This window comes from Quercus robur, chromosome 1, assembly GCF_932294415.1.
Source record: "Quercus robur chromosome 1, dhQueRobu3.1, whole genome shotgun sequence".
Classification (NCBI taxonomy): Eukaryota; Viridiplantae; Streptophyta; class Magnoliopsida; order Fagales; family Fagaceae; genus Quercus; species Quercus robur.
The window spans coordinates 15,954,078-16,026,166 of record NC_065534.1 but is presented as its reverse complement, the minus strand read 5'-3'; the positions used below and the strand labels follow the sequence as shown (position 1 = coordinate 16,026,166).

General features: G+C 34.5%; 4 protein-coding genes and 1 long non-coding RNA gene across 8 annotated transcripts; all 5 read right to left on the bottom strand.

The window, feature by feature from the left end:
• Positions 1 to 1,056: 1,056 nt before the first annotated feature.
• Positions 1,057 to 5,345, bottom strand: LOC126723092 (vacuolar protein sorting-associated protein 24 homolog 1). Its single transcript, XM_050426371.1, has 6 exons — positions 4,967 to 5,345; positions 4,768 to 4,844; positions 3,501 to 3,603; positions 2,285 to 2,406; positions 1,547 to 1,741; positions 1,057 to 1,422 (listed from the first exon to the last, which is right to left on the bottom strand). Exons 1-6 carry the CDS (start codon positions 5,076 to 5,078, stop codon positions 1,342 to 1,344), a joined length of 690 nt encoding a protein of 229 aa, XP_050282328.1. The 5' UTR covers positions 5,079 to 5,345; the 3' UTR covers positions 1,057 to 1,341.
• A 383-nt stretch (positions 5,346 to 5,728) lies between these two features.
• Positions 5,729 to 9,657, bottom strand: LOC126723100 (30S ribosomal protein S16-2, chloroplastic/mitochondrial-like). Its single transcript, XM_050426377.1, has 5 exons — positions 9,510 to 9,657; positions 9,269 to 9,406; positions 8,275 to 8,320; positions 6,336 to 6,535; positions 5,729 to 6,236 (listed from the first exon to the last, which is right to left on the bottom strand). The coding sequence occupies exons 2-5, from the start codon at positions 9,399 to 9,401 to the stop codon at positions 6,157 to 6,159; spliced, it is 459 nt and encodes a 152-aa protein (XP_050282334.1). The 5' UTR covers positions 9,402 to 9,406; positions 9,510 to 9,657; the 3' UTR covers positions 5,729 to 6,156.
• A 14,409-nt stretch (positions 9,658 to 24,066) lies between these two features.
• Positions 24,067 to 35,573, bottom strand: LOC126723086 (uncharacterized). Of its 4 annotated transcripts, none has more exons than XR_007654148.1 (4): positions 35,205 to 35,573; positions 26,909 to 26,997; positions 25,478 to 25,558; positions 24,067 to 24,791 (listed from the first exon to the last, which is right to left on the bottom strand). It is a non-coding gene; the product is annotated as an uncharacterized LOC126723086 (long non-coding RNA). The 4 variants fall into 4 exon arrangements; XR_007654146.1 differs by lacking the exon at positions 26,909 to 26,997 and having other exon boundaries at positions 24,067 to 24,580; positions 24,664 to 24,791; positions 35,205 to 35,572; XR_007654147.1 differs by lacking the exon at positions 26,909 to 26,997 and having other exon boundaries at positions 24,067 to 24,580; positions 24,705 to 24,791; positions 35,205 to 35,571.
• A 2,535-nt stretch (positions 35,574 to 38,108) lies between these two features.
• On the bottom strand, positions 38,109 to 44,457 carry LOC126723462 (IQ domain-containing protein IQM5-like). The gene is made up of 4 exons (XM_050426921.1): positions 44,443 to 44,457; positions 38,864 to 38,952; positions 38,665 to 38,752; positions 38,109 to 38,285 (listed from the first exon to the last, which is right to left on the bottom strand). The coding sequence occupies exons 1-4, from the start codon at positions 44,455 to 44,457 to the stop codon at positions 38,109 to 38,111; spliced, it is 369 nt and encodes a 122-aa protein (XP_050282878.1).
• LOC126723398 (uncharacterized) lies at positions 44,212 to 47,279 on the bottom strand. Its single transcript, XM_050426810.1, has 2 exons — positions 44,661 to 47,279; positions 44,212 to 44,561 (listed from the first exon to the last, which is right to left on the bottom strand). The coding sequence occupies exon 1, from the start codon at positions 47,277 to 47,279 to the stop codon at positions 44,661 to 44,663; it is 2,619 nt and encodes an 872-aa protein (XP_050282767.1). The 3' UTR covers positions 44,212 to 44,561.
• Between the last annotated feature and the right edge of the window lie 24,810 nt (positions 47,280 to 72,089).

The window sequence follows — 72,089 nt, the reverse complement described above, 5'->3', positions numbered from 1 at the left end:
AACAAAAACAAAACAAAAACAAAAACAAAAAAAAACAAAAACAAAATCAAAAACAAAAAACAAAAAACAAAAAAAACAAAAACAAAAACAAAAACAAAAAAACAAAAACAAAAAACAAAAAAAAAACAAAAACGAAAAGCAAAAGCAAAAACAAAAACAAAAACAAATACAAATACAAAAACAAAAACAAAAAAAAAATAACAAAAAACAAAAAAACAAAAACAAAAACAAAACAAAACAAAAAAAAACATTGGAACACATGTAACTAAAAGAAAAAAACAAAACAAAACAAAAGGAAACAATAATACTAAAGGATTATTAAAAAAAAAATGAAAAAACAAAAAGAAAAATTATCCCTTTTGCATCTCAAAAAAGAGATCTTAGAAAAAATTAAATACAAAAATTTAATTAGATATTTTGAGTCTTAAAAGGCAAGAAAAACAAATTTTAAATAAATATATTATGGTATAAAAATATTAATTTTTTTAATACATAAATATATATATATATATATAAAATAAAAAATAAAAAAGGCTGTTTTTAATTGTTCGCCTAAGGCCCCATAATGTCTAGAGCCGGCCCTACATCAGATGGCTATAGATTGGAAGCATTCGTCACGTTCTATAGATGAGTATCAAACAAATTATGTGAACCGAAACACAAAATTGAAACGTGAAAAACTTCACTAAAACTTTTGCCTTATGACTCATCTTCTTTTCGTTAGTGGTTCACAACAGAAAAATGAGAGCAGCTCTAATATCTCAAGCAGATTCAAGTGGTAAAATAAGCTGGTACTTGAAGAAATTGCATTTTAGAGCGTGGCTTTTGTCATGAACTTTTAAACAATAAATGCTTTTAGGCAGCATGTTTGTACTGTTGCCTGTTGGGCACCAGATAATCCTTGCCTGAGATGCATATTAATTAACATAATGGCATTTTTTGTTTGTACAAGAATAAGCTTGTTTATTTATAAACTATCATTCCGTTTTATGTTGGGTTGTAATTGCAGCATTCAGTTTCCTGTGTTTCATGAAATGTCTCATTTGCATCATAGCATGAAAGACTTCCAAATCTGCAGGATGGAATTATATTCATAGCATCAAAAACAACGATTTGCAATTATTACACAAATTACAGCTAAAAACTCTTAATTCTTGCAAAGCTGCTTCTAGTATAATGTACAGAAGATGTTCCTCTCCATTCTCATTAGCAGTATTGAATTAGGCTTCATCGGCTCCCATTTTAATATGATCAAGAGGCTAAATGCAAGTAAACAAACTCAACTTTTTCTCATATATACTATGCTAGCATTGCTAGAGGGTATAGGCTCGGAAGCTTAAACTAAGACCTAACTTTGGCAAGCCGGGCCCTAATTTCTTCCAATTCCTCGTCATCGTCAGCACCCTCAGCTACAGCCTCTTCCTACATGAGCCCAATACATATTCCACGTTACAGGGTAAATGTAGTTACAGCCTCTTCATTCAATCAAGGCCAGAAAAGAATAGCTTAAAGAAGGGCCATTACAGGGGAATCAAGTAACACATACCTCCTCTGCAGCCGCTACAACCTGAGCAGGTTGCTTCACCCTTTCCTTTCTGACTGCTTCTGGAAGCTGTGCAGCAGTCTCGCCAGCTATTGCAGTTAAGACCTTATCAACTTCTTCTTCTATTTCATCTTCTATATCCTCGGAGTCCAGTGCTGAGTCAACAGCATCATTCACCATCTCCTCTATGATCCCTGCCTACAAATCACAAACACAAAAATACTTACTCAATGGAGAAGTTAATGGTTAAACATCCATGATCTAAATCCAAATTAGTTATGTTTAACAATAAGCTTTATAAGGTACAATATTCAGAATTTGCCATATATATTCACCCTAAAGTTCTTTATCAGAATATTAAAAATGAAATTCAGATCCAATCCCAAAGCATTGAATTTTATAATAAGATATAGCCTTCATTAAGTATTTAAGAGTAACAACTGTTACATCCACTCTTTGAAATTTAACCAAAGAGATATATAACCAAACAGCAAAAGGGGAATATTTCTTTTATATATGATACAAGGGTTATACATAATCATAAACAAACCATGGAAATCTTGGTTTAAAAAGCAAATACTAAAAAAGTTGAATCCTATTTAGAACTGATGAAATGGGAATATTTTTGCATTTGAAATTCCAAAGATTGCAATGCCATCCATTAATTCCATTATCTATACCCAAACTAAAGCTGTCCTCTTTTGTTTTTTGATGCAAAGTGAACAGCAACAATGAGGATACCTTGATCATCTCTTTGCTGAATTCTTGCATTGAAACAGCCATTTGTGGAGCCTTCATTAGGTTATTAACAAGCTTCATGACCTCAGCACTTTTAGATAGATGACCAACAGTACGGGCAATTGCTGCAAAATCAACCAAAAAATGAAAATGAAAATGAAATAAAATAGACTACAGAAATTCAAACCATTGAAGAGAATTCAAATATCCATCCAAAGGAACCACATCCAAGTAAAGACTAAAGACTGAAAATATTGAAAGAGGATTAAATAATTTCTATATACATGTCAATGGAATTTTTTAAATTTCTTTTTCTTTTTTTGCTGGAATTAAATTCTATAAAATCATAAGTTTGTTCAACACAGACAGAAAGTCTTGGATGTCCAAAGTTCTTTCATTTTTCCAATAATTTTTTTCTACGATGAGGTTGTCCTCATCAATGGACCACAAGGCACTAGGATCTCTGGATTGGCGATGAAGCAAAACCCACCATCATCATCTCAGGGATCAAGGAAGAGCTGGGAAAACAACAAGATGAAACTTCTGTTAAACCTAAAACTCAGAGAGAGAGAGAGAGAGGGGTGTTACAGCATTTGGTTTTCAAGTCTTTTAGGTAAATGCTTACCACAGCTAATATGGTCCCACGTCCATGAGGCAGTTTTATTGCAAGATCGGATGTACTGCACCTTAGATATTGCACTAAGTTTTGCTCTGTATGTACGTATGTATATTTATATCGCACCTTTCCCCACCTTCATTCTGTGAAATTATTCCTATTCAAGAATTAATAAGAAACGATAATCCTAGTCAAGTTTGAATCTTGAGTCTCAAAGACTAAAGATCCTTTCTTGAAGCAAACCTTCACAAGTCACTAAGAATCAGTGATCAATAATGAGATCAAAAAAGAAAGTGCTCTATCATGAGATTTTAAATAGGGTAAATACTCTGAAACAATTCTCTCTCAGTATTATGCATGGATGCCTTCACCCTTCTATTCATTTCAGAACCAAAACTAGTGACTGAACCATGAAGAATTTTGATCTTAAATTTTGACAATAATTGATTTTATGCATATCTGGATGTTCTGTGACGATAATTCTGTTATGCATTTGACTTGATAGAAGTCCGTACCATATTCCACAACAACTGAAATGAATTAATTTCTGAGGGACCAAAAAGAAAAAGAAAGCAGTAAATTTAGATGTGTTAAGCATCATACCAACACTTTCTCCAAGATGCATTGATATTGAATTCATTTGTGCCTTATTTTCATAGAGACGGTTCACTGTTCTTCTAGATCTCACAATTTCCTTAGCAAGCGCCTGTGATAAAATTACCACACAAAAAAAAGGAGAAAAGTGAAGAAGAATTGCAAATTGGTTCATGTGTATCTTTGTACCTTAAATCTCAAAGGAGAAAACAACTAAGCTCAAAGGTTATATTGGCATCCTTATATGCAATAGTCAATCTGATAAGCAGCAGTGACTAATGAGATCAACCACATCCATATACAATGAGATGCCCAACATGAAAAGCAGTAATTGGAACCACTTCTTCACATATAATGTACTTCTGTAGCATAATATCTCTATAAAATAAAAATGAGTGTTTCCTTGATTGTGAACATTTTTTTTTTTGGATAGGTTTCCTTGATTGTGAACAGAAACCAAATGTGCTGATAACAGGGTCAATTATTTGAGTAAAAGATTCAATTATCATGAAACCACCTTTTATCCCCCATTCAAGTTAGTTAATGTAAAAAATAATAATTTAACCAAAAAAAAAAAAAAAACCCACTGGTGTACAAATAATGATGTCTCGCTACTATGAAATGAATAAGACTTGTTAAAGTTACCCAACTTGCTTTACAAGTTCAATTGTTTTCTAATCAGTAAGGCCTCACTCATCAGAGATCTACCTCATCAAATCAAGAATATGAATTGAAATTAAATAATCAAGCTTCGTCTCAACATGAGTCATAGTATGGCAGAGTTGGGGTCATTCTTAAGTTCAGGCTTATTATGATTAAAGAAAAGTACAATCACCAACATGAAAATCAGCTAAATAATTTAAATATGCAAAGCCGCTAATGCACTAGACTAATCTTCAGTACTCATTGAACCATATGTAAGGTGGCGATACAAATGCTAGCCAAGTAGCATACAAGGATGGCTACCAATCAAACACAATACCAACCGGCTCTCTTTCCCTTAAGTCTCAACTTCAAAGAAGTAGTTGAACCTTCATTGAAGCTTAAACACTGAATAGTTTGATCTGGGTGTTCAAGTTCAACACTATATTACATCATTTATTAGTTACACTTTCTTTCAACAAGCACCCACATCAACATGTTACCCCAAATCCAAAAATAACACTATCAACTACAAATTAGCTTTTTTTTCAACAACAAATTTCATATACTTAAAGGAAACAGAAATTGAAAATTCAAAAAGGGAATGGAATGCAAGGTTGTTGGAAGTGTATACCTTGGCAGACCCCATGTCATTTCTCTTGGCAGCATCTCTTATAGCTTTCTGTACACTTTTCTCCTCCCTCTGTATATCTGAAACCAAACCCATCAGATTAGAGAAAACAATCTCAAAATTAAACACACACCCAAGAATCCAAAATCCATAAAAACCAAATAAAAACATAAAATAAAAGTGACCCAGATGAGAAAATTGCCTCGGATTTGGCGCTCGGTGTTGCGGCACTCTTGGCGAAGCCTACGCTGCCAATCTCTGAGTTGCTGTTGTGGGTTTGGCTTTGGCTTCAGCATATTCATCACCTTCTCCATTTTCCCAACACCGACAATCCAGATGAAATCTTATCAAACTAGTTCCACTGTTTACTTTTATTTTCCTCAAGAATTGGATTTACAAATACTATGATAAAATAATATTAGTACTACGTAGTTTAGAAGAAGAAAAACAAATGGATATGTCAAGTGTCAACACTCGTCGGTTCCTTCTTGTTGTTCTTTTCTAGAGTACGCGTAATCGAAAAGCTTCTCCATTGCTACGTGTTTTAGTCATACCTAAAACACTAATCTCAATTTTCAATTCATTTTATTCTATAAATAGATTTTTTTTTTTTCCCCTAAACTGAAAATAAAAATATAGCTGTGACCGTGACTTGTGGCATTTTATAAAGAATAATTTTTTTAAATATAAATATATAGTAATACATTTGTAGTCTATAGTCTATCCCATGTCTATGAATAAAATGATTTATTCATTAAGTTAATTAAAATCCACTTATTTTTATAATTTTAAAAATAAATTTTAAAAAAAAAACCACACAAATTTTTTTTTTTTTATTACTAGCTTATAATCACATGGATAAATCATGTCTAATTTTTTATCCAAACAATTTTTTTTAATATTATGAAAAAGTTAATAATGCTGTGGGCCATCCACTAGAAGGATGGCCCAATGGGCCTCAATCTAAGGTAAAACCTTAATCATAAAGGTCTGTCCTCAAAAACTTCTTTACACACGTTTTACAACTTTTTAAGTTTGAACAAAAAGGAGAACTCTTGGAGAGCAGTATCCTAAACATTACATTCACAGAATCACAAATCAGCTTCCCACAAAGAGGATATCTGCAAGGAAGTCAATTATTCTTGGAAAGTACTTTGCTCTCAAATCATTCTCGGTGAAACTACTTGTGTGTAGTTCAAGGAGGGGCAAACTTGGCTGGCAATTTGGGAATACACACACACACACACACACACACACAAAAAAAAAAAAAAACACATCAAGTACATCTACATTCATGATTCAACCCAATCTGTGATGCAGCAAAGTACCAATATCACTACACAAGCTGCTGCCTTCCCAGAAAAGATGAGACTTATTGTCCAAACTCGAAGGTTAAGCAAGACCAGGCTGCTTCTCCGGAGGATATCCGAGAAGAAACAAAGATTCTTGAGACCCTGGATACCCCCCTCCCCCTAAAAAGAGATCAAAGAGACAAGTATAAGAAGAAAATCTTAAAAACTGCAATGAAGAATTTCATGATGTACTTGGGCCTTCTTCACCATCTACATCACCTTCAGAGTCCTTTGCCTGGTCAGCATTAAGTGGCTTCTCTAGGGTCAAGATGCGACCAGTCATAGGATCAACAGGACGTGTGTCACATGGTCCACCTTTACATCCCATTGCCATCATTGGCGGAGGAGGAAGTACCCCTGCTCTGAAAAGAATGCGCTGCACAGATTCTGAGGGTTGAGCCCCAACAGATAGCCAATATCTGCAGACAGCGTGTATAATTAGAAAAAATAAATAAATAAATACGACAGACCTTTGTTACACTCAACCAAAAAACACAGATAGGGGCAATCACTTAGAAATTTAATGCAAATAGAAATGCTTTCATAGTAGACAAAACATCCAGCATGTTTAAATCCTTCAATGCTGATCCAGAAATACAGAACAGATAAATATCCAAAGTAGAGAAGTTCCAACTTTTAAACTTCAAATAAATTAAAGTATTAATTCCACTTGAAAGCAGCCAATTTGTATATACATACATACATATATATATATATATATATATATAAACAGGGCAGAAAAAAGAAAAGGATAACATCTAAGCCTTTTCTAGGGCATGGCAAAAATAGGTAACTATTCAATCTAGGACTAGGGAATTTCACATTAAGCAGAAACACATCTGATATAGAGCAATATAAAAACTATACAAGGTTCCAGCTGTCTTACAAGTGATTCTCATGATAGCCCCAGAATTTTCCCATGAGCAATGTAAAGACCAGGCCTTGGCCTAACCAACTCAATCATGAAGCCATAGCATTTGCATAAGTAGCTTAAATAACTTTTCTACTAAAAAAAAGATTCAGAGTGTGTCTTAGGAGAATCCATCAGAAATCATCTTAATATCAACAGTTGAAGAGACATTGCCCCTAATTGCAATTCCTTGAAAAACCAACCCTCAAGTTGAACCATGGAAAAATTGTTGATGGCTATACAATAAAGATGGTCTATCAACTGTGTGAGGCAACTTTGGAATCTTTCAAGTGGTTTTCAAGAAATGATTCAGGTGAAGAATATTTCCACTTCAAGCTCTGTGCTGATTGCTACTTGAGAAACATACTATATTTGAACCTTCTGTGTGCCTTGACCATCCTACACTGCAACCCCCTTAGTCTAAATTCAGGAATCTTCCTCCACCACTCCTCCCCTCAACATACCCTGCTCCCTGTCAAATGATTGGGGCTTCACTTGAAAGGCCTTTTCTCCTCAACCCTTTGATGCCTATGGCATGGGCTGAACAACACATCTCTGGCCAATTTCTCCCTACTTTGGTGGCATGAACCAACCCTGCCTCCTTACCATTCTGCTACCTTGACCCACTTCTGCCATCCTCCTGTCTACTCCTAACTTCTTGGCACACCCTTCAATCTTTTGCTAACCCACCATGGCACCATCAGGAAAAATTAATAGACAGAAAACAGGCACACATTTGCTAAGGGTTTATTTTATACTATACACACGTGTTCCTCTGTGTGAGGCTTCAAACTCTGGCCACTTTAACACCAGGTAGCTACATCCGCACAGATAATGCCTGATATATTCTAGTTCTTAAATTAGCATAAAACTTAAAAGATTAACATTGACACTATTCCCCACCTTTAAAATCTATAGTTTGTACATAGATGAGAAACAAGAAAGCAAATAAATAACCCATTTTTAAAGCAAAAGATCAATAATACAAGTGCACACATGCTCACACTGTGTGGGTGTGGAGAGAGAGAGAGATGCAATTATCTAGTTCTTATGTGCAACTATGACCAATAAGGGGACGAAAAAGCCAAAATCAATTGATTTTGAATTAATGAAATAAAAAAGGATTGAAAATTTAAAAAGAAAGTTTCTAATTATGACTAACAATGTTCAAATGCTACCTTTCACTAAGAATTCAAAGCATATCAATTGAAAGTAAGAAAGAACAACAAATTGAAGAAAACTACTTACTTCACCCTTTCAAAATTAAGACCCATTCGTTTGCCACCATCTTGGCCTACACAAAAGAAACATAACCTCAAGTTAATCTTATTTGTTGCTTTTATATCTTAATGAAATAAAAATCCACCAATCCAATCTATTCAATTTTTCTTTCTTAAAAGATATCAAGGTTTTAAGATTCAAAATTCTAAATATGTTTCTTTTCTAGGTTGCAACAATTCCTTGGCAACAAGACAGTGAACCTCTATTGGTTACCATGAAGATTGAAAGGAAAGAACAAAGATTTCCTCCAAACTAGATTGGAGGAATCTACTCCAACTTATTACGTGGTGTTTCATATAACCATCCACATATATTAAATCACATAAATCATCAAATCATTTAAGCATGTCACGTGACTATTAAATAGGTCATGTAACAAAATGTACACGTGGATAACGAATTGTCATGTAATGGGTTGGATGAAAATTTAGCAAGCAATGATGTTTCCAAGCATTTCATTGTTGTCATAGCTGTTAGAACGCATCTGATTAGACGCCATCATCATTTGCAAGGCCGAGGAAGCAACAAAACAGTTCTAGAAATAACCCTACACGCATAAAATAGAATTACAAATCGTAAAATTTTAAAATTTGTCTTACTCTTGGTTTCAAAGCACTAAAAATCCAAACTTTCTAAGCTCAACAGCCACACTATGCTCAGCAGAGTACAGGGTTTTTTTTTTTTTTTGGGTGCCACTAACATTTCAGTTCCTTTTGTTTTCCCAAAATTTACTCAACAACAACAACAATAATAATAATAATAATAATATTAATAATAATTTGTATCAAACCCCACATGACATTCCATATGGAAGTAAGATTTGCAACCAAAAAAATCTAATCTTTGTTAATGGGAATAACGAAATTATAGAGATAAGTTAGTTTAGTTGTTAATCATATGACAAATATACCAAAAAAATTTAACATTCACTTAAAAATGAAAGTAACTCAAAGAATTGTACCTGGCAAGGGATTGTAGTAGCCTAAGACTTCGAGGTGCTTGCCATCACGAGGAGACCTGCTATCGGCAGCCATGACCCGGTAAAAGGGTTTGTTTTTGCATCCGAACCGAGCCAATCGGATCCGAACCGGCATTTTCTCTGTCAATAATCAATAATAATAATACACCAAATTATTAACAGGGGAAAATGAATGAAGTTGTGGGGTTCGAAGATTGTAATTTGTTGAAGATGATAGCTTTACCGTTTGTAAATTCCTAAATTGGGGTCGCTGAGAGAGACAGGTGACGAATTTCCACGATTAGGGTTTAAGGAGACCAGACAGGGTTTAAGGAGAGACGGACAATGTTTCACTATAGTTACCACTTAGTACTAGGAGGGAAGTCTACGAACTCTTTTATATTCATTATCCAGCATGTTACTTTCTAATTTCTATTTACCAATCTGATTACTAAAAATAAAAAATTTACTCAAAAAAAATATTACTAAAAAAAATTTAAAAATATGATTATAAAAAGGGGGAATTATGTTACATTACATACAAATAAATTTTTTTTTAAAATGGTCAAATGTAAAAGGACCAAATTTTGGCTACAAATTTTGTTGAAGTCTAAAACTACAATTCTCACTTAAAAAATTAATAAGTCTATATATTTTGAAAATCTAACTGTTACATTGCATTTTCTTTAAATTCTTAACACACATTTAAAATTTCGTGTCAATCAAATTATATTTATTATTTGATTTATAAATTTATTTTGTATGCATAAATTTATTCTACAAAAACTTGAAATTTAAAAATTAATTGATGACATAGCTACCGATTTTTTATCTTCTGAAAATTTTGCAAATATGAAAGATATAAGAATAAAATGTAATTTAACGGTAGATTTTTCAAAATTCACATCTAATAAAAAGATATTGAGTAAAGTTGTAGCCTTAAGTTATAACCAAGTTTTTTGCTAAACTTTGTCCAATGTAAAACTTAATATATTGGATATTTGTAAAAAATTAAATTCTATAAGAATATGGTGTAAAATTCAAGTTTTACACCTTCCAATTTCATTGTCAACAGCCTTACAATGGAGCGACTTGCGATGAAGGTTGGGGAGAGAGATCATATTAGAAAGAAGGAGTTTTCTATATAAAAAATAAAAAAATAAAAAAAAATTTAAAAAAAATAGAAAGAAGGAGAGTGAGAAGTTTATTTTTAAATTTTTTTTTTAGATTTTTTTTTTTAATTAAGAAGCTTAAAAATACCAAAATGCCCTTAGTTTTTGGGTGACTGTGAATTTTTAACTGAATGTCTGCATTGAATAATCATTAAAGTTATAAGACTAAAATGATCAAATTTAAAATTATAAGACTGAAATAAATTTTGAATAAAGTTAAGTAGTGAAATTTGTAATTTAGCCTTTTTTTTTTTTAGCAGTTTCAATATAATGCAAAACCATTTTTGAGTATTAGCCCATCATGTGATTAACTAAGTGTACATAACCCCACTAAGGCATGGGAGAATACGTAAGTGGTTGAATCTGGACTCTACACCTGGAGTGGCTGTGAGTAAAGGGAGAGGAAGCGTTGGCTAAGGGATCTTGTCTTGGTCCGTGCTAAAGGCATAACTGCCTTGAGAAGGAAGTAAGATTTACACTTAATATGGTACTCAAGCACTAATAAAAAGGGAGATAGTGACTTTCTAAGGTCAGAGACTATGAGAACATCCCTTATTAGTCACAATGAGTCACCTTAAGAACACGTGTACCAATCACAGTACTCCTAATGTCCCTCTCAATGTCCAAGACTTGTTTCCCAAGCAGTGTCAAAGCTACCTACCTACGGGTCCTAGTGCCACGTTAGTGCAGTTCTTATCCCTTATTCAGCAAATAAAATCACAACTGTGAAAAAATCCAAAAAGAAAGAATATGATGACTTGACACCTGTCTTTTGTATTCAGCCATATTTCTTAGAGTATAAAAGAAACATGCAGCTATGCTATTAAGGCAAGAACCCAAGTAGATATTTTGAGATGAAAGTGGAGAGTTGGTAGAAAAGAAAGGCAACTCCATTGTAAACTAGTCTCTTTCATACGAAATACAAGCTAAACCGAGCAAGAATGTTATGTTCTTGCTCAAATTGTGGTTTTTTATCCCTTCTCTAGGGTTTTTCACGTACATCCTGTGTTATTTTGATAGTTAGCTTCTTCTCCTTATTTAAATGTGTGTCTTTTTCATGTCTTACCATCGCTTTCTTTATTTCTTGTTTGAGTGTCATGTCAAAACTTGCATCTTTTCGAGCTTTATCGTATAAATTTACTGTTAGATAACTTATTTCACTCTTATAAATAAGCTCAAATCTAACTTGTACGTACACTAAGTCATACAAGAAATCTACTTACATTGATTTTAATTATTCATTTCATGAGTTACCAAAACTATGTATGTATTTGCGACACGTTTAATATCCTAATGTATAAATTATATACTTTTTTTTTTTTTTTGGTGAGAGATTTTTAACCAATAGTGTCCGCTTCTGATGATAAAGATCAAGACACCAATCGATTTTTGGTGTAGGTAGGAATTAAACCCAGATCTCTTATTTAATTATCAGAGACTTTACCAGTTAAGCTAACTGAAACCCACATATAAATCATATACTCTGTAAGTTCATAACCAAAACCGTTTAATATCCTAATGTATAAACTATATACTTTATAAGCTCTTAACCAAAACCATGCAACAGCCGAAGTGCCGAACCTTTGATTAGTATGAAAAATAACCACACATGTATCTCCTTTCACATGCACAAAAGGTAGGGAATCACTGCCTTGATTTACTGGCTAAAAATGGTTTTTTCTTGGGTAGTACCACTTGGTTATGTTCCGGATCTGCTCCATCCATTGTAAACCTATATATATATATATATATATATATATATATATATTAAAAGTCAAAACTCAAAGAAAATCCAATTAGATTTCAATTGGATTCTCAATTTTGCACCACATATCCTATCTAATTTTTAATTTTTGTGCCAAGTGAATTATTTATGTATTTATTCAAAGCCAGAGCTAAAAAGAAAAAAAAATTATCAATTAGATTTCAATTAGTTTATTTTAATTTTGAGTCATAAGTCCCATCCTAAGTTTTTAAATTTTTATGCTAAGTGAGTTAATTCAATGTAAAAATTTGATTTCCATTAGAGTTTAATTTTGCGTCAAATGACCCATCTAATCTAAGTTTTTTAATTTTTGTACCAAATGAGTTAATTCAATGTAGAATACGAAGAGCCCAATGTAAATAAACCATAAAAAACTTAATTATATATCTAACTTTTTATATAAAATTAGAGGAACAAAGAGTTTGAATGATTTTATATTTAACAACCATTTTTTGTGTAACTTAAAATAATTCAAATTTATAAGTCATTTACATAATATACAATGACTATATATGGTCCATTACTAACTACGCAATAAAGCCAAAGTTTAGAGAAAATTTAAATTAGAATCAAAATTGAATTTTTCTTTTGTTAGATTTCCATACAAATATGTAATTGTAAATTGATATTGCATACGTAATATCCAATAGTAATTTTATCAATGTAAATATAATGAGAAACTTAGCGTAACCAATATTATAAAAATTGCAAAAAAAAAAACATCATTTTAGTACCTCCAAATGTCCTGATCGAACTAATATCCTATATGTTTAATAATTTAAATTAACATCAATAGCACCACTATAATTCACTATTCACATGCGTAAGCACAGGTTTCATACTAATTATCAATGATGCTAGAGGCTACAGGTGTAGTTTACTCAAACTATTAACTTTAGTTATAATAAATTTTTTCTTAAACTTATAGTAATTTAAAGCACCTTTTTAACCAAGAACATAAATGTAGGCACACGATTTGCGTTAAACCTCAGTTGAGTTGGGTTCGCACGTAAATGGGCCCATACAATATCATTTGTAGAGAGTGGGATCGAAAGGCTAAGCCATGTTTACCCGGCTGTGTTTTTGTTAAGATATTTATGCATGGTTCCAATATATTTGCCTCTGAAGCCCTTTTCCCTTTCAGTGGGACTGGAGGAGCCCCCCTTTTAGGTTACATATTTTTTCTTTTATACTCGCATGCGTTCAATTTCCTTCGTCCACGTGTAGGGTCGACCCCTTCTGAGACTGATACTTGTCCCATCAGTCTCAGACCTAAGTCATTGAGAGTTGTTGATAAAGTTAATGGATAAGGCTCTGTTAGGCGCAGAGATATGCATGGGGAAGGTGGCAAAGGAAGCCTTTCTTAGATATTTTAGATTTCCCCTTCGAGCACGCCCCTTTACCTTTCTGCCCTTTCTCTTGGGTCAGCCGAGGACTGCACTGTCCTCGGCTGCTTCTCCGGGCCAATTGGGCCACACTATTCTTGAACTCTGGCCATGACCTTTTTAGGCTTGGGCCTTTGGACCCTTCATCAGCAAACGGGTCTGGCCCGCCGATTACTGGACCCCACAATAGCCCCTCAAAACCCTGCTATCCGGCCTCTTGGTTGGAGAGGGGGGTTTTGGTAACTCCGAGCCTTCATTACTGCTCATTTAGTTCGGCCCTTGATCAACGTTGGCGACTCTTCACCTCCCCGAGGAACGCGCCGGTTTACAAGATGTTTCCCTCGGTTTACGCGTGATGCGCTTATACCGTTTGGTTATCCGTAGCACGCCTTTAATTTCTTCCTTTTACGAGACCTCCCAAATCTTACGGTTACTGATAACGTGGGGGAATGAAATGAATGCGCATTTATTCGCAGATTTCCTTGAGGATCAGAACGTGTTACGTGCCCCTGTCTTACTCCCTTATATAAAGAGAGAAATCCAAAGGTGATTCTTTCATATCTGAATCCCTTAGGCCCTTCTTATAGTTCACTTCTTCCATCTGGTTACTCCTAATCCAATAATACATCCACCATAGTAGTCGGCCATGAATGAATCCTTCCTTTTCCAGAAACGCCATGCCCTAACAAAACTTGAGATGGCTCGGTCAGGGCAAGGATGGCGGAGACTCAAGATTTGTCTCCCCATTCTTTTAGCCAAAATCCGAAGCAGGGACTCGTCACACCTTACTTCCGGTGTGACTGGGTCGAAAACTTCCCTTGTCATCTCCATCCGCTCTCTCATGAGCATACCTAATATGGCTCCCCTTCTCCCTCTTTTGCTCCTTTTACTTTCTTTTCATTGCTTCCCTCTTCTTCTCCTCCTTCCTACTCATGTCCTCCATCTTCTTTTTCCCTTGCTTTCTTCAGTGACAAGAGCTTGCTGAAGTGCTTCCATGTGTTCCAATTCTTCTTCCTTCTCCTTCTTCTCTGTAAAAGGTTCTTATTCTGATATGAGCAGTACTGAGGCAAAGATTTCAGAGAGATTTTGAAGGCGATTTCAGAAGACACCTGGTGGTTTACTTATCTGTATTACGGATAATATTACTGCTTCGGCAGTTCATTTTTGTATAGGCTTGTGTAAGCCCTTCCTTGTACGTTGTAATAATAATTTTTTATATCAATAAAAGTTACTGTTATTCTTATTTCGCATGTTCTGTTTATACGTTTTTAATAAATTTGCAAGTTCTGCTCGGCACAGTAGTATAGCATTTGAACCAATGACAACTAAGGCCAAAATACTTGTTAATAAAAAGACGCCATAATAACTTTAACAAAATTATTATTCGACATAACAATCCGACCAGTAAGGAACAAGACTTACCTTAATATTAGTCGCGATGGGGACTGAGCGCTTGATAAGGTGTAAGAAGTGATTATCCGAGAACAAGTCACCCTTTCAATGAGCAATCTCCTTAGGCTAACGATCATCGGTTCGTTACGCCATATTCTTGACACACTGGCCTTAACCTTTCCCAGTATTTAAGCCGAGAAACTTCTCCATCCGAGTAGTTGATTTATCGGTAGGCCTGAGTCCGAGGACTTCGCACAGCTAGGGTTTTGTTTGGGAGTTATACTTTTTCTTTAAGGTGCTCGGTTTCCCCATAGGCTTGAGTCCGAGGACTATGCAAGTCCTAGGTTCTGTCCAAGACTTATAAGATATCTTTTTCGTATTTGGTTTTCCCGTAGGCTTGAGTCCGAGGACCATGCAAGTCCTAAGTTCTGTCCAAAACTCTGAGTTCAGATTCTCCCTTTCATAAGGCATTTCCCAAGGCGCCGAGCAGGGGTTGTCCTCGGCCAAGGCCATTGCTCGGCGGGGGCCACAATACCTGGGCCCTCAAGCAAAGCGGGCCCGGGGCCACGAATCCACTTAGCCCATAAATTAAAAGATATTTCTGCAACTTCTGGCCACGTGGTGCTCTCTGATAGCACAGTGACCGAGGTGCACCTTTACGAGGCTCTTTAATCTTGTGGTTGCAGTTGATGTTGGAAGTTGAGCTAGAACTGTTTTGTCTGTAGCGTTCCTTGGGACGCCGCATGAGTTGACTGCTATCACCTTGTCTTTTCAAATAAATGGGAGGGAGAGAAAGTTGCTTTAAATACGAACAAATCCTTCAGATTTTCTCCCACATCACAGCTTCCATATCCGGAGCTCTCCTCCCTTAGCATAACATGTTTAAGGCAAAGGTTGGGAAGACAGAACTTTCTCCGCCGCAGATGCACCCTGCCTTCATGAGACTCAGAATATTACGGTATGGGCACAGGAAACTTAAGTTCAGGAGAATACTTCATTTCGACCGAGGGGGAAAGGAATCTTCCCCTCTTTTAGTCAAAATCCGAAGCAGGTTCTGTCCATGCCAGAATTTTGGTGTGGCAGAAGAAAGATTTTCCTCCATCAGCGCCTCTGCTTTGCAGCAGGCGTATATTTAGAGAAAGCCCCTCAACCTCCCACTCCCTGCACCTTTCTTTCAACGGTGTCAGGCTCAAGTTGGGTCTCTTTGGCTGTTTGAGTTGTGGGCATGTGAAAGCATTGAGGAAGAATAAGGTCTGGGGGCTGTAGCCAACCTCTCCTCCGACCTACTCCCTCAGCTTCATTTTATTCTCTTGTATCTTCCTTTCTTTTCGGTTATGTAATGATCTTTGGCACAAACTGACTCTAGCTTTTCATTGTACACTATACTATCTCATTGCTTTAGTAAAAAATGGCGATTTCTTTACTTGTTCTGAATGCTGTTCCTTTGATAAAACTACTTTGTGAGTTGGTGTGCTCCATGTGTGTATTTCTCCTCGGCAGTATTTAGAGCAAGAACTCTTGAAACATGACCCAACGAATTCTAATCTATCAACACTATCAGGCAGGATAATAATAACTCATAGTAAGTTAAACTTGGGAAACTAACCGAGATAACAATTGAACGTTCCATAGTAAGCACGAGAATATTGTATGAGGACGACAAATTCGAAATAATTCATCCGAGGGAGTGACCGAGCACTGCATGACTTCAGTTATGCTTTTGGAAACATGTTACTCCATTCTATTCTGGTCCCTCTAGTGTTGAGGATCCGAGGGAAAACTAGAGAATCCAGGTAACACAGCTTTTCCTTTTAAGTAGTTGGTTTCCCCAGAGGCTTGGGTCCGAGGACCATGCAAGGCCTTGGTTCTGTCCAAAACTTGTATGCTTATTTTTAAGTAGTTGGTTTCCCCAGAGGCTTGGGTCCGAGGACCATGCAAGGCCTTGGTTCTGTCCAAAACTTGTATGCTTATTTTTAAGTAGTTGGTTTCCCCAGAGGCTTGGGTCCGAGGACCATGCAAGGCCTTGGTTCTGTCCAAAACTTGTATGCTTCTTTTTAAGTAGTTGGTTTCCCCAGAGGCTTGGGTCCGAGGACCATGCAAGGCCTTGGTTCTGTCCAAAACTTGCATGCTTCTTTTTAAGTAGTTGGTTTCCCCAGAGGCTTGGGTCCGAGGACCATGCAAGGCCTTGGTTCTGTCCAAAACTTGCATGCTTCTTTTTAAGTAGTTGGTTTCCCCAGAGGCTTGAGTCCGAGGACCATGCAAGGCCTTGGTTCTGTCCAAAACTTGCATGCTTCTTTTTAAGTAGTTGGTTTCCCCAGAGGCTTGGGTCCGAGGACCATGCAAGGCCTTGGTTCTGTCCAAAACTTGTATGCTTCTTTTTAAGTAGTTGGTTTCCCCAGAGGCTTGGGTCCGAGGACCATGCAAGGCCTTGGTTCTGTCCAAAACTTGTATGCTTATTTTTAAGTAGTTGGTTTCCCCAGAGGCTTGGGTCCGAGGACCATGCAAGGCCTTGGTTCTGTCCAAAACTTGTATGCTTCTTTTTAAGTAGTTGGTTTCCCCAGAGGCTTGGGTCCGAGGACCATGCAAGGCCTTGGTTCTGTCCAAAACTTGCATGCTTCTTTTTAAGTAGTTGGTTTCCCCAGAGGCTTGGGTCCGAGGACCATGCAAGGCCTTGGTTCTGTCCAAAACTTGCATGCTTCTTTTTAAGTAGTTGGTTTCCCCAGAGGCTTGAGTCCGAGGACCATGCAAGGCCTTGGTTCTGTCCAAAACTTGCATGCTTCTTTTTAAGTAGTTGGTTTCCCCAGAGGCTTGGGTCCGAGGACCATGCAAGGCCTTGGTTCTGTCCAAAACTTGTATGCTTCTTTTTAAGTAGTTGGTTTCCCCAGAGGCTTGGGTCCGAGGACCATGCAAGGCCTTGGTTCTGTCCAAAACTTGCATGCTTCTTTTTAAGTAGTTGGTTTCCCCAGAGGCTTGGGTCCGAGGACCATGCAAGGCCTTGGTTCTGTCCAAAACTTGTATGCTTATTTTTAAGTAGTTGGTTTCCCCAGAGGCTTGGGTCCGAGGACCATGCAAGGCCTTGGTTCTGTCCAAAACTTGCATGCTTCTTTTTAAGTAGTTGGTTTCCCCAGAGGCTTGGGTCCGAGGACCATGCAAGGCCTTGGTTCTGTCCAAAACTTGCATGCTTCTTTTTAAGTAGTTGGTTTCCCCAGAGGCTTGGGTCCGAGGACCATGCAAGGCCTTGGTTCTGTCCAAAACTTGCATGCTTCTTTTTAAGTAGTTGGTTTCCCCAGAGGCTTGGGTCCGAGGACCATGCCAGGCCTTGGTTCTGTCCAAAACTTGTATGCTTCTTTACTCGCTTATTATTCCAAAGGTTTAGCTCCTCGAATAAGGTGGAGGAAGTCGGCCTGATGTTTGAAGCCCCTAGGCTTGCCCATGTCGTTGACACCGTGGAACGTAGCACCTAGTGGGAGCCTATGTTGGAATAGCAACAAGGTGTCGCCGGTAATACAGGCATCCTCATAGTCCCTTGTTCGATAGAAGCTCAACCTCGCCACCGCTCGAGCTAACACGCAAGCCTTCCCACAGACGGCGCCAATTGTAGGCACACGATTTGCGTTAAACCTCAGTTGAGTTGGGTTCGCACGTAAATGGGCCCATACAATATCATTTGTAGAGAGTGGGATCGAAAGGCTAAGCCATGTTTACCCGGCTGTGTTTTTGTTAAGATATTTATGCATGGTTCCAATATATTTGCCTCTGAAGCCCTTTTCCCTTTCAGTGGGACTGGAGGAGCCCCCCTTTTAGGTTACATATTTTTTCTTTTATACTCGCATGTGTTCAATTTCCTTCGTCCACGTGTAGGGTCGACCCCTTCTGAGACTGATACTTGTCCCATCAGTCTCAGACCTAAGTCATTGAGAGTTGTTGATAAAGTTAATGGATAAGGCTCTGTTAGGCGCAGAGATATGCATGGGGAAGGTGGCAAAGGAAGCCTTTCTTAGATATTTTAGATTTCCCCTTCGAGCACGCCCCTTTACCTTTCTGCCCTTTTTCTTGGGTCAGCCGAGGACTGCACTATCCTCGGCTGCTTCTCCGGGCCAATTGGGCCACACTATTCTTGAACTCTGGCCATGACCTTTTTAGGCTTGGGCCTTTGGACCCTTCATCAGCAAACGGGCCTGGCCCGCCGATTACTGGACCCCACAATAAAAATAACAACTTTATAGTCTTCCATTCTTTAATTTGTAGTTTTGTACTATCCCCGTACCGTCCATGAACTTTACATTTATAAATATAAACTAAGGTAAACTACATATTTGGTCCTGTCTTTTATATCATATTTCAATTTGATTTGATTCTCAAAAAAAAAAAAAAAAAAAAAAAAATTCAATTTGATCTCTTTCTATCATTTCAATTGTGTCAATTTGGCCCTAACTTTTCAGTGTCGTGTCAAATTAATTCTTGTCGTTATCTCTTAGATGGAAATTACTGATATGACTAACGACCAAAATAAAAAATTATTTTCCATTGACATGGCAATAAGCTAATATTTGGAATCTGCTACCACATGTCTTTATATTTAGAAAATAAAATATTTAGAATTTGTTTATTTCTGTCAAATTTGAAAATTTCTTTTCTTCATTTTCTTACCTTTGCTTTCTTGAGAACCAAACAGGACTCAAAACTCAGAATTCTAAACTAAATTTCCTTTCTTTTCCCCACATTTTCCCAGCAACCAAATAAGAAAAATAAAAAGATCTTCGGAGCTCAAAGAATTCAATTCAAAATCCCCATTCCCACATTAAAAATATTCTTCCTTTTATCGGTTGAATACGAAAATAAAATTCCAAATAAGGTACACAATCAACCCCAAATTGCTTGCTATTCCAAACCACCACAAATTGCTTTAATTAATTCATTGAATAAGGACTAGCTTGAGCACAAGGTTCGATTCGAAGAGTTGCAACTTCAAATCGCAATCTCTATGTAATGTTCCTGACTAAGTCCCCTAAAAATGGCCGGCCATCGGAATTTTTTTGCTGCCAACGGCTTTACCATTTCATTTTGGTCAAAGGGTTTCCGATTTGCTTTGGGAGAGAGAGAGAGAGAGAGAGAGAGAGAGAGAGAGAGAGAGGTGAGGGAAATGGGGAGAGAGGGAGTGGGTTTTGATATTTTATTTTGGGGAAGAAATGAAGAAATGGACGTGATAAGGCTTAGGCCCCACTTGGGAGTTCATAAGGGAATTGAATAGAATGGAATGAGATGGTCATAAGAGAACGAAATGGAATGGAATGCAAGGTATTTAAATAAGGGAAATGAATGGAAAAGAATGGAATTGAATGGAATTAAGTAACCTTGATTGGATGTTTTAAAATAAAGGAATGAAAATGAATGGAATGTAAGTAATCATGTTTGGAAACAACATAGAGAGAATGGAATGAAATCATTTTATGATAATATTACTATTAGATCCCTATTTTAAAATAAATGGTTGAATATATATAGGGGTATTTTAGGAGTTTTAGTAAAAAAATCATTAAATCTAATTTCATTCTCTCTCATTCCTCCCAATTTTGAGGGGAATGAAAATTTGAAATTTTAAGGGAATAGAGAGGAATGAGTTTTCCCTCCTACTTATTTCATTCCCTCTCACTTAAACTCCCAAAAAAGGAAATAGACTTTTCATTCCTTCCATTAAAACTCCCAAACAAGAGAAGGGAAGAATATTCTAAAATTATTCTTTTTATTCATTTCCATTCTATTCCCTCCTCCTAAGCAGAGCCTGGGAATATGATTTATTTTTGTTTTTAGTTATAATAGGATTTTTTTACTGTTTGAAATTTTTGGGGAAGGAAAGGAACTAAACAAACAGAGCTGCAAGGCAAATCTAATGAGTGGTACACTACTGAACCATTTTTTGGTTTGAATTTTTTTGAGCTTTGAATTCAAGGATTTTAACTCCTGTTTGGTTCCGTAGAAAGCAAAGAAAAGAAAATAAAACAAATAAAAAAATTGAATTTTAGTCCGTAATAAACTAATTTCAAATATATTATTTATTTTTCAAAACTAAAGACGTATAAAAATAGATATTTTGATAACACCGTTAGCCATGTCAACTTTTTTCTTTCACCACTTAACGATGTGGACTATTTTGACACAATATTAAAAGGTTAAGGACTAATCTGACACATTTAAAACGTTAAGGATCATTTTGACATATAGGACAAATGTTAGGGGCTAAAAGTGTAGTTTGCCCTGCAAACTATTATAAATAAAAAGCTTGTACACTATACGGGAAAAAATTATAATCTAGCAAGTTTTCTACTTAAGGTAAGTAAAACCTAGTTCGCCAAAACAAAGGAACAAGTTTTCTCCAATTTTGCTGCAATATCCCATGATGTCCATATTCCCTTGTAGGGAAACAAGTTCCAGCTTCTGTTGGATTAGGTAGTAAACAAGAAGAATCCCATTGCCTAGCCTTGGGAAAACAAATTCCGATTTGTGAAAAGCCACAAGCAAGGGAACGTGAGCATACCTTTGATACCAATATCTACCCTGGTGCAAAATGAGGAGACAAGAGCTCAACAAGTCTGGATACCAATGGTGCAGTAACATGAAACTCACATTATGCCTATTCCAGCTATGGACACACAATCTTCAAGAACCCATACCCTGAAATCAAAGCAATTACTCCTCCCATACTGGAGAATCCCATCTTTCGACTCCCCTAACATAGCTGATAGCTCTACTACATAGTTGTCACTTTCCGGCAAGGGAATACAAAAACAACGATCATAACCATATTCATATGCCACTAAACAATTATTGAGTTCCAACCAATAGAAAACACCATTAACGTGCTGCACACTCGAACGGTTTGATTTGAAATTTAAAATGTGCAAAAATTAGGGGAACATTATTTTCCCATCTAATGGTACTTTTTGTAGAAATTATTGTCTCCATATTAACAGTGCAACTATAATTAGGAAAATCTAACAACTCAGCGCGTACTAACACAAACTCTGAATTTACATAATCAAAATGAAATCCCATTGCAACATTTGAGCGGGTGTAGCTTGGTTTGGGTAAATGGATACATGCTTGTCTTGTAAAATTACGAAGGTAGGAAGTTTGAGTGCGATGATTACCAAATAGCAACATACCATTTGAACAAGCAATAAACGAACAGTCACTTGGAACCAGTGCATTCCCTTTACGTTTATCAGAAGTAGTCATATGTATCAGAGATAATGTAGGTAAAAATGCATGTTCTAATTCACATTCAGTTATGCAGAAGCCTAACAAAGACTATAAATCCCTTTCTTCGAACTTCTTGTCTCTCTTCCTTAAAATTTCCTTAAAATAAGAACTAGAAATAATCTCACGCCACTTTTTGAAACTCTTCTAAAATCATACAAACACGGCACTGGTAACTAAAGCAGGATCTCAGTGAGAAGTTCATCATTCAAAAACACATCCATTTATTTGCTTGTCTTGTGTTTTATTCTCAAAAGTACATATGTTATGTGTACTTTTTTTGACTAGCGTTATTGCTGTTGTTACTGTTCTGCAGATGTAGACAGATAGGTCAGAAAGAACCATTTTCCCCCCTTTTTGGTTAAGAATCAGCATTTTGTAACTCACTTATCTGTTTGGCGTCAGCTTATAAGCTCAGTTTTTAGCTTTTTGTACAGCTTTTTAAAACCTCAACTTTTTTTCTCATTTTCTCACTTTTTCAAGCAATACAAGGTCTTAGCACTGATACAAGGTCTTAACATTTTAACTAGGGGCGCACCTTTCACCTTTGACTACACTACTCTAAGACCACTTCTCTCTCTCCAACCTGAACCACTACTCTCCTCTCTCTGACTCACTCTTTCATAGTCTCTCTCCTGAGGAGGTGGTGCGTGGGTTTGGTGGTTTAGGTTTAAATTCGATGGGTGTTGTTTCAAATTTGCACTATCTAGTGGTTTGGGTTAGCTGTGAATGGTGGTTTGCATTGGTTGTGGGTTATAGTTTGCTATGGGTTTTATTGAATTAGGGTTTTTTGTGGTGGTGAATTTGCTATGGGGTGGTTGTGGCTTCTGATGCGATGGTGGTGGTTTTGCTATGGATTTTTTTGGGTTTTGTTGCTGCAAGTTTTGGCATGAGTTTCTTTCAACTTATTTTTTTTTAGAGAGTTTCAACCTATGATGTCCACTCCTGATGATAGCTCTTTAAATTCCATCCTGAGTTATTTAGAATTTATGCATAGCTCAAATCATTGTTTACCAATTTAATTCCAGAACTGGCATTTGCAACACCAAATTCATCAGAGGTTTAAGTAGAAATTGTGGCTGACACCTTCATATATTGATACAACTAGGGGCGCACCTTTCACCTTTGACTACACTACTCTAAGACCACTTCTCTCTCTCCAACCTGAACCACTACTCTCCTCTCTCTGACTCACTCTTTCATAGTCTCTCTCCTGAGGAGGTGGTGCGTGGGTTTGGTGGTTTAGGTTTAAATTCGATGGGTGTTGTTTCAAATTTGCACTATCTAGTGGTTTGGGTTAGCTGTGAATGGTGGTTTGCATTGGTTGTGGGTTATAGTTTGCTATGGGTTTTATTGAATTAGGGTTTTTTGTGGTGGTGAATTTGCTATGGGGTGGTTGTGGCTTCTGATGCGATGGTGGTGGTTTTGCTATGGATTTTTTTGGGTTTTGTTGCTGCAAGTTTTGGCATGAGTTTCTTTCAACTTATTTTTTTTTAGAGAGTTTCAACCTATGATGTCCACTCCTGATGATAGCTCTTTAAATTCCATCCTGAGTTATTTAGAATTTATGCATAGCTCAAATCATTGTTTACCAATTTAATTCCAGAACTGGCATTTGCAACACCAAATTCATCAGAGGTTTAAGTAGAAATTGTGGCTGACACCTTCATATATTGATACAATAGGCAGCAATTTCCAGTAATTCCACGAATTAATATCCTCTTGTAATCAGAGAAGTTAAAAATAAAAGTGGTATTTTATTTTTTATTTTTAAATCAAAAATCAAGACCTGAAACTTATAAGACAAAATTTTTATGCAGCAAGGATGCAGAATGTAAAGTTACTTAAGCTAACATTCAATTCCTAAACATCAAAGACTAGTTAAGTTGAGTAGAGGATGGGCATGTCAAGTTACTTGAGCTAACATCTAACTCAGTTAATACACTGCTCGTGTGAAGGACTGAAAAGTTGAAAACAAGACAGTAGCAAAAAGTAGGATTACTTTTCCCACGAGATAAATATAATAAGAACTCCTGAACCTCATTGCCTTCAGCAACCAATGTGCTAAGTACATATTCCCAGGTGCAGGAAAAAGGAAAGAGGATTAGAGCAGCTGCAAATGCTGAGTTCACTTTCTTACTCACTGCTTTCCAATAAAGCTCCTCAATGATTGCAACTTCAGAATAGAAAGGGGTTGTACTTAATACACACACGCGCACACACACAAAAGGGTTGCAAACTAAACCTGGTCAGACAAGGACATTGATGGAAACATGCCATTAACAAGAGCATGAAGTGTGCTATACAATCTGGTGTCAACACAACGGTTAACAGCAACCTCACCCTGCAAAAATATATTGAAACTTTGGCATAACAATAATAGAGGCTTTAGACTGCTATTTTTAAACCATGAAGGCACTAAATTACCCTGGAATTAATAATGAAGATTTTTCCTTTAGGAATTCCACCTTAAGATAGCTGAAGTCATCAGTATCTTTGTTTCCAAAACCAGCCTAGAACGGATTGCAATGGGAAGGAAACAATGCCCTGATATCCTGTAAAAAAGGAGAAAAAAGGCTCGTTCAACCATCCAACAAATGCTCTCTCTCTCTCTCTTTGTGCCTGTCTGCAAAATATTATCACCAAAGATTCTATAAGCATGTTTTAGAAATTTTAAGGGAAATGATACAGTGAGATAGATCATGGTTGCCCATGCTCAAGACCAATTTTAACGTGAGAATGCATCATGCTGTTTCTTTACAAATGGCACAAAGTTGAAACCTATCACACGATTCACTGAACCTACATTTTCTTATCATAACCATAAAATGACTCCATGCACCAAGAGCCTGATAGGCACTCCACAAAAGTTGATCAACATACTGTCTTTCAAATAGTATCATGTTTCACCTAGTGTTTAGAATCTCCTTGACTTAAACAAGTAAACCCTGCAAAGAAATTGACTAGGCTTTTTTACATCTAAACACCATGGACTCAATTTCGACTGAACACCCAAACTTTTCTTCTTTTTTTTGGACAGATAATAAGAGTAATATTATTAAGAAAAGAAAGAAAGAAGAATACAGGTGTTCACGATGGGGAACAATGAAAAGACAACAGAAAGCAAAGAAACAAAGAAATCAAGAGACTATTCTAAGAGAAGAAATGAACTCTATAATAGAAGAACAATCCAAGATGCCCCAACACCAAGACCAATCAAAGAGAGTCCGCTGGCACAAACCTTGCAACTGACCCAATAATTTCTCAGTATCCTCGAAGGAGTGATGATTCCGTTCCATCCAAATGGTCCACTTCAAACAGCCTGGGAACAAATGTCAGATATTTGAATTATGTTTCCCAGCCCATTGACACCAACAAAAAAATAAACTCACTACAGAACTTGGCATGACCCATTGAATCCCAAAAATTTGAAGCAACAAAGAATGAGTTGCAGGACAAAGAAGAAAGAGGTGGTCCACACTCCACAGTTTCCTTATTGCAACAACACATACAACACAGATTCGCTAAAGAGAGACCCCTAATCATAAGATTATCCAAACATTTAAAATACTAATAACAGCACAAGTCTCAGAATGTTAATGGATTACATTTTTTTTTTTTTTTTTGAAAAAAAAAAATCAGGATGAAGAAATGGTTGCATATGTAAACCTAGATAAGTAACAAGATGCAGGGGCATCTCAGATAGTGATGTCAGCATAATGGAAATGCTTGTTAGTTAATTGTAAGTAGTTGAAATCCATTAGTGCACATGCGTACTGAGTTGGACATTTAGTTGGTGTAACTACTTCTGTAACAGATTCTGTTATCAATTGGTTACTTTCTGTTACAGCTAGTTCAACCTCTATGCTTAGTAGTATAAATTCTTTGGACTATTGTAATTGCATAATAGTTTTTAGTGAATACATTCCAGCTTTATGCTATTGTTTCAGAGATTAGTTCTCTGTGCAGAGGTGTGCCCATCTATAAGCTACTCTCAAAAACTCCCATTTCTTCTTAAATCTTAGCATAAATCTCTGCGTATTTTGTTGCATCATAACAGGAGGGAACTAATCCCTACGCATGAGATCTTGAATTCATGAGGATCCATCCTGATAACTGAGAAAAAGAGAGGATGCCTCCAATCAAGATTAAAGATTAGAAAATAACTGGTGACCAGAAGTTTCTAACATGCTCAAAGCATTGATATATGGAAACAAAAATGTGACAGGAGAAAGTAGTGGCTACATATTGGCTGAAAAGATATCCTAATCAATGAGTAGAAATTTAACTTCTGCCCATTGATCTGTGTTGAGCAAGGAAGAATCTCATATCACATTACCTTTTAACTTTAAATTCAGACTGAAACTTTTGTTTATCAGGATTATTACAGGGCATACCAAGGAACAAATAAAATGCTTGAGAATCAAACAGCATAGATTGATAGATGTAAAACCTGTTAATGTCCTTAAAAAGATTGCATATATCACCAGTTACCTTCTCGATATAAATAAAGAAAAAGTCCATCAGGGGAAATAACAACAGGCCCTTCTGGTAAAGCCTTCCCATCATGTACATATGAGAACAATGAGGATAAACATAAAACTTGTACTTTCTTGATTACAATGTTTGAACCTCAAATAAAGAATTAAGCCTCAATTTCTTAAAGCATTACCTGCTTAAGGTTGAATATAAATTGTCTAAGTGTGATAAGCCTGAGAAATTGCAAGTGCACTAAAGAAAAAGCAATTGATACCCATTTTTCTGCAACACATGGAAAATAAGGGAATAAAATAATCAGTTGTAATTACAACTATGTTGTTGCAGGACATGGTAACATGCAGAAACTTTTTACATTCAACTTTTCCAAAAAAGACTCAAAATGGGAAAAGAATAAAGAACTAAGTAAGAGTTCTAAAGCCACAAAAAAGTATAATGCGACAAAAATCATTTTGTAGCAAATAACATGAATTGCATTTGTAGGTCATAAAATTGTAGACTGAATATCTTGGTGGAAGACAGGTTAATAGCAAAAATCTTGCATTTCATTTGTAGGTGATGAAACCATAGTCTAAATAGTTTGGTGTACTATAGATAGACTTACCTATTAGACTTTTTGGAGTCAACCCCACAAGAATTTTCATATGCAAGCAATTGATGTTCAAATGCTTTTCTTTTAATATAGGTAACAAGTTCACATGTTCAAATGCTACTTTTCACTAAGAATTCAATGCATATCATTTGAAAGTAAGAAAGCACTACAAAAATTTCATAGACTACTATTCAATTTCATTAAATTTTTGCACTATACAACTATACAAAAACCCAAACCCCTACACATAATTACCCTTATGTATGACTACCCCCGACTTGGTTCACGACTAGATGAACTAAGTTGATCCAGCAAGATCTGTAGACGCCCCATCAGCTGTTGTTGCCTCTCCAAATTACTAGCCAAATGGTCGGTGAAAGTGATATCATGTTCTACAAGAACATCAAGTAATTTCTTACCGAACTGAGACCAACCCGCACATTCATGATCAAATGACCAGTCAACTGGAATAGCAATAGAGTGATCATGGTTGCCTTCAACCATCCTAATCCACAAGATTATGCACTCTTCTTCCAAGAGTGTAGCAAATGTGTATGTCTAAAATTAAAATAGGATTGAATGAATGAATTTTTTTTTTTTAATTTATTAAATTTAAAAAAAAAAAAAAAAACCTTCTTGTTATCTGTCATAGTTCTGGTCTCAAACAAGAACTCTGTACGCTTGTTGGTCTCTAGAAAGTGCGTTGTGTTTGTCTCGACAAAATGATGTAAATGAGTAAGAAACTCATCTAAGCCGCTAAGATCTAGCAAAATATAAATCCCTACGACTTGCAAATAAATCTTTTGCCTGAAAAAATAAACCTTTTCAGTTTTTTTGCAAATCAATGTATACAATTTTACCGATAAGTCTGAGTACTTTGAAGTACATTCGTTCACTCTACGCAATGAGAGTCCAACAAAAGTCAGACGACTAACCTAAAACCTAGATCTAAAAGTTTAAAATGTAAGAAAAACATACCCGATACTGGCGTGGAATCTCAACCTCAGCTAGTGTTGGTGTTGGAAGCTCAACCAATGTTGGAAGCTAAGCCTCAGCCGGTGTTGGAGCCTCAGCCTCAATCTTAGCCTCAAAGGCAGTACTTGGATCTGCTCCCAAAAATAACATCATTGGAAGATACGGCAACATAACGGTGGCGTAAATGTATCCGACTGGAGAATAGTGTGTAGCTACCATACTACTCTCTCACTCAACACCTTATCACTCTCTTCCTTCATTCTTTTCAGTGTTCAGTTTATACTCCATTCTCCGTGTTTAGTTTTTCCTCTCAGGTGCACACTCGCAAAAATGGCATTATACCATCCTGCAACTATAAAGACTCCTACCATTCCAGATAGAAACATCGAAGCCAAATTAGAAGGAAGAAGAAGATTGAGAGAGTTAGGGATTTTAGAGAGAAAGAGAGAAAAATACTCATGGATGAAAATGCAAACCCTAACCCTGAGGCTTCGACTTCAATTAATGCTGCTCCGGCATACCATCCTCCTGCATATGTTGTTCCGTACACTGATCCGGCATACTATCCTCCGACATATGTTCTTCTATATGTTCCATACGCTCTATACACTGCTGCTCTGATGGTAGCTACACACTATTCTCCAGTCGGATACATTTATGCCACCGTATCTTCCAACGATGTCATTTTTAGGAGCAGATCCAAGTACTGCCTCTAAGGCAGAGATTGAGGTTGAGGTTGAGCTTCCAACACCGGCTAAGACTGAGCTTCCAACACCAACACCGGCTGAGGTTAAGATTCCACGCTAGTATCGGGTATGTTTTTCTTACATTTTCAACTTTTAGATCTAGGTTTTAGGTTAGTCATCTGACTTTTGTTGGACTCTCGTTGTGCAAAGTGAACAACTGCACTTCAAAGTACTCAGATTTATCAATAAAATTATGTACATTGATTTGCAAAAAAGACTGAAAAGGTTTATTTTTTCAAATAAAAGATTTATCTGCAAGCGGTAGGGATTATATTTTGCTAGATCTTAGTGGCTTAGATGAGTTTCTTACTCATCTACATCATTTTGTCGAGACCAACACAACGCACTTTCTAGAGACCAACAAATGTACGGAGTTCTTGTTTGAGACGAGAACTATGACAGATAACAAGAAGATTTTTTTTTTTTTTTCTTTTCCTTTTTAAATTTAATAAATTTTTTTAAATAAAAAAAATTTCGTTCAATCCTATTTTAATTTCAGGCGTACACGTTTACTACACTCTTGCAGATTAGGATGGTTGAAGGCAACCACGATCACTCTATTGCTATTCCCGTTGACTAGTCATTTGATCATGGATGTGCAGGTTGGTCTTAATTCAGTAATAAATTACTTGATGTTCTTGTAGAACATGATATCATTTTCACCGACCATCTAGCTAGTACTTTGGAGAGGCAATGACAGCTGATGAGCCGCCTATAGGTCTTGCTAGATCATCCTAGTTCATCTAGTCATGAACCAAGTCGAGGATAGTCATGCATAGGGGCTTGGGTTTTTGTATAGTTGTATAGTGCAAAACTTTTATCAAATTGAATAGTAGTCTATGAAATTTTTGTAGTGCTTTCTTACTTTCAAATGATATGCTTTGAATTCTTAGTGAAAGGTAGCATTTGAACATGTTAACTTGTTACCTATATATAAAAATAAATAAATAAATAAAGCATTTGAACATGTTAACTTGTTAGTCATAATTGGAAACATTCATTTTAAATTTTCAATCCTTTTTTTAATCTACTCAAAATCAACTGTTTTTGGCTTTTTGCATACACTCATTACACATGAGGAATATTCTTGTGGGGTTGACTCCAAAAAGTCTAATTGGTAAGTCTATCTTTAATACGCCAAACTATTTAGACTATGGTTTCATCAAGAGATTCAGTCTACAATTTTAATCTAGCAAGTTTTCTACTTAAGGTAAGTAAAACCAAGTTGGCCAAAACAAAGGAACAAGTTTTCTCCAATTTCACTGCAATGGTCCATATCCCATGATGTCCATATTCCCTTGTAGGGAAACAAGTTCCAGCTTCTGTTGGATTAGGTAGTAGACAAGAAGAATCCCGTTGCCTAGCCTTAGGAAAACAAATTCTGGTTTGTGAAAAGCCACAAGCAAGGGAACGTGAGCATTCCTTTGATACCAAAATCTACCCTGGTGCAAAATGAGGTGACAGGAGCACAACAAGTCTGGATACCAATGGTGCAGTAACATGAAACTCACATTATGCCTCATAACCCAGCATTATTCCAGCTATGGACACACAATCTTCAAGAACCCATACCTTGAAATCAAATCAATTACTCCTCCCATACTGGGAAATCCCATCTTTTTACTCCCCTAACATAGCTGATAGCTCTACTACATAGCTGTCACTTTCCAGCAAGGGAATACAAAAACAACGATCATAATCATATTCATATGCCACTAAACGATTATTGAGTTCCAACCAATAGAAAACACCATTAACATGCACTGCACACTCAAACAGTCTGATTTGAAATTTAAAAAGTGCAAAAGTTAGGGGAACGCCCCTTTCCCATCTAACAGTGCTTCTTGTAGAAAATAATTGTCTCCATATTAACAATGCAACTATAATTAGGAAAATCTGACAACTCAGTGCGTACTAACACAAACTCTGAATGCACATAATCAAAATGAAATCCCATTGCAACATTTGAGCGGGTGTAGCTTGGTTTGGGTAGATGGATAGATGCTTGTCTTGTAAAATTACAAAGGTAGTAGGTTTGACTGCAATGATTACCGAATAGCAACATACCATTAGAACAAGCAATAAACGAACAACCTCTTGGAACCAGTGCGTTCCCTTTAAGCTTATTAGAAGTAGTCATATGTATCAGAGATGTAGGTAAAAATGCATGTTTTAATCCACATTCAGTTACATAGAAGCCTAACAAAGACGATAAATCCCTTTCTTATAACTTGTTGTTTCTCTTCCTTAAAAGTTCCTTAAAATAAGGACTAGAAATAATCTCATGCCACTTTTTTGAAACTCTTCTAAAATCTTACAAACACAGGATCTCAATGAGAAGTTCATCAGTCAAAAACACATCCATTTATTTGCCTGTCTTGTGTTGAAAGTACATATGTTTTGTGTTCTGCAGATAATAGATAGATAGGTCAGAAAGAACCATTTTTTTTTTCTAAAATCTCCCCCCACCCCCCCCCCCCCCCACCACCCCCCCTCCCCTCTCTCTTTGGTGACGAATCAGAATTTTGTAACTCAGTTTTAAGTGGAGTATGAGCTGGCACCCACTAAAGTAAAAATAATAATAATAATAAAATGTATACTAGATTTCAGCCTTTTCGAACCACAAGTAAAAAAAAAAAAAATCATTGTTATTACCTTATTCTATTTCTACATTTAAAAGCTCTCTTTAGTATTCTATTTTCCACATTTAAAAAGCTCTCTTTTTTATTATCTCCCATCACGCCTAGTGCCCCTTCTCTCTCTTTTCTTTTCTTTTTTCCTCTACTCCTATCTCTAGTAACAGCTCTCTTTTGTCATTTTCTTTCCAGCTCCCCCTGTAAGTTTTTTCCCCCTCTACTTTGTAATGGCAAATTTTTATTTTATTGATAAGTTCTACTCTCTAATGGCCTCTCTGTTTCTTTTGTCACCTCTACTCTTCTTTCTATTTATTTTTCTTTTTTTGGGCTCTATTGGAATTCAAACCAAAATCTGGCTTATAGACCTATTCTTATCTTCTTCTTCTTTTTTTGATAAGTAAAGGAAATTTTATTCAAGAACTTAATAATGAGTCACCCGAGTATACAGGCAGCCGGGGACCAACATAATCAAATACATAAATTACAAGCATCTATCAAATCATAGACCGAAGAAATAGAATGACTTCCTATGATAGACATCCAATCCAATAGAGTTTTAAAGAAGAAAAGTTTTAAATCAGCTATAGTCCTTTCAGAATCTTCAAAACACCAGTTGTTTCTCTCCCGCCAAATGCACCACATCAAACAATGAGGGATAGCCATCCAAATAACACCATTACGATGATGACCAAAATTTCCTTGCCATTAAGCAAGGAGCTCAACTACAGTCTTTGGCATTGCCCAGTGGATGCCAAACAAGGTGAACACCATAGACCATAACTCATAAACAATAGGACAATGTAGTAAAAGATGGTCTACTGATTCTCCATTACTTTTGCACATATAAGACCAATCTAGAATCAATACCTTCTTCTTACGTAAATTATCAATAGTCAAGATCGTTCCTAAAGCTACAGTCCAAACAAAAAATGCAACTCTAGAAGGAACCTTTTGCTTCCAAATACTTCACCAAGGGAAGGATTGAGTACATACACCCAACAAAGCCTGATAGTAACTGCTTACCTCAAAACCCTTGCTCTTAGTAGGTGTCCAACACATCTTATCCTCACCAATACCTCTCAATGAGACTCCATATATAACATTCCAAAAAATAGACAAAGAATTTGATTCCCTATTCTTATCTATTAGGAACAAAGTAAGAAAGGCCCGATTATTACTTTTAATACACTAATACATATTATTTAAGTTTTATATATGTAAAAAATATATTTAGAATTTAGTGCCTCATTTCACTCGGGCTCGGGCTTCTGTCTCTTGCCTTAGGCGATACAAGGTCTTAGCACTTCGCTATCATAGTCTCTCTCCCGAGGAGGTGGTGCGTGGGTTTTGTGGTTTGGGTTTGAATTTGGTGGGTGTTGTTTCAGATCTACAGTGGCTGGTGGTTTGGGTTGGCTGTGGATAGTTGTGGGTGGTCGTTTGTGTTGGTCGTGGATTATAGTTTGCAATGGTTTTTTTGAATTAGGGTTTTCGGTGGTGGTGGATTTGCTATAGGGTGGTTGTGGCTTCCGATGTGGTGGTGGTGGTTTTGCTATGGATTTTTTTTGGGTTTTTTCGATTTGGGTTTTGTTGCTTTGGGTTTGGCTGGGTTTTGGTATGGGTTTCTTTTGGCTTGTTAGTTGTCTGTGGCAGTGGTTGTGTCAGAACCACAACCAGAATCTGGTTTAATATATAAGCTAGCTAGCAAAGGAGGAAGGATTAAAACGGGGAAAAAAAATTAACTTCAAAAACCTATAACCCTAATTTAGGGTTCGAATCCACGAAGAGGCCTTACAAGTTATCACTGTATTTATATTGTTAATCACCAATCAATTACGCAAGTACAGTATCTGTAAAGGAACTGGACTAAGAATTAATCATGTAATTTAACAGGGAAAAAAAATTGTTCATCTATGAAACCAGAAAAAATAAAAAATGAAAATAAAAATCAAAGCAAAATCGTGAAAATAATAATTGAAAACTGAAAATAGCGAATATGAGAGGAAAGTTAAGGGCTTGTTTAGTTTGGCCATGGCTCAGTTTTCATAACTCAATACTCATAACTCATAACTCAAACTCAAAACCCATAACTCATAACCCAAACCTCACTTTATCTCAAAAACTCCAAAATTCTTATTTGGTCACATAACTCACCTTTTGCCATCATAACTCATATTTCAGAAACTAAAAACACCAAAATTCTGTTTTTAGTTTCCATCATCCATCACTCAAATTTTTGAGTTTTGAGAGATGGAAACATCACCCAAAAACCAAGTCAAACAAGATTTTTTCGATGGGACCCACGCATTTTGGAAACTCAGTGATGAAAACTGAGTGATATCACTCAAAATCATGGTGATCCAAACAAGCCCTAAGGGGCTGCTTGAATTTTGGTGTTTCCATCACTCATCACTCAAAAATGGTGGGACCCATGGAGATGCAACCTGTTTGGATTTGTTTTTAAGTTTTGTTTCCATCACTCAATTCTCACATTTTTGAGTAATGAGTTAGCAAAACTGAAAACAAGTTTTGGGTGTTTTGAGTTATGGAAACTGAGTTATGATGGCATTTTTGTAAATATACACACATATGAGGGACCCACGATCAGAGTATTGTCACTTCTAGGCACTACTTTTCAGAACCCCACCAATGGCTCCTTCAGCACCACAACTCCTTCATAGTTCACACCACAAATCCAAACCACACAAAAAAAAAAAACACATCCAACCTCATACCTCCTCACGCACACCCTCAGCCCAGCCACACCTACCGAGCCCCACCTCAGCCAACCCGCGCCGCCCCAAACTCAGACCATTCTTCACGACACTGCTGCACCGATAGTGCCAATGTCTTACATACTATTTACAACTACTCATTTTCAAAGTAACTAGACCAGAGTTAACGGCAAAGTATCCCAAAATGCAATTAGATTACCATAGCTAGCTCAGGTTCTTCAAACACAACTTAAACAGCAATCTGTACCAGCAAAAATCAATGGAATATAGATGTTGGGGAGCAATATCATTCTTAGGAAAAATCAATGTAATCAACATCTATATTTGTAAGAATGGCATGCTGCTACCCAACATCAATCTGAAGCAGCAAAAAACAATGGAATCAATCCCCCGCAATTATTATTACATTACTCCCATATTTAGCAAGAGATTCAAAATGGGGAAAAAATTTCACCTTCTTGTTCTGTATAGAAGATGGCATGCAAACAAAGCCATATGTGTTAATAATAAACAAAGCAGACCCATAGCATTTTTAACTAAACAATGGTAATCTCTAATTAAAGATTTTTTTTATGTTTCAGGTCCCAGAAAACCCAGATTCAGTACCAAACAGAAAATAACAAAACCCAGTAAAATTAAACTTAGAAATCTAAACATATCAAGTCAGACCCACTTGAATTCAATCAAGATCAACTCGAAATTTAACATCAAAATCCATACAAATCACTAATAATAGAAAGAAAAAAGGAAATTTTGTGACAGATGAAGCTCTCAAAGTAGCAAAATTTACCTCAAATTTTGCTCACTCTTCAGGTGGACTTAAGTTCTGTTTCCCTTCTCTTTTTTTCTTCGGGTCAGAGTTCTTTTCCATGATGACTGATCGGCGCCGCTGCTGCACGTCGGAGGAGATCTTGCAAACTGGGTGACGATGGGCAAGAGGTAGGCGCCGCTGGGTGACGGTGGAGATCGGCGCCGCAGGTCCAAACTTGGATTTCCTTCGTCGAGGGTTTTGGAAGAATATGTGAGCCTTGACATGGTGCTCGGGCAGTGGGTACCACAAAAGTTAAATTTTTTGAATTATCAGAAGATATGGAAACAAGCGGCAAATATGCCAACTTAGAAAGTAGGGTTATTTTAAGCAATAAGGTATAGATTATTGAGTGATGAGTGATGGGTATTGAGCGAGAACGAAATGGGAAAATAGGCATAATTTACCAACTATCTAGTTAATAGGTCCGGTTTTGAAAGAAATTGGGTTATTAACATCTCGACTTTAAGACAGTCGATTTTTGGGAGTGTAAATCGACTCTCACAGAGTTGGTTTTGATGGTCGGTGACATCTGATGTGGCGTTATTGCCAGGTGGCAACCATCTGAAAATCGACTATCAGAGACTCGATTTCCATGTTGGTGTCACGTGCCATTGACGTGGACCCACGTGGAAGCCACCTGGAAACCGAGTCTATGAAGGTCGATTTCTAATAGGATATTTTTGAATTTAACGCTCTCTCTTCAGTCACCCACCCACTCACTCTCCCTCATACGCCTCTCTGTCTCAGCACTCTCTCACTCACCCTCTCCTTCTCTCACTCTCTCAGCGTCACCGTCGCCGACGCCGGCCCCAACCCACTCACCCTCTCAGCCTCACCGACCCAGTCTCAGTCACCCTCTCACTCTCTCGCTCACCTACGCGGTATCTGAAAGAAATAGAAGAAAAAAAGGTGAGTCCCTTTATGTATTTTGCAATGTAATCAGTTCGTTTTTTTTTTTTTTTTTTTTTTTTTTTTTTGTATAAGGAGCATTTTTCTTCATTCCCAGATTGTTGCTTCAATTCCTTCCCATTTTTCAAGTATGCCATTTCTCACTTACTTTTTTAGATTCGAATTTTATGTTCGAATTAAGACAAATTTCGAAGACCCATTTTAGATAACATCAGTATTTTTTTTTTTTTTTTGTTTGAGTATATTATTGTGATGAAGGAGGACAAAAAAATGGCATGACATGTGGTGTAGCTTTGAAGGGGATGAATTTGGGTATTTGATTGCAGATAACACAGATGCTTCAGATTCATCTTTGGTAGGTTTTAGAAAGACCATAAGAAATGTAGAATGTACTGCTGTGCTGCTGTGCAGATAAACACTTAGAAATGAAATAAGACAAATTAATAAGCAAAGCACTTAAAAATCCAAATTTCTCTTTGACAGACCAATATATAAGATGCTGGTGTGTTCGTGTGTGTGCGTGTGTGTGAGAGAGAGAGAGATGCATTTGGCTTAGAAATTGAACTGCAACATGATGAAATATCAATGTGGGTATATTGGGAAGTATTCCTGAAATAAGAAATATAGATAGGGTCAAAATGAAATCTTAGTGTGTTATAAAATGATTATTATCAAGTAGTTTTGAATGGGGCTTTCAATGATATTGAGATGCATAATTGAGCTAAATGGATACATTCTATAATTTGGTTTTGATAACATAGCTTTTAATTTAGTTTGCTAAAGCAGCAACAAAGAATTGGATTTAGTTTCATTTCTGGTTCTTGGTTTCTGTGCCTGTCGATGAATTATTTGAGAATCTAATGACTAAATTATTTGAGAATTTAATGATATTGAAAGGCTCAATTGAGAATTGTGATAAAATAATTCTAATCAAGGAGTTTTTAATGGGTTTTGACGATTTTGAAATGATTGAGCTAAATGGATACATTCTCTCTGGTTGGGTACATTATGGTATTTGTAGGTCAATTGTGTCGCATTTTTAGTTTAGTTTGCTTTCATTTTGTGGTTTTAGATTCTATGCCTGTTGATGAGCGTCTTTTGAATTTAATAACTTTGAAATGATCCGTGTGGGTAATGTAAATGCCATATTTTTAGTCCTTGGGTACTTGGAAGTATTGCTGAAATGAGAAATGTGAATGGTTTGAGATGGATTCTGATAAACCTTATAAAATAATTCTAATCAAGTAGTTTTGGATGGGACTTTTGAGGTATTGAAATGCATAAAATATCATTTGAACTGAATGGATACATTGGCTGGTAAAATAGATTCGTTTTTGGTTGCATTTTGTTTTCTTTATGGTATTTACTCATCAGTTATAGAAATTTGTTTCTTTTATCTTAGAATTCTTAGGATCTCAAGGAGTTTTATGTATGCTGATTAGGGAGCCCTGAGTAGTCACACTCATTTCCTTCGAATATTTTAGCATCTCAAGATGCTAGAGAATTCTCTGTTTGTTGCTATGATCTTGAATAAACCAGGTTTTTTCCATGATCTGGAATAAACCACCAGGTTGTTTTATTGGTTTATGTTAACTGATTTTAGGTTTTAGGTGTAAGCTACCATGGTAGCACTGTCTATCACATTGCCTAAGGGTTAACAATGGGGGTGCTTAGTGCTTACTGGTAGTGTTTGTATGGTGTCTGTTGTTTTGGTTTGAAGTTGTTTAATTGATTTTAAATATATAGGGCTCATAATTCTGGTTCACCTGGTGTATATACATATAAATACATGTCCTTTTTCTCAACATGTTTATATTCTGGGAATTACTATGTCAATACATGAGCTTGCCTGGCTGGTTGTAGAAATATAGAAAACAAAAATGATCCCTATCACCAGTTCGAAACAAAATTCTAAAACACCTCAAGAACCCCATCATGGGCAACTAATCTCCCTGCTGCTGATGTAGCACCTCCCTATAGAAAACTTGAGTGCTGAAAAACACCTTTCTTCTTTTGACCCACATACAAAGGCCTTGATGTGCTGAGCACAAAAATCCACTTAGAACCCTCAACTGTGTTAATAAGCATCCCTGTTTGCCTGTATAAAAGCATTCCACTCTCTACAATTACTTCATATGCTTCCCTCTCTTTCTGTAATACCAAACGACAGAGAATGTAAAGTTATAACAGTGAAATATATGCACTTATCCACATTCATAAGAAGCCACTTAGTTATCTATCTAGGCACTTATCTAGGTTGCAAAGATGCTTATGGGAGTGTGTGCATGTAAATTCAACACAACAAATTTGATGAAGAAACAAGATTGGAGGGGGTCCATTTCATAGTTAAGATATTATTTTTTGGATCTAATGTATAAAGAGCCATGCTACTTAAAATTTTAAATGATGTTGCAGTGGATACACTTAAATTTGTAATATTTAATCTAAACCATGAAATGAACACATTTAAAATGGAGAGGGGGTGTATTATTGGAATGCAGTAACAGATGGTATGATTAGTAATACTTACTGGTCCAAGATACGCGATGCATTGACGTTGTAGAACAGTCCTTAGGCACCTTTCAAGATTTAGGTCTTTACCATCACCAACATCCAACCTTCAGTTTCAGAGGAGGAGAAAAATAAAGTCAGAAATGAGTGATAAAGAAGGATAAGGCTAAATCGAAAGCAATTATACCAAGAAAGAAAAAGTTAATTTTCATGAGTACCAGTAGAAGAAAGGTTGGGTGCTCTTGCTATCAGACCAGACATCATAGTAGAAGTGTAAATTGTGTCCATAACGATGGCATGGATCAATCTGAAAAAAAAAAAAAAAAAAAACAAAGATTAACAAAGCCCATTAGTCCAGCGATTCTACTTCCTTACCTATTAATTGGGGACTAACAACATGGAACCTATTAATATCCAAAAATATAAATCCATAGAAGATATGTACTTAGCTAGACCACTATTCAAAAGCCCAAAACTTGAGCTCAATTTGAAATTTCATCCAAAAAAAAAGTCACCAATTCCTATATAGGAAGCATACATTGGCCAAGTTTGACTCTCTTTTTTAAGTCTTATTATGAGAAGTGACTAGGAATACATGTCCCCTAAATTCCTAATATCTAATACAGCAATCGTTTTTGAAACCATCACTTGACCAAAATTAGATTGTTTTGAGGAAAATATTACTTTCTCCATTTTTTGATGGAAACGTTAAAAAAAGCAGAAAGAACAAAACTGCATCAGATTTAGAAAGAAGCATGTCTGGTATAAGCATATGAACTTACAGCTTCAAGCCAGTGTTGTAGTGCTGTTGATGATTCTAGGGAATAACAAGCTTTAGCATTTTGAATATTGAATTCTTTTAGATAACTAAACTAAATTATTTTGCATATTGAATTCTTTTTTAAAATTATTTCTCGTATTTTGCATATTGTAATAAATAAAAAATCTAATGCCATATAATTGTCAATAATCAGTTATTCAAATTATTGAACTCTCTCTCTCTCTCTCTCATATGCACTCTGCAAACCATGCAATACATACACAACAAGAAGTTGCTTAATTAAAGCTTTGGGACAAAGATTGTTCCTTTGTGCTCTATTTTTGACCTATTAGATGGATGCAGCTTGAAAGTAATAATTATTTGTATTTTGTGGTTTTGTTAGAGGTTTGTTCAAATAACCTATATAAAAGAAAAAGTTAGATGTAACATCAAATGCATACCTTGTTTCATTATGTATTATTATTGACAATATTTTTTAGGTTGTTTTTGTTTTTGTTTTCAATAATGTCTAGTATGTGCTAATTGCTTATCATTTTTGTGCAGTATGGCTGCTGCAAATGCTGGAGAGATTAACCATGCGCAGCCTGGCCCCATTGACACGTCAGTGTTGACGTTGCAGCCCAACCATCGATCAGAAGCCATTTGGAATGGGCAGGTAAAACACACCACTAAAGATTTCACTTTTTTTTTTTGTGGTGAATTTTGTGTGTGGTGAACTTAATTACCAAATACCCTTAATTCACAGGGATTGCTGAAATTACAAATCTTCCTCCTAATTACAAAATTAACCATAACTAATAGAGTTAAAACCCAAATCAAAAACTGTTTTATCTCTAAAACACAAATAAGTAGACCTTTAAAACCATACAAATTATACTTTAATTGGACTTCAAATGTGGGCCCCACAAAAGAAACCTTGACTAGACAAATTTGTGAAATGGTAGCAAGTTAATCTTCCATGGCTGCATTATTAGGAGTACTAGTCTTTCTAGGAAAGGGATTGGCAGTAACCTGTATAAAGGCTTTTGTATAGTCAATAAAATAGATGGAGAGATTGAATTGAATGAATTTTTTTTTTTTTTTGATAAATAATGAAGTATTGAACCAAAATATAGTCACCCAAGTATACAGGATGTATACAATTGGGGACCAAAAACAGTCAAGCATCTAAAAATTACAATCATCTATCAAATCACAAACTGAAAATAAAGAGTGACTTTTTACAGCTAACATCCAATCCAATAAAGTTCAAAAGAAAAAAAAATTCTGATCCGGTAAAGTCCTCTCTAAATCCTCAAAACTCCAATTATTCCTCTCTTGCCAAATACACCACATCAAATGATGAGGGTCAGCCTTCCAAATATCACCCTTATGATGACGCCCAAACTTCCAAATATCCATTACAATTATGCCTAAACTTTCCTTGCCAACAAGCTAATAGATCAACTATAGTCCTCGACGTCACCCAATGGATATCAAACATTACAAAAACCATAGATCATAACTCAGTAGCAATAGGACAATGAAGTAACGGATGGTCTACTGAATTCCTCACTGCCTTTGCACCTAAAACACCAGCTCCAAATCCAAACATTCCTTTTTCATGAATTATCCACCGTTAGAATTTTCCCCAAAGTTGCAGTCCAAACAAAGAAAGCAACTCTAGATGGGACCTTTGGAAAAATTCATAACAGTTGCCACATAAGCCTTCTTATCACGACTGATTCTGAATAACTCCAGAAAACACATCTTTAAGGGGCTCTCCCTACACCACAGGTCATGCCAAAACTTCACTCCAAACCCATCCCTAAAATCAAACTAAATGTATTGGAAAAAATTAGGCCAACCACATCTTATAGTCTTCCACAGACTCACTCCATGAGGCCCTGTAACAAAATTAGAGCACCAGCCACCTCCCTCACAGCCATACTTAACCCCTATCACCCTCATCCACAACGCCTCTTTCTCAATTCCAAATCTTCAAAACCATTTTCCCAACAAAGCTTCATTAAAACATCGCAAACTCCTAATAGCCAAACCCCCATACTGTAGAGGAGCACCACTTGACCAAATGAAATTTGGACTCATCCCCCAAACCACTTTCTTCTCCGCCACAATCGCACATGTCTAGGTTGTGACAATTTCCTGTGTAAAGCACTGTGCCAACAACCGACCGGTCTATATGAACTCAGAAAATAGCTTATAGAGGCATTATCAAATCGAAGAGAAAATTTAAAGTGACTGAAGCCTCAGTCAAAAGATTAAAGTGAACCTGAACATAGTGGATTCATAGGAATATGCTTTTATTTCATTTAATCTTCAGTACTGTTTAGGTACTCATCAACTACACAACTCATTGCCACGGCATGGAGATTACTATCTTCAAGTGCCATACAATTACTAGTGCTTTCTATTTAATAGAACTTGCTCCTTCTCCAATCAGATTCCAGATAGTATTGAACATCTCTAACTTCATAGTTTAATAGAATTGCATCCCACTGAGCTGTAGCTCAGTTATGTCCACTTGCTACAACTTGAGACAAAACCATCATGCTTGCTACCTCAGGGAATGTTGAATTTCAGCTTTGGACCGCATTAGAAAAACATGAAATGACATCAGGTAAAAATAACACAAAATAAGACATAATTCTCTAAAGTATTACATTTGAAAGGCCTGAACAATATTATTTGGTGCTTTCAGTTTAAACTGGTTATATAATATGAGTCATATGCATCTTGCATATTATCAATTGATTTGCCACATGGTGTTTTAAAATCCAGATTGTTAAAAGAACTGAAAAAGAGAGAATCAAGATTAATGTCCCATTGAAGTTCTAACATCATAAATAATAATAAAAATACTAATTAAAGAACACACCAGTCTTTCATTGAAAAAATGAAGGGAAAATGTTTTAAAAAGAAGTGTTGCAAGTCCCGTATTGAAAGAATGAAAGAAGACGTTATGATTCTCCTTGTTATAAGGGTAGGATTGCTTAGCCAAAAAAAAGGTAGGGTTTAAACAAGAAGAGTTACAAATCCTATGTTGGAAAAATAGAGGAAGATGTTATGTTTCTTCCTCTTTAAATAGCACACTCATTCAAGTATCTTAAGTATTGAACACATGGACTAACTTTTACTTGGCTTAGTATTCTTAAGTTTGATGAATACCTTAGTCCATCTATTTTTAGTATAATAATAACAATAATGTATGTGAATATTTGATCTCTTTTCCTCAGTTGCTGGTTCAGTTGCTAGTTGTTGAGAAAGGCCCAAAAACAAGAGAAGGATATCTTTTTTCTTAAAAATTGGAGAAACTTTCAGTGTAAAAATGAACAAAATGATTCCCTGTCCCTGTGTACACATATAATTTGCTTTATGGGTTGAATGGACTTCATAACAGGTGAAATTTTTTATTTGGAGAATTTTGCAAATTTCTTTTTTCGTGTCTATATTTATCATTGAAAAAAAGAAGAAATGGCCCGTCATTCCATATTTCAGCTGCCTTAGTTCCACAAAAACTTCAAAAGCAAATTTGCAAGCCCTTTTAAGGAGTAAAACTTCAAACGCAAGTGTGAAAGTTCAGAATGAGAAAAGAGGGTCGCATGGGCTAGAGAATTGATAGACGAAGAAGCAGAACAGTTCCTCATGCCTCGTTTCATTGACCCAGATTCAGAAAGACCTTGGCTTGCCCAAAGAATGGCCTTGAGGATACCATATTCTGCGTAAAGTTAATGGAAGGAGACCTGCTTATGCTTCCCAGCAACTAATATAAGATCTGCATAATACGTTTTATTTTTAAGTCTTTGATTGGTCAAGTTATGAGAGAATAGCATGGTGCCTTTTGATGTATGAACTTCCTCTATAGATTGTTTGGCTTATATTTTGTGAACTTGTCCGATCAGCTTGTGTTAAGATTCTTTCAAATAGTGTTTCAAAAGGGACAGTATCATTTTCAGCAATTCGTGACTGATGGTTTTGTAGAAGCAAGATGGTTTCTCCATTTGAAAAACCAGTTTTAGTTTCTCGGAACAAGCAGTGAGCATTTTATCAATTATTTAATAATAGGTCTCATGTTGACCGCCATGAAGATCAAAACTATAAACACATGGGTTATGACTTTATGTTAAGTGCCAACTTTGGCATCAACTTTAGCGCTCGTTTGATCTGGCATATGTATTTCATGCAAGACCTACAAGGGTTATGACTTTATGTTAAGTCCCATTTGGTCCATTTCGGTCTAATTTGGTTCACTTAGGTCCACTTTGGTTAATTCGGTCCAATTCAGTCTATTTGGTCCTTTTGGTCTATTTTGGTCCAATTCGGTCCACTTAGGTCCATTCCGTCCATTTAGGTTCATTCAGTTCACTGCAGTCCAATTCGGTCTATTAGGTTCATTCAGTCTATTTTAGTCCACTTCAATCCTATTCACTTTCCTGTTGAAATTAGTTCCCAACTTGGGATTAAAAAAAAAAAAAATCCCCCAGTGGAAGTCGACCATCTTATAGTCGATTTCCACTGGGGTTTTTTTTTTTTTTGTTTTTGGCACAGCAGTAAACCATAATTGGTTTCCCTTCCCCTGCAGCAGTAAACTAGAGCCAGAACACATAACATGAGCAGCGGTAAACAAGTAGATACAAGCATATGATACTGGTAAATTGCTCGTATATCATATGCAAACAACTGGATTCAAACAGTTACTATTCATACCCATTATAGGTTCCCTATTAACGGACAAAAAACATTCAATACTAGCTATCATCGCTTCAAAGGAGGGCCCTGTGGTTGAATTTGCCAAAGTAGTAGCTACTAATGCCAAAGTAATATAATTGCTGGCATTATAGGCAAAAGCTGCACAACGCAACTATAGTAACAAGTACAATGGACAGCAAATAGTTCAATTACAACAACATTCAACAATAACCAAAATAACAACTAATAAATACAACATAGTCTCCATATTTGTCTACCACTTGTCCATACTAAACCATACTGATACAACATACTCTACATAGTTACCAAGCACTTCTCCATACTGATACAACAGACTCTACATAGTCACCTAGCACTTGTCCATACAGAAGATAACCACAAGTCCCACGTACAATGTGACTTAGCAAAATCGAGTTTCCGCTTGCCTGCCAAAAATTAAAATACGGTCATTAGTTTCCAAATGCAAAGAACAATAAGAAAATGAAATTTTGAATATATTATATAAAAACAGTGAGGGTACTTGCCTAGTTTATAGCAGTACCACTTGTCGATGCCCCACGGGAATTGGGACAACTTCTACGGTTATGCCCCTCTTGATGACACACTCCGCATCGTTGCCTCGGTTGAGTCTCCCTCAAGTCTGGATCTTCCCTCCGGCTTCCCCGTTCTCGCTGTACCCCATCCATTTCATTCCTTATTCTTGACTTCACAGGACGACCTATGCCCCGCAACAGCAGTGGGTCAGGCACCCATCGTGGTCCGGAAACGTCCCTCCACTCAGACTCTGACTTTGGTACCACAAAATTATGTGAATATGTGAGAATGGCGTTGTTCAAACTGTAACATGGGTCAATATATTTGGTCGCATTGAGATGCAGATCTTGAAGAACTTTAATTGCATGTGAACAAGGGATCTTCAAGTTTTGCCACTTTCTGCAACCACATGTTCTAGCAAATATGCGCACTTCATGACTGTGGTTTCCCCCTCCACCTCTATGGTCATTGTACGGGGTAACCACCTGATATACACCCTCTGCATGATTAAAATTCCTCACAGTGTGTCCTGCAATTTTCTGCTCATTTCTGCTATAGATCTCCATTGCATAATCACTCCACAGCTTACCTCGAGAGAGATCAGAAGTAATTTGTTTATGTCGATCGTGGAAATATGCAACAAGTTTGCACCAAGTGAAATGAACCATTGCAGCAATGGGCAAACCGCGGGCACCTTTAAGTACCCCATTAAAGCACTCGGAGATATTGGTTGTCATTGCCCCATAACGTCTTCCACCATCATGTGACTGGGTCCATTTCTCCACATCCTCACTCACTAGATATGTGTATGGCATATAACGTTCAATCCGCGTATCAGTAGGGTCTACACCCCTCAGTAAATTAATCTCGGCCTCCTTAATGGTTTGCATTATGGACTTAAATTTAGCTTCATTACTCGCATATCCAGCTTTCAAGGCCAATGCCTTTAGAATCGGGTTATCAAAGTGTCTGTTGAAGTTGCTAGCAACATGTCGAAGGCAATATCGGTGATATACCTGTTCTCTTTCGTCCTCACGTCTAGGCCACTCTCGAATGGCACATTTGATACCTTTATGTCGGTCAGAAATAATACAAATGCCATCGTTAGGTATGACATGCTCTATGGAAGTCCTGAGACACTCTAAAAACCACCCCCAACTAGCCCCTGACTCCTTGTTCACAACAGCGAAGGTGAGAGGCAAAACCTTTTGGTTAGCATCGGTTGCCATTGCAATCATCAATACCCCTTTGTATTTACCATACAGATGAGTCCCGTCAATACTAATCACTGGCCTGCAATATTGGAATGCAGCAATGCATGGAGCGAATGCCCAATATACATAGCGTAGTACCGCAGTACCTTCGTCTGGCCTAGGTATGGTGTGATAGCTGTACTGGGTACCTGAGTCCTCATCCAAGTATGCCAACAACAACTTTCGCAACTTTTGGTAAGACTCCTCCCAATCCCCAAATATCTTAGCAATTGCCTTTTGTTTTGCGTCCCATACTTTATCGTAAGAAAGCTCATGATTATACTTAGTACGTATGATCTCCCATAGGTCATCAATACGTGTAGTGTGATTTTTTTGCAATTTTCCCACAATTTCTGATGCAACAAAATGCGAATCCATCATTCTACCATCTCTTTTTAGGCCAAAGGGTATACAAGTGTGTGGACCCACATAAGACGTAACCATCCACATACCATTGAATTTAGTCTTCATGTATGCCCCAACATACCACTTGCAGTTGTCATCAACACATGCGGCGCACAATTTCGTTTTGGTCGACCTCCGGATTATAAAATTTCTATTATCCTTTGCTGCGTATATTATCAATGCATGCTTCACCGCATCTTTATTTGCAAAAGTCAACCCTTTAGAAAAATGCATCCCATCTTCCCAAGTAGAGACAAATGGTATCTGAAGACGTGAAGGATCAACCATATCTTCCCAAGTATTTGAGTAGAATGACTCAGCAGGAGGTCTGTAGCCAGTGGTCGTATTTCTATTATACTGGACACCAATATCATCATTTGCATCACCTTCATCATGGTCCTCCATATTTTCCTCTTCAAAATTGGGAACGACTTCATGTTCATCCACATCGTTCTCAAAGTCGCCTTGCTCAATCCTCTCTTCGTACTCATCCACAACCTCAACATTTTCACCATCATTCGCAACATGATCTTCATCTTCGTCTTCCTCCTCTAAATGTGTCTCTTCACGATAGAGGGTTTCACTAGTATTAGCAACATGATCTTGAGATGGGAGCGTATAACCTCCCATCGTATACCCTTGTGCAGTATACCCTCCCATCGTATACCCTCCCATTGTAGTGCATCCATCATCTAGGGCTATAAATTGTAAAGCCGTAGTTGTTTCTTGCACCACCTCAGTAGTGTTATCTGCAGGCGCCTCTAAACTTACATACAACTCAGCAGCATTTACTTGGGGCATTTTCTGGATCCTATTAAACATCATCTTTACATGTTTATCTTCTTTGATCGCCATATACCCATAATTTATCCGTTCATGAAGGACTTCTTGTGGGTAACGATAAATAATCTTGATGTCATACCAAGCAGGATTCAATTTCAATTCGTCCATTATTTTCCTCTTCAAATCATTCAACGTCTTCAACTTACGACGTAACATCATGTAGTAGCATTCGATACCCTCCCCTCTAAATGGGAATCCGTCAATCCCTTCAGGATTGTGAAGGGGTCCACCGAAGTATACATTTATATCAATATTCTTCAAAGATTGTGAACCAATTAGAGAGCCAAGCCAAGGAAATTTATGTTAGTGACATATTTTATCTCTTTCATTTATGTTCGAATTACAAAACCTTTTCTATCTACTCAAAGTACAAAAATTACAAGGGATCTAAAAGTGTAACAATTGCATATACTCACCCCACATCACATACAAACACACTCAATCATTATAATTTCGTACTCAAACAAATAAAAAAACTAAAAACAAAACTCACCCCCATTACAAATTTTAAACTCAGCTCTAACAAAAATATAAATAAAAATATCATCATTCCAGTGCTACGGAAATTAATGGCATACCCTATTACACTACTATTAATGAAATAACATAGAGCAGGGTTCATCAGACAAAAAAAAAAAAAAAAAAAAAAAAAAAAAAACACTAATGTGAATATGATCATGATCAATCAAATTAGACATATCATCTAATTTGAAAATCAAGGCATTAATATACAGTGAAATATACTAGATGTGATATACAAACTCAAATTTTGACTCTGAATCATAAAAATCATACAATAAAAAATCCGTCATGACAGTAAATTTGTTTCGAATCTGCTAATATGTCATCAGCTTTATGTCATCCAGAAAATGGAAAAATGCTAGTTGCTTAATTAGGTGCAACTGGACCGGTGACCCAATTATTTTCATAGCTTTTACTGTATTCAATAATGTCTTTCTCATGGTTGGAATTTCATAAAAGTTGGAGGTTGCACAATTCTTTGAACCTGTTTCTTTTTTCTTTCCTTATGTGTCTATTATTTATATATTTATATAAATATATAAATATATAGTTGTATAAATATATAAATATAAATATATAGTTGTATAGATATATAAATATAAATATATAGTTGTATAAATATATACATTTATTTATATTTATATTTATATATAAATATAAATATATAAATATAAATCTATATATTTATATTTATATTTATATTTGCATTTAGTTGTATAAATATATAAATATAAATATATAGTTGTATAAATATATAAATATATTCCTATAAATATATAAATATATAAATATATTTCTATAAATATATAAATATAAATAAATATAAATAAAAATAAATATATATATATATATATATAAATATTTAAACATATAGTTGTATAAATATAAATATATATACATATTTAAACAACCAACTAATATACATAAGGAGCCCTACTTGGGCTTCCAGGCCGGTTACTCAAAAAAAAAAAACTAATATTATGAAACAAATATACATATTTAATACAAACAAATATCTTATCAGGAAACAAATATAAATATTTAATACAAACAAATATTAGGAAACAAAAAAACTAATATTAGGAAACAAATATAAATAATTAATACAAACAAATATTTTATCAAGAAATGGCATGACAAATTCAATGCAAGCAACACTTTTTAAAGCAGCTATATACACTAAACAACCAACTAGATAGTGAGGAGGAGACCCTTACTTGACATGAGGATGAGCAAATATACTGCTGAGATTGTATGAGAGTGAGAGGAGCAATGTTTTGCTGCTGATGTATGAGAGTTTATGAGAGTTGTATGATGTTTTGTGAGAGTTGTTGAGAGAGGTTTTGTGATAGAAGTTGCTGAAGGTGTGAGTTGTGTGAGGCAGTCAAAATATTTTCTGAGAGTTGTGTGAGAGGTTGTGTGAGACCAAAAATACAACACAGTAGCTGTGACTTCATGGCACGCCCAAAAGAGACCAAAAATACAAAGTACCTGGTGTGCAGAGACAAACTCCAGACTTGATGGCACAAGACCAAAAATACAAAGTCCAAAAATACACAGTACTTGGTGTGCAGAGACAAACTCCAGACTTGATGGCACAAGACCAAAAATACAAAGTCCAAAAATACACAGTACTTGGTGTGCAGAGACAAACTCCAGACTTGATGGCACAAGACCAAAAATACAAAGTCCAAAAATACACAGTACAGGTGCAGAGACAAACTCCAGACTTGATGGCACGCTCAAAAAGACCAAAAATACACAGTACCTGGTCAGCTTGTACAGTAGGGTTAACTGTGTGAAAATCGAGTCTCTGAGACTCGATTTTACTTTAAGTAAATCGAGTCCATGAGACTCGATTTCTACGTGTTCTCCACGTAGAAATCGAGTGTCTAAGACTCGATTTCTACGTGGAAATCGAGTCTCAGACACTCGATTTCTGCGTGTACTCCACGTGGACTTTTGGCATACAAAACCAGCTAAACCGAGCCTTAGAGGGTCGATTTAGAGGCCCTAAATCGACCCTCTAAGGCTCGAGTTGTTACAATCACAAATTGTTTGCAAACGGGGCCAACTAACTGAATAGTTAGTTTTTTAATGCTAGTTTCCTACAATCTCCATTGAGCGATAAGTGAGGTGGTAGTGGACATCCAAACCAGGTTAGGTAACTTGATTTTCCTCGACAAACAGAGAGTGAAATACCTCGAGGGATGGAAAGTATGACACTAAACTCACAAATACCCTAGAGTGGGATGGAAAGTATTTACCTTTAGGGAAAAAGTATATCATAATTTTAGAAGAGTTTTTATAAGAAAAGAAAAAAAAAATTAACTAATATTTTGACAAAGTTTTCTATTTCCTATAAAAATAGTATCAAAAATTTTCTAAAATAGTTAATTAACAAATATTTTAATTACACCTCATTAACCGGGCTTTTAAAATAAAATGATTAGTGGCTCTAATGTATTTTCAAAGTATGTTAATCTACTAAGAATGCTTCTAGTGACCAAAATTGTGTTTGTTGGACTCAATGTGAACGGATCAATTCCCTCCAAGTACATACATTTTGTTCAGCACTTACATTTTTATTTATGAACAAGGTTTCTCTCCAAACTAGTTTGGAGAGAAATTCTTCAAACTTATCATATATCTCTTTTTCAGGTGTGAATTTTAAAAATCTAACCGTTTAATTTCATGTTCCTTATGTTCTTAACATGCATATCAAATTTTGTTCAAATCGGATTTTATTTACTATTTGATCAATGAACTTATTTTTTATACACGATTTTCGATTACAAAAATTTGAAATTGTAACATTTGTTTGATGACATAGCAATTAATTTTTGATCTTCTTGAAATTTTGCAAGCATGAATGATATAATAAGAATATGCAATCCAACGGTTAAATTTCCAAATTTCACACTCAATATAAAAATATATGATAAATTTGAAGGGTTTCTCTCCAAACTAGTTTGGAGAGTAACTTTATTCTTTATTTATTTATTTATTAATGAGACATATGGTAGAACATATGTACCAATGTTTTGTTTTGCATCTTTAATTTCTTTATAGGCCATTTCAAATCTACTTTTTATTTTTTGTCATTAGGCCAATATAAAGAAAATAAATAATAATATTTTGACCAATTTTTGTATACTCGTATACTTCTTATTTTTTGAATTAATTGACTTTTGCTAACTTTGTTATATTATTATTAAATAAAAGTAATTAATCATGCAAATCTAATACATATGACTTTTTAAAGACGGTAAGATTTTCTTGTAATTTCTTAAATGGACTTGAACTAATTTTAAATGAATTTAAAGTATTTTCAAAATAAGATAATACTTCACACAAAAACTATAATGGACTTTGATGGTGATTTATATCAAGTCTTATTCGTCCATAATGATCATCCAAGTCCAAGCACGTCCAAAATAAATTTCAGAAGAGAGAAACGAAAGAGAGCGTTACAAATATAAAAGGAAACCGTCCAAACCAGCATTAGCTAACATTAGCCATCTACAAATAAGTAGGTCGTCCATACCATAAGAAGGCATGGACGACAAACAAGCACTTCGTAAAATCTTAAGTGTTTTTCACTTATCACAAATGGTTAGACCACAATCACTCATCCTAGAACGTGGGGTGAATTCCTCAAAATTCGCCCCACATTCCGCACTAAGTCCACACATCTCCCATGATGTTAGTAACACCTAACAAGTAAACCCACTCAGAACTCTCTATAAAAAGGGCCCAACTTCATTAGCCTAAGGTATGTTCAACTATTCATCCACTCACTACACTTGAGTTCTAGGGAGAAAACTAACTAAACTGTCGGAGGGTCCTTGGCCGGTTCACCCTAGTCACCTTTGATAGTCTCTTTCTTTCTTTTCAGGTCATTTAAACGTCATTGAAGTTCAGAACATTCGGCGTACTGATTTTCACACATCATCAAACTTAAAGTTTATTGAAACACTCCATAAAAGAATTGAGATATGTTGTTTTTTTTTTTTTTTTAATATGAACAAAAGGGGGGGCGAGGGCAACTATATGTGACTAACCCACAGGACGTGACCTAATAAGGGCACCCCCTCGCTAGAGAATGTTGGATTGAGCCATAACTACTGTGATCGAGGCGCCACAAACCTCACCCTAGCTAGCACCCCAAGAGAGCCAGCAGGAGAGGTGCAATGCAAGCTAGGAACCCTCCTCCCACACGGTACCCGCCACGACTCGAACAAGGGACCTTGTGCTTGCATGCGGGATCTCTCCCAACTAGGCCACCCCTCCTGGGGCAAAGGAATTGAGATATGTTGTAACACTATGAAATCTATTAAAACATTTGACGCAAAAATACTAGGTACAAAAATTAGAGTAAAACTTCCTCCATAATATAGTAATTTTAAAATAAAGTAGTACTTGACACAAAATCTAAAATGAAATTGAAATCTCCTAGAACACTCAATACAAATTTTAAAATATATTGTAACAGTTAAAATCTAATGGGATAAATCATACAAAAAAAAAAAAAAAATCTATGGACAGTTCATACAAAAAAAAATATATATATATATATATATATTATGTAATAAATTAAAGTGGAACTTCATACTAGAGATCCCACTTTCTTGAGTTTCCACCGCCACTCTTTTATATTCGCACCTCATTAGTATTGATGTCATTAACATAGTACTACAGAATTATTTGCAAGTCTAATATAACAATAGGCAAAACAAATTCATCCCAATTACTAAACAAATAAAAAAAAAATCTGATTATAAAAAATGGGAACTTATGTTAAATATGCATACAAATGCATTTTTTTTAAATGGACAAATGTAAATTTTTTTTTTTAATTTATTGGATATTTTTAAATATTACTCTCTTGGTCTTGTTTTGTTTGGTCACTTTAAAAAATCCAAGTTTTTAAGGGAATATTATTTAATGCATTGTATTTTAGATAAAAATGTACACATTTCCGAAACTACCCTAATGAAAGGGAGGTATCAACTTTTTAAAAATAAAATGAAGAGCATGTTAGGAAATTTATTTATCTTAGAATTAGAACTTTTCAAATAGGAAATAGGATATACTTTTGCGACATCTCAAAATGGAATAAAGACCAAACAATTTGTAAGGGATGGAGTATGTCACAAAGAATATATAGCAATAATTATTTTTTATTTTAAAATATATATTTCAACGAGAGTTTTGTAACTCAACTAACATTTTTTTTTTTCAACAAAGATATATGTGGTTCAAACCCTCTATCTAGGCTAACTTTTTCCAAATGATTTAGTAGGACTCTGAAATCCTTTAAATCAGAATTCTCATTACATTTTCCTTAGAAAATCACAACTAAGTAAATTGAATGCCCTGATCCAAGTCTAGCCTATGTTGGCATGCTAAAAATATACTAGTAGAGCATTCACATTTGAGGTGGTAAAATAGCCAAAATGCTATTTTAAACCTAAACACCATTGACTCAATTTCTACTGAACGCCCACACATTTGAAAAATCTAATAACAGCACAGTCTCAGAATGTTAATGGATTACAATAAAAAAAAATTTTAATTTTAATTCAAAATGAAGAAATGGTTGCATATGTAAACACAGACAAGTAACATGATGCAGGGGCATCTCAGATGGTAATTTCAGCATTGGACCATAATGCCTTCCATATCTATCTAACAAAATTTAAAAAAATTTTTAATTAAGACCCAAAAATTGAATAAATAAAAATTGAAAAAAAAAAAAAAAAAAAAAAAACAAATCGTTGGTGAAAACCCTTTTACAGAGCGGAGTCATTTAAGGGGTGACCCTAAATGTTGGCAAGAGGTTTTAAACCCATAATCTCATAGATATTGAGGCCTTAGAGCAACCACATCAGGTCTTGTATAGTCTTCTAAAATAGAAAAATATACCCATTTTACACATTTTGAGCAAAAAAACACCCACATCAGTGGGTGTAAAAATGTGTAAATATACACATGAGCTACAGTAACCGTCTATATTTACACGGCTACTGTAGCTCGTGTATCTGTTATTTTATATTTGTTTCTCTCTCCTCTCATTACCTCTGACTCTCACCTCTCTCTTTTTCTCATTTCCTCTCTCATCGATCAACTCTCTCACATGCTATCAGATCTTTAAAGCGTCGATCAGAGTTGACTTTCCCAAGCCGCTAGTGTCGAGCATGGCGAGGGTTTCACAGTCGCGAGCTTCACCAGAAATGTCATTGAGCAGCATCTTCGTGCGGGTGAAGAAGCTGTCTCTAACTTCCAGTTCAGGCATTCTCCGGCGAGAGATCAGTGACGGCAAGCTCATCTTTCGGCGGACTTTGATGCTGTAAGTCAAGTTGCTGAAGGAAAGCACAAACGACAACGAATGAGACTCGATGCTCGGGTCACTAAGATGGAGGACCTGGGTTTGTGTTAAAAGAAATGATTATTTTATTAAATAAATGTGCAGAATAGATAAACTGATGTGGGAGTTTTGTAAAAGTGAGTATGTAAAATAAAAAAAGTAGGTTTTTTCTTACAAAATAGATGGAAATTTTACACAAGTTGATGTGGTTGCTCTTAGGAAACATTAAACCCACCCCTTGGAGTTTAGTTATAGTTTATTAATAACTAAGATTTAGAACATGAAATTGATGCATGATTTTAGACGGTAATTAATTCAAAAAGTTGTACTTTGTTCAAAAGTCTCTAATTATATATTTGTATCAAGAATCAGTCTCTAAAATAGGAAAAAGTATTTTATAGGCATTTTACGTAAAGTTTGAGATATATTTTTACCAACTTGTCCTCAAGTTTCGTCCATATTAAATGTAGAGTCTAAGAATATTTTTGAACCATATAAAAGTACAGTCCAAAGAGGGAAATCTTCTTTTATATATATATATATATATATATATATATATATCATGAAATTCAGAAACCAATTATTATCCATTCGTGACATATTGACATTCAACGATTGAAAGATGTATGAATTGTGCAATTGTTTCATTTGGATGCAATATTGCTACAATATTGGGGTATCCAAAATGCATAAGACATCATTCTTGATCTATCATGTTTATATTATTGTAATCATGGGCCCTTGGGTATTTTATCAAGAACCGTACAATCGTTTTGACATTTGTAGCTTCTAATTTCTTGCTTCTCGCCAATGAACAAGATCTTTTGATCAAAAGATAGTCCATAATGTGGGGCTTGTAAATAATCCAAGAACAGTTAAGATTTTGATTAATGTACTGATAACAATAATATTGTAGATTATGACGTAGAAGGAAGTGGATTTGTATTTTAAGACTTATCCCACGATGAAAGTTTGCAAATCTTTTGGCGTGTATATAAAATAAGAGATAGGTTCAAGTTACACCTGGTATAACTCCATAAGAGCCTTTTTTAAACCGTAGATTTATGAAAGATCCAACGGATAAAAACAAAACACTATTATCCATTACAACATTAAATAGTTACCTAATTAATAGTCTCCTCATTATCTCTCTCCTCATTAAATATTTCTTATGTCTCTTTTTCTCTCTCCTTATTAAGTCTTTAATTCCATTTTCTTTGCAATTTCTCCTATGTTTCTACTTTCTTAGTTTTTTCCTCTAACTAAACTCCAAGGCATTGATAAACCCTGTTAAACTCATTTCGACTGATTTCACAAATCTATGTCCATGTCTTACGATATTTCTGATCCCCACCCTGTAGAAAGTTAATTAAGCCATGAAAAATTAGTAAAAGAGAAACTCGATAGACATAATCTGAAGCCTAGATATTCAAAATTTTAATAGTGACCTAAGATTTTGCATTATCTGAGAGATTAACCTTAGTCCATAAGCTACAAAAGTTAAAATAAATAAATAAATAAGCAAAAAAAAAAACAAAATCACCTGGAGGCGAACCACTGCCTTCTGTGCCCTACTGTTAAATCAGTAAAAAGCTGTACTTTTACCAATTCTATATATTTTTAAATAGTTGAAATCCCTTAATTCATGTCATAGGTTCTCAAAAAAAAAAAAAAAAGATAATAAAAATTAGAAAGACTAGCGAATTAAGCTACTAGATGATTCCATTACTACTTCTTATAAAAAAAAAAAAAAAATCAATTTCTTTGAAAATATAGGAAATAAAAAAGGATTATTTTGGCCAAAAAAATAAAAGAAAATAAATAATTGGCTATCCAAAATTTTATTAAGATTTTTCCCATATTTTGTTTGCTAAACATCCTGATATGATTATTAGCTTTCTAAGTTATTTGGCTGTACAAAAGTTTTCAAAACCTCACTTCTTCTAAATTGAACTATTAATAGTTCTATTAATTTTCAACAATTAATCAAATAATTTTTTAACAAAAAGATAAATCAATCGCACAATATATAAATAAATAACCTAAACTAAAAAAACAAAAGAAAAAGAGTTATTCAAAATTCATCTTTCTATACGTAGTTATTGTCGGCAAGGAAAACATAGTCATCTCTTTCAATGACACTGGTACTATGAAAATTACATATAGCTGCAATTAACTGCATTAGAAGCCTAAAGACATTGAAAGGATGCGACTTTTATAAGACATTGAAAAATATACGTTAGGGCACAGAAGGCAGTGGTTCGCCTCCAGGTGTTTTTTTTTTTTTTTTTTTGAGAGCCTATGACATGAATTAAGGGATTTCAACTATTTAAAAATATAGAATTGGTAAATGTACAGCTTTTTACTGATTTAACAAAAAGGGACAGAAGGCAGTGGTTTGCCTCCAAGGTGATTTTTTTTTTTTTTTTGCAGCTTATGGACTGAGGTTAATCTCTCAGATAATGCAAAATCTTAGGTCACTATTAAATTTTTGAATATCTAGGCTTCACATTATGTCTGTTGAGTTTCTCTTTTACTAATTTTTCGTGGCTTAATTAAATTTCTACAGGGTGGGGATCAGAAATATCGTAAAGCATGGACACAGATTTGTGAAATTAGTCAAAATGAGTTTAATAGTGTTTATCAGTGCCTTGGAGTTCCGTTAGAGGAAAAAACTAAGAAAGTAGAAACTTAGGAGAAATTGCAAAGAAAATGGAAAGAAAGACTTAATAAGGAGAGAGAAAAAGAGACATAAGAAATATTTAATAAGGAGAGAGATAATGGGGAGACTATTAATTAGGTAAATATTTAATGTTGTAATGGATAATTGTGTTTTGTTTTTATCCATTGGATCTCTCATAAATCTATGGCTTAAAAAGGGTGTAACTCTTATGGAGTTACACCAGGTGTAACTTGAACCCATCTCATAAAATAATACAAACACTAACAAATAAAATAATTAATAAAATTTATGTACACGTGATTTTAGAACACACGTACACCTTATATGTTAATCAGAAAAACACTGGGTGCAATCCTATAGAACATTCAATGAGGAAAAAGAGTTACAATGATCAACTTACAATACTTTTGTAAAATTAGACTTGTAACCTCTACAAACACCACATTTTCCTTCCTATCGCAGTAGATCTATAACCTCTTGGATCTTCATTCATGAATTCCTCATCCGCACACACCAAAACCTCAAACACTCCAAGGAACCTCACTAGAAGGGGAATTATGTGGTTTTAATTAATCTCTCATCCACACAAAGCAAAACCTCGAACACTCCAAAGAACCTCACTAGAAGGGAAAATTTGTGGTTTTAATCTCTTAAACACTCGCTTTCGGATCATAAGATGACTGTGTATGTAAGGAAACATGGTTTAAAAAATACCTCAATGGAGAAGTGACATCGATTTTTCTCCCAATAGCTCAATTGTGGCAGCCTCTAATTCTCTGGATAATTCATGCACAATGCAATTTATTTATATAGGTGCACAAAATAAGGTTTTAAGTGATGCTTGAAAACTAGGCTAAAAATCGATACAAAGATTTTGTTTCACATTGACCTACTTAACCAAGCCTCACGTAAGGGACAAGCAAACTCTCAGACTATTTTATTATTTTGCTTGAGCGAGTTTGTCTTCTCACTTGATTGCCTTTCCCATCTCACTTGAGCAAGCTTCTTCATTAATTTAGCAATCGACCAACTTCAAATACTTTTTAACCAACCTTTTACAATTTTTTTTTTTTTTTTTGAACATTAACCAACCTTTTACAATGAATGACTTACATTAATAAACTTGAAATTCATTACAAGGGTCATGGAATGGGCTAACACTATTGTATTTGTTGTTGAATTTATACCAGCTATTAAAAAAAAAATCTTACAAGGATAGCATTTGATAAAGTATGAAAATGATTCATTCTTGATTGCTCCATTGATTTAGTCAAAAAAAAAAAAAAAATTCATGGTTTGTTGATTTATGTATGTATTTAGATTTTACATAAATCAACAAACTATGAGTTGGGTTTAAATTAAACATGGTGTAACTCTAAAGAATGTTACACCACTCAATAACTTGTTATAAAATTCATATTTTGGGAATCCTACCATTGAATTACATGTTCTATATGTTTTTAACATGCATATCAATTGGATGTAATTTACTATTCGATCCATAAACTCATCTTTTATTCATTATTTTAAACTCCAAAAACTAGAATTTAAACAGTTGATTGACAACATTGCCATTAATCTTTGATCATCTTTAAATTTTGCAAACATGGAGAATATACGAAGATAATGTAATCTAATGGTGGACTTGTCAAAATTCACATCCAATTAAAAAATATTGAGTGATGTAACAATGCTTAAAGTTACACCAAGTGTAACTTGAACTCAACTCATATATATATATACACACTAGTATTAGGCCCGTGCGATGCATGGCTTAATCAAAATGCATATGTAAATAGTTTTTATTTAATAATTTACTTAAAATCATATACTCCTAGGTTGCACCAAGTGGCTTCACCAAATTGTAAAAATTTTGATTATATATATATATATATATATATATATATATATTGTCCTTATCTTATTCTCCTATAATTTCTAAGTTGATAAAGAATTTAATTTAATTATAATCCAAATTCTTCATATTACAATTCTCTAAGTTGATAAAAATCTTAATTTGATTGCAATCCAAACTCTTTATCTAATCATTTTATTATTATAATTTATAAGTGGCTTAATCAAAATTCATATGTAAATAGTTTTTATTTAGTAATTTACTTAAAATTAGATAATAAAATAGATAATGAAAATAAATGAGTATTTGACTTTTAAGTTATATAAAACTTGATTAATTACCAAGAAGATCAAACCAACAAGATATAATAAAGACCAAATAAAAAGTAACTTAAACGATGCGTTGAAAATAAAGTAATATATATATATATATATATAGAAATAAATAAATAAAAAAAGTAACTTAAATGAAGCATTGAAAGAAAAGAAATTTACGGAGAAGAAATTGAGAGAATGAAGTCTAATATACATGCAATGTTAGCAAAAAGAGTGAAGGAAAGAACAAAAGATAACAAAAACTAAGTTTTTGTAATTATCTTAAAAATTGATAGAGATGTATAGGAAAAAAAGTTGATAAGAATTGTAGGGACACGATTTTTAGCCCAGGCCCAAAATGTATGAGATACTGGCCCAGTGAACCTAGTACAATAAATTTGTAGAAAGTGGGTAGAAGAACTAGGCTTTAGTGAATTGGATAACAGTTATAATGAGTTTCCAAGACAATCAAATAGAAACGAACTAAGTTTGTACAAGAGAGTTTGTCCTCGGCACAATCCGAGGAGCTCTGTTCTAGTATATATTGGATGATAATAGTTACAGGAGTTGTTGAGATTGCTACAGTACTTTCTCTTCTCCCTTTTTTCCTCAATCTCTAGGATCTCTACCCTTATTTATGCTACATATCTTCCTTCATCTCTACCCTACACGTGGATAATTGATGGTTTATGCTGATACTTGTCATGTCAGCCCCCTCTAGAAGTCTTCTGGGGTGGTTGTAAGGCTGCAATAATACTGTGCAGATGTCACTTCCTCATCAATGCGGCCAGGGAGTTAGCTAGGGTGCATTCAATGCGGTGATAGCAGCTTTTCCCAAGATATTTTGGGATTCTTCTCTGTCTTTTGTTCCTGCAATGCTTATCCATATTTCCAGAACTTTATGGATCGCACCTCTAGATGGCAGGCATCCTTTATGGACCTTGGCCTTGGCTAGCCGAGGACAAATTCATCCTCGGCACAAACTCCTATGTCATTATGTTCAATATTGTCTTCCTTATCCACTAGCATGGGTTTCCTTGGCAATACTTATCCATCCTCGGACGGCTCCTTATCCTCGGCTTGGGCTTTAAGCCCAAAACCCAATTGTATGATCTGGGCCCATGACCCCACAAGAATAATTATAATTTTGTGTTTATCTATGAGGTGTTTAAAAAAAATAAAATATAAAATTAAACGTTGATATTAGACTATTAGTAGTTGTATACCTATACTATGGTTGTTTTTTAAAAATAATTAATATTGATATGAAAAATCAATGTGAAACCAAAATTTAAAAGACATTAATAATAAAAGGATCATTAATTAAAAAATTATTCTGTAACCTAAATCCTTGAGGTGAGTATTTGAAATATACTTCTTTGATAAAAGGTTGTACAATTTTGTTGATTTCAATAACTGAGAAAAGGTTTGGATTGCTATATACACCTTTGTAATGTAAATTTTTTCTTTATTTTTTATTGACTTATAAATTATAATAATAAAATAATTAGATAAAGAATTTGGATTGCAATCAAATTAAGTTTTTTATCAACTTAGAGGATTGTAATATGAAGAATTTGTATTGTAATCAAATTAAAAAATTTATCAACTTAGAGGATTGTAATATGAAGAATTTGGATTGTAATCAATTTTTTTTTTTTTTTTAAAAACGGAGTTAAGTAAAGATAGACTTACATAGAAATTTGGATAGATGGATTCTCTCATATCCAATTTCATGTTTGCCTGCAGATTTTGCTTTTAATTAAAGAATATAGATTACATGGAACAAAGCACCAAACAAAAGCCATAACAAATTAAATCCATTATAAAATATTGATGTCAACAACAAATAATCATGTGATAAGAAATTAAAAAATTAAAAAATACAAATATATTGCTCGTTATATTGACTTCTTAGAAAAACACTAAAAGGTGTGATCAAATATAGAATTTCAGCCTATCTATAAAACTTGTTAATAAAAATCATATTATATATAATAAAAAGGCAAAAAATACACAAAATCAATTCAATTTGATGAAAAAAAATTACCTTCAAGGTTGTAGGTAGGGCAGAGAGGAGAAATGAAGAATATACCAAATAATTGTAAAGTATGTAGTAGAAATAATGGAACACCAAAAAACTGTGTGTAAATATAGTGAGAATTTTAAGTTGTGAAGAAGTTAATATGAAAAAAAAGAAGTAGTTTAGGTGAAACTCAAATACTTTTTTTTTTAGTAAATAATAATACTTATTAGAACACACACGAAAATAGTAATATTAGTGTTTTAAATCGGGTTTATAATACATTATTTAACCAGAGTACAACTACAAAAGAGCCTAACCTTTTAGGAAAAAGATGATATAAGATGCAAATTTATCCACCAAAAAAAAAAAAAAAAAACGTAGGAAAAAAACTTAATTTGATTAAGACAAATCCTAAATCAAGAAAAACATGATTGAACTCATATCTAGAATCTCATCTTAGTCAATTGATATGAAGTAAAAACAATTTAAATCATTAAAGAACAACTATTGTGAGAAAAATCAAATCGCATAAATATTACTTATAATTCTTAACAAGATTTCATCTTCAACCCTAATTATAAATTTAGCTAATCATGGTAATTGAAATAAAACACAAGAATAAAATACTAAACATTAAACTAGACAAATAAAATAGAGAAAGAAATATTCACAATGCTATCATTAAGAAAAGCTATAGAGAAGCCACATGCAGCATTGCCTCTTACTTCAATTTTCTGTTTTCCATCTCATTCCTAACACTAGCCTCCCTGAATTTTGCCCTAAAGAGACTTTAAATAGGTCAAAAAATTCTATTACAAGTTGAATTTTCGTTTGGAGAAAATCCCAGATTTTTAAGCTCCACTTAACCGACTATTTTGACCCATTTAACTTCAGAATTAGAACTTTTGGTAAACTAAAAAGTTGTAGCCCTTTAAGTTAACTTTCCAGACCAACTTGAATCATCTCAATTGGATGTCTGAACCAAAAGTTATGCCAAAAATACTAACTGATGTGCAGGCTGGAATTCTAATCTGACTTAGACTTGGATTTGGTGCAAATTTCCTTTGATTCCTTACTCCAATTGGACTTAAATTTAATTGGGTTAGTTTTCTTTAACTTCATCATGGCCCTTGTAAAAATAAAGTCCATTAGCTTTCTTCTTTGCACAAATCCACTTATTTAATTCCATTCTCCTACAAGAGACAAATTCATGCAATAAGATTCAATTAAGCACAAAATTGATTATTCAACACAAAATTGATTATTCAGTATTATTCCAAAACTAAATTTAAAATGCATGAATTAACTCAAAATAAGTATGATAATGCTTTCTAACAATGATATAAATATGTAAAATTAAGATATTATCAATACACATCAGTCACCATCTCATATATAGCGCTAAATTAAAAAGTAATCAAAGTCATATCATTCACTAAGAAGTCACGTCTCTAAAACACATATCCCCTAAAATGCTTATCTTAAATTTCAAAATTGTTTCTCCAAAAAAATTCAGAACTTGATTGTACTTCTTCAGATACATAAATGACAATATTGGTGAAATTTCATAATCATTGAGAACAATCACACATACTACAAAAACGACACTAATGACGACGATTCATTTACGCATTAATTTACCACTCTTAAGTTATTCTAACCAATACAGTCATCGAACTATCCAATTATTAGTTTCCTCCAATATGTCAATTTTCAACAAAAGACTTGTAGCTCAACTGGTTAGCACCACTTGGTATTTCTATTGGAGACTTTTAAAAGTCAAAGCATTGGGGAAAAAAATTCTATAATTTTCCTTGTAAAAATTTGTAATATTTAGTGTTGTAATTTATTATAAAATAGAAAGATAATAAGAGTGGTATAGCGATTTGATCATATTATATATATTTACAAATTTTAAAAATTGCATGATATAGTGATTGATATAAACAAACATGTTTCATGCCTACATAAAAATGAAAATGTCATTTTGATAAAATAAAAATGAAAATATCCTTCAATCATTATTTTTATATATATTGAGAGAGTTTCAACATATGGCGTCTGCTCCTGATAATAGGTCTTTATCATCAAATTAAGATACCAATCAGTTTTTGATGTAAACGGGGAATTAAAACTCAGATCTCTTATATTCTTGATTTTTTATTATTAAAAAAATTGGTGAATTTACACATATTTAATTTTTTATGACGTTTGCATCAATGGTTATCAAAGCAACTAAACATGAGTTTAGAATGTTATATTCTAAACTTATTATTATTATTATTCCAAAAAATTATAATATAGAATTTATAAAAATAATCATATAAATTCTTTTAATATAAATAAATAATTAATGCACACTATAGATAATTAATATACAAAATTTATAATTTAATTGGTACATAGATGAAAAAGGCTGAAATGCAAGATATTACTCAACTATAAAATAAATCCAACCAAGCAAGAGCTCATCGGTTCTTCATGCTTCATAACTTCTCTAGAAGTCTTGGTCTCGTAAGGGTTTTAAGAACTTCATGATTAAGTTATACTAAGGGTTTATTTGAAAATAACTTATCTAGCTTTTTGCTGAACACTTTTTTCAACTAAAAGTGTGTTAAAATATACTTATACCTTGAAAAAATTTTAAAAAATGAAAAAAATAAGAAGAAAAAAAAAATGAAATTTTAAAAAACTATACATAGAGGCTAAAAGTTTCAAGCTTATGGTGGGTCTAATAATGGACCAAATGGAAAGCTATCAGCCCAATTACTCGATTACTCTATTATTCCAACAAATACCTACCATCACACACACAAACTCTACATGCATTGTCAAAGCCTGGAAGTAGAGCCCACAATTTAATGCAGCCCAATATTAAGCAAGACACCAAAATGCCCAACACTATTCTCCCCAGTATTTAGCCCACGTGCACTAGTACCCTACCCTTTATGAGCTAGATATCTTATGCTACTCAGATTTTTTTTTTTGGTAGAAATGCTAGTCAGATTTACCATCTTATCTTTTCAGTTTTGTTAAAAATTGACTTTGAAAAAGGAAAAAAGAAAAAAAGAAAAAGAGGATGTTTAAAAAAGCTGTACAATTATTTTCAAAGAGTAGAATAAGATGCATAAAAATGCATCATGTTATATTGTGATCACCCTCCACTTATTAACTGAAATAGAATCAAAACTAATCCACTCTTGAACATGAAAAATAATAGAATAGAGCTACTTTATTTAATTTGCTTCATGAAACACATACCAAAATATTAGAAAAAATTGTAGATATTTTTAAGAATAATAGGAGAAAACAAAAGAAAGAGATGACAATAATACATGATGTGATATCACTCAAAGGTAGCATATTAGTTGGGGATTATGCCTTAAAAAAAGGATGGCACTTGCTCAAAAATCTTCTATATTTTCCTTCTCTTAAGAGTTAGACTTTTTTTTTCTTTTCTTTTTTAAAGAATAGTAATAGTAAAAATCCCAAATCAACTTTGGATGTGAGAGGCCATATATAATAAAAATGCCTTTACACTTCTATATATTATTGTTAGAATATGAGATACAATTAATATGTGTTTTTTTTTTTTTTGTAATAGGAAAGGAGGAATTTCATGGACTAATTTATTTGAAAATCCAAAAGTCACTAATTCTTCCAATCCACATATCTGTATGATAGTGATCGAGAAACCTTAACCTAAAGCATATATTGACCATTCCTTTCCTTCAGAATGTAAAGGGATATCCACAGGCAAAACCAACCCATCCTATTCCATTTCCAACACCTAAACCAACTTATTTTTCACCCCTTGTCCATGTCCTTGTGTTTATTCCACTAGTGCAATAAAAGCTCAAACCCATGATGTCGTTCTTATCGAAAGGATGGATGTTGATCCACCAATGCCAAATTAAAGAAGCTCAACCATGATACGTACCCTTCTTCTGGAAATTGACTGATGAGGCAGACAGTAATTGTTTACTAGTGGAAAAATAAGACTTTATATGACTACAACCGCAAAGCAGTACTACTCTATAGTCCTTTCAATTTCAGGTCATCAACTATACTTTTACATACTAAGCGTCGGCAGGATAGATATATGTTTAAGTTTTTTCTGATTAACCAAGTAAATATATAGTATGTCAATATGTTATTTGAGGCTCACGTTTATATACAAAAAAAGCTGTTATATATGACTTCCAAATTCCAATACGTACTATACATATCAAGTTGTATTGACAGTATTGTATCATCATAATTGTATGTCGCAGATAGATACGACTATAGTCTATACCTGCTCTTTTGCTGTGGAAAAATCTGTCTTTGAATTTATTTTGTATCAGAGTTCAATATGATAAGCACGTGCCACCGCCAACCAGCAAAGTAGGTTTCTTTTTCATCATTTCAATCAATTTTTGATGCTCAATCTGGAGGAGCATGCAGAGACCTACGTGATCTCCTGCTATTGAAAATCTGTCTTTGAATATTTATGAATGTTTGACACTACTACATGTCGGCACAGTATCTTTATTTTCTCTTCCACAACATCTGATATATAGTTAACTTTTTATTGGATTAATTTTTTTGTTTTCAAAAATCCCTTTGAATTACACTTTTTTATTGTTAATAGGCAAGCTAAATTTCATGTGATTCACTATTTGATTAACAAACTCATACTATGTGTATAATTTAAAATACAAAAAAAAAAAAAAAAAAAAAAAACCCTTATAATTTAAACAGTTATGAATCAAATAGTTATTAATCTTTAATCATTTTGGTATTTATAGATAATAATGAATTTACTGATCATCTGTAAATTTGTCAAATTATGTAGAATAAAACATTTAAAATCACAAACGTACATATCAAAAGACTCAATCACGCCTGAATTCAGTTAGAGTGTAACATTCGGGACGTTGTGTTCATTGATACGAATCCTTTCGTATCTGCCAAAACTTATTTGTCCAATAATCTTAGCAGAAGATAACGTGAAAGAATCAACCATAAGTGACAAGAATCGAGGCTTAAACATGAACGCACCACGTTAACACAATGTCTAAAGTGGAAAGCAATGCTACAGTAGTGGGGTAACCAAAATGCACTAGAAAATAGAAAATCATATTCCTGATTGATCTCTATCAGGTTTTATATTATTGTTAAAATGATGGGGCCTTGGGTATTTTGTCTAGGACCGTACAATTGTTTTGACATTTGCAGTTTCTAATCTCTTGCTTCTCCCCAACAAACAAGATCTTTTACGCAAAAGATACTCCATGGCTTGTAAATAATCCAAGAACAGTTGAGATTTGATAAATGAACAATATATAATATTGTAGATCACGTAGAAGGAAGTGGATTTGTGTTTTATGACTTATCCCACGATGAAAGTCTACAAATCTTTTGGTGTGTATATAAAATAACACAATTTCTGACATATAAAATGATCAATGAAATTTATGGACACGTGAATCTGGAACACTCACCTTTGACTTGAAAAAGATTCTATTATATATATCCACCCTGTGAGAAGTGGGTGAAAGTTTACAAATCTTTTGGTGTGTATATAAAATAATACAAAAATCAGCAAATAAAATAATTGATAAAATTTATAGATACGTGAATCTAGAGCAAACACTTTTGACTAAGAAAAAATCTATCATGTATATGAAACATGTATCTACCCTCTCACATGAGAATGGATCCCACAAATGTGGGATACGCTCCCATGTGAGAGGGTGGATATATGTATCGGATACATATAATACTACCTCCTTGATTGGAGCTTTAAGTTCCAATCTAGTTTACTACTATTTGAATGTTTAATTGAGACCCCTATTGAAATATTTTGCGGAATATACTAATTAATTGTTCAATTTTGCAATGTATATGTTAATAATAAAAAAGCACTCTAAAAGTGCAATCATGCAGAAAATTTACTAAGGAAAAAGAGTTAAAATGATCAACTTATAAGACTTTTGTAAAATTAGACCCTTAAAATATTGTAACCTCTACAAATGTTATGTTTGTCTTCCAATTGCAGTAGCCCTATAATTAACCTCTTGGATCTTCATTCACGAATTTCTCATCTGCACAAACCAAAACCTCTAACACTCCAAGGAAATTCATTAGAAGGAGAACTATGTGGTTTTAATCTCTCAAACACTTACTTTGGGATCACAAGATGAGTGTGTAAAGAAACGTGGTTTTTCAAATTAGCTAAATGGAGAAGCGGCATCGATTTTTCTCCCATTAACTCCAAGTGTGGCAGCCTTCACTTTGTGGAAAATTTGTGCACAAAGCAATTTATCTAGGCGCACAAAATAAGGTTTTAAGTGATGGTTGAAAACTAAGTTAAAATAGATACAAAGATTAATTTGTTTCGCGCAACCTACTCAACCAAGCCTCGCGCAAGTGAACTCTCGGACTATTTTATTATTTTGCTTGAGCGAGTTTCTCTTCTCATGACTTGATTGCCTTTCCCATCTTGCTTGAGCAAGCTTTTTCATTGATTTTGCAATCGAGCAACTTCAAATAGTTTTTGTAAGGACTGAAAATGGATTGGACCTAATATAGGATTGGATTTTAGCTCAACGAGCCCAAACAATAAATTGTAGAGCGTGGATGAAAGAACTAGTTCTATTCGATTAGGAAGACAATAACAGTTGTTTATTTATGAGAATCAAACACAAGTAAAGTGAGAAAATTTGTCCTCAGCACAATCCGAGAAGCTATGTTATAATATCAAGTTGATGACCAAGGTTACAAGAATTCAAAGAATTATTACAAAGATTTCTTGATTTTCCGATCCCCTTCCTTTAGGCCACCTTTCTATGTTATATATTATAATTTTGGTATCATCCTTACCATACACGTGTAGGTTAGGTTCTAGGAACTCCTTCTTGTCCCATCCAACACCTCCCAGATTCTTCAACTAGCAGCTGTAAGATTGCTTCACCACTGTTCAGGTATCACTTCCACATTAATGCGGCCAGAGAGTTAGCTGGGGTGCATTTAATGTGGAGGTAGCAACTTTTGTAGATATTTGTTGGCTCCCCCTATTCCTCCCTTATCCAATATCTGACTTCTAATCATGATACAACCTTGAAGGATGTTCAAGATGATAGGACATTTCTATTGACCTCGGATCTCCGTTTCCGAGATGACTTGTCTCCTCGGACATATTTTGGACTATCATATATAATCATTATTTCTTCTTCTTTTACCATTCCCATAATAACCTTATTTGACCATTCTCAGACTAGTAAATATCCTCGGATTAGGCCATAGGCCCAATTTGAATAGTTTTAATAGTACCTTCGGGCTAACTAGCCCCCACAGATTTTAACCAAGCTTTTATTATAAATGATTTATGTTTATAAACTTGAAATTCATTAAAAGGGTCATGGAATGGGCTAACACTATTGTATTTTTCTTTTGTCTCCAATTAGATCTTTCTTAACAATAGAATAAAAAAATTTATGTTGGGATTAAGGAAGGAAGAAAAAACAAACAAATTGGATGAACATTCAATTACACTTCGGTGCAATATTTTGTTAAGAAAGACTCATATAGTCATCGAATAAAGAAGGGTTTATAATTTACCGTACATTGCAGGCTGCAATACCATGATCGGGAAGAATATTCGTAAGGCTTTAAAAGTCTCTATAACTAGTGGTGATTAGTCAATGATGGTTGGTTTTTTAAGCTGGATGTATCATAGTCTCATAGACCACTTGGGAGGACTATAAGTTGTTGGCCATGGATTTTCTGCCAAAGCATGCAAGCACAGCCTTAAAATCCCTTACCGAATAGTTGGAAATTTCTCCCAAGAAAAATCTAGTTTTCAAATGACTATTTTCACGGTGTTCTCATACGTTCATGTGCACTTGTCCCTACTCTAGAGTAGGGACAAGTTAACGGATGGGGAGTGGAAATACCTTGATCATTGTCAAAAATCAAAGAGACATCTTTTCCAAATTCTCAGTGGTCAAAAAAAGTTATCGGATATCTAAAAGCATTAGTTGATGAATTACTTTTAAAAACTTTTTATGAAAAAAAAAAAAACAATTGATTTATTTGACATCTTTTTATATTTCTCATAAAAATGTATCAAAATTTTTCATAAAAGAATCTATTAACAGTTACTCTAAAAACATATATTAAGAAGACCCTGTATAATAAACAGTAATTCTGTTTCTAATAAATGACTTAGGATCGTATATTTACGAAACTATTTCCTTCATGATTAAAATTGAGAATATAGTGAGACCCGAAATATTTTTTAAGCAAAAATTAAATCTGCCACCAACCGTATGCTCTCTAACTATTGGACAATACTAAGATTGGCTCTTACTATGTGGAAGTCAATACGATCAACTTTTTTTACTCGATTGAATACATCCCTAGCATTCCAATCTATGCAGGGATTAAAGGGCTTTTCAGACATCAACTGATGGTAAAGCACCTAGTGTGCCTGCCTAATATGATGCTTCCACGACATGCTAATTAGAAGCGACTAGATATGTTCGATATCAAAATTCCAAATAGCCTCAAAGTTGATCTGATACATAACCATGATGAGAGCTTCTTGATTTGTCGGCCAATTATGGTCCCATACGTACATTCAATCACGTAGGCCATGACGGACCAAAACCCCAACTAATTAGCCTTTTGTATAATCTCTCTTTGTCATGGTCTTGTCTTAAACTATGCAAAAAAGATATGAATATGATTAATATCCTTTGAAAATCATGCTCCTACCAAGTTGTGTTGGAATTGATATCTATATAAAAATGCTGCTCTGTTTCATTCTCATGCAACAAGCCTGCCCATTTGCATTTATGGTGGAATATGTCTGAAACGTTAAGACAAAAATTATGCATAGAAAAGATAGAGATATACGTAAGAATTAAGAGATAACATATCCAAAAAATATTTTAAGTTTCATATGCATCGCATGGTAATGTCTGCAAGGACAACAAAATTTGTCAAATTTTGAATTGTGTCTTACATTGAATTCAGCACATTTAGCCGACTAAGTACACTCTTTTACATCAATTCTCAAATGCATGCCCCAACTAAGTTCATGAATCATATAAATAGTTCTAACTAATTAATCGATGACCTGGATACGTTTCGTGACAGGATGAGAGTACCTTATCTTTGAAAAGTTTTCTCTCCAAATTAAAGAGAAACCTTTCAAACTTCTCGTGTATCTTTTAATAATTTGATGTGAATTTTGAATATCTAATCACTGGATTGCATATTTTTATTATATTCTCCATGCTTACAAAATTTTCAAAAAGATCAAAGTTCAATAGATATGTCATCATTTAAGTGTTTAAATTTCGAGTTTTTATGGTCTAAAATTATGCGTAAAAAATAAGTTTATTGATCGGATAGTAAATAACATCCGATTTGAACAAAATTTGACACGCGTGTTAAAAACATAAATAACATGCAATTCAACGGTTAGATTTTCAAATTTTACATCCAATAAATATATATATATATATATATACATAAGAGTTTGAAGAGTTTTTCTCCAAATTGATTTGGATAGAAACCTTGCTCGCTTACCTTGATCTTATGTTTATTACAAAATCCAGAATTAGATAGTTTTATGTTGCTTCTTTGAACCAAAAAAAAAAAATCGGTTCCAATGTCCCTTGATTTTATATTTTTATGTTCATACTCTAACTTCTAAGCAACAATAATTCCAAACAAGAAGCAGCTCACCCAGCTTTTCAGTTTACATGCCTCAAACCGATTTTGAGCTACTTTAATTTGCTAGTAAACTCAGGCGTTTGATTTAGGTTTCCCTACATTGACTTATGAGCATAAGTAGTTATATATAACTACCTTTTCAAGCTCGAAATTGTAGTTGTTGGTAGGTTCAGTTTGTCGTTAAATTATTTCATGGAAAGAGAATCAACAATAACTAGTAATTCAACAATGTGAAGAGGTGAGCTTGAGAGGTTGTCTCCTATATACATACAAAGGAGGTTGAACAAATATGGATTCACATTACTTACCTCCAGATTTTGGTAACTGCTTTGACTTTCTCATTGTTGTACTATTGAAGACCATGAAACCAAGTTTTTTAAATTATTTTAGAGGTCTTACACTTGTTTTTTTGACATCCACTTTTAAAATGTGGACATTCTCTCATCAATTGTGAATATTGATTTAAAATAAGAGACGTAATGTAAGAAGATATTTTCTCCGACATATAAAGTATAGTTCTAAGTAAAGTGGTCACGAGGACAACACTCAGCAGCAAAACAAATAGAGGCACTCCATTGCTTTTTGAATCTTTAGTAGACATGGCTTTCACTATTTTACCTGTACGAAAGAATGGATTGCCCCTTTCTTCTTTTCTTTTTTTCATTTATCACTTCCCCAATTTGTAATAACTTTTCACAATTTAAACATAATTTTTCCTCATATTATATTTATAAATTTTAAATCAAATATGTCTTTATATCTATGTTCTTCTCAAACTACGAGTGTCATTTTTTATGTATTCCAAGTATGTATTCTATTTCAGTAAATATGGCTTATCAATTCATAAACTTAAAAGTAATTTTGATGGTGACCGATTTCAAACTTATGTGACATCCATTTGGGAGAATTGGCTTGTGACATGGGTCGTCTTGTCAATAAGCGGTTACCATTTGTTGTTTCAAACTTTCAATGTGCATCTCCTTCCCCAAAAAAAAAATTGACTCTACCATTGCACATGGATATGTGAATGAAGACCAGAGAGAGACACTTGAAAGGTGCTTATAGAATTATGGTTAAATTATTAAATACATCATTTTCAAACAATTTAAGTATTTAGGATAATTGGTAATCTGTTATGCTCAAAGTTGAAAAAGATGATAAAAGTGGATTAGAAGTGACAACAAGAAAAGCAATGGATAAAGAAGTCAGGTTCAACCGTTCAAGAAAGAAAATTCTATACATGCATTTAGAATTATATGTAGGTTTGACATGTCTTGGAGCCTGATACTAACTCATCCTGTTTACCATCACATCCAATATAGTTTATTCAGTTTTTTCCTAATCACATATTTCATTAGCTCCATTTATTATGGTAATTTGAAGGTGTGAATGAGTTTTTTTTTTAGCTATTCTAGATAA

Coding starts and splice junctions, on each gene's coding strand:
- LOC126723462 (XM_050426921.1), bottom strand. Junction 38,753..38,863: donor ACCCAACCTTTCTTCTACTG/GTACTCATGAAA, acceptor CTGAAACTGAAG/GTTGGATGTTGGTGATGGTA. Junction 38,286..38,664: donor GCATCGCGTATCTTGGACCA/GTAAGTATTACT, acceptor TTGGTATTACAG/AAAGAGAGGGAAGCATATGA.
- LOC126723100 (XM_050426377.1), bottom strand. CDS start 9,401: ATGCCGGTTCGGATCCGATTGGCTCGGTTCGGATGCAAAAACAAACCC. Junction 6,536..8,274: donor CTTAATTTTGAAAGGGTGAA/GTAAGTAGTTTT, acceptor CGCTGTCTGCAG/ATATTGGCTATCTGTTGGGG. Junction 6,237..6,335: donor CCAGGCAAAGGACTCTGAAG/GTGATGTAGATG, acceptor ATCTCTTTTTAG/GGGGAGGGGGGTATCCAGGG.
- LOC126723398 (XM_050426810.1), bottom strand. CDS start 47,279: ATGGACGAATTGAAATTGAATCCTGCTTGGTATGACATCAAGATTATT.
- LOC126723092 (XM_050426371.1), bottom strand. CDS start 5,078: ATGGAGAAGGTGATGAATATGCTGAAGCCAAAGCCAAACCCACAACAG. Junction 4,845..4,966: donor CACCGAGCGCCAAATCCGAG/GCAATTTTCTCA, acceptor GTTTGGTTTCAG/ATATACAGAGGGAGGAGAAA. Junction 1,423..1,546: donor TTGTAGCGGCTGCAGAGGAG/GTATGTGTTACT, acceptor GGGCTCATGTAG/GAAGAGGCTGTAGCTGAGGG.